Source organism: Dermacentor albipictus, chromosome 10 (genome assembly GCF_038994185.2).
Source record: "Dermacentor albipictus isolate Rhodes 1998 colony chromosome 10, USDA_Dalb.pri_finalv2, whole genome shotgun sequence".
Lineage (NCBI taxonomy): Eukaryota > Metazoa > Arthropoda > Arachnida > Ixodida > Ixodidae > Dermacentor > Dermacentor albipictus.
The window spans coordinates 46,336,889-46,395,860 of record NC_091830.1 but is presented as its reverse complement, the minus strand read 5'-3'; the positions used below and the strand labels follow the sequence as shown (position 1 = coordinate 46,395,860).

Genomic DNA, 58,972 nt, shown 5'->3' with positions numbered 1-58,972 from the left:
CCGAAGGGAGCTTACTGTCTTCGCGTCAGCTAACATCATTCGGCTCATGAGCAACTGTAAACAAGTAGCTTCAGTTTCTTACAACACTGCAGAAAATGCGCCGGGCCAAATCATTAAGATATTCGCAAGAGAGCAACCGCAGAAGTTTATTCGTTTTGTCCTGTAGCTGTTCTGATAAGGATTGCGCTTGTTTCTTCATAACAACTTGAGAAAAAGTGCGCTTACGACTCGTCCGCTGAGAAACGGAAAAAGTTTTCGCCCTTGTGTTGCTCGATCCTCGAGTTGCCACTCCGCACTATCACGCTGCACGCCTTGTGTCCTTTCTTCAGTTTTTCCCACATAACGGATCCTTCGCGGGCACATAAAGAAAACGTTCAACTGCAGAGAATATGGAAAAACGTACACATGCATAGAAAGTGGCAAGAGCAGACGAACAGAATGGCAGCCGAAGCGATAAGAGCGAAAGAGCCGCCCTCTGGCGCAACAAGTGAACCGACTAAAAAAACGTATTAAATTAATATATGGGGTTTTACATGCCAAAACCACTTTCTGATTATGAGGCACGCCGTAGGGGCCAGGCACGCCAGGGTTGTGCAGTCCGGCCTACCCAAAGCTCTGCTCCAGATGTCCGGAATCCTGCTGTACCTGCAGGCCTCCTCTGGCCCTGCCCTCTTCTGCCGTCTTCTCATCTTCATTATTTTCTTTTTTTTGCTGTTTTTAAGGCGCTTTTTTAAGTAGAAATTTAAGTAGAACCGTCTTCGTAAACCTCCAGGTTTCTGCCCCGTACGTGAGTACTGGTAAGACACAGCTGTTATACACTTTTCTCTTCAGTGATAATGGCAACCTGCTGCTCACGATCTGAGAATTCCTTCCAAACGCACCCCAGCCAATTCTTATTCTTCTGATTATTTGAGACTCATGATCCCGATCGGCGGTCACTATCTGCCCTAAATAGACGTATTCCCTTGCCACTTCCAGTGCTTCACTACCTATCGTGAACGGCTGTTCCCTTCCATGACTGTTAACCATTACTTTAGTTTTCTGTAGATTGATTTTTAGACCCACCCTTCTGCTTTGCGTCTCCAGGTCAGTGAGCATGCATTGCAATTGGTCCCCTGAGTTACTAAGCAAGGCAATATCATCAGTGAATCGCATGTAACTAAGGTATTCTTCATTACCTCTTATCCCCAATTCATCCCAATTCAGGTCTCTGCATACCTCCTGTAAAGCAGGATATACCATACGCCTGTATATCCTCAGCCCACCACACGTATACTACGGCAAAATAACGTAAGCAGTAACAGAACACCTGAGCCAATTTCTCCTCGCATGTTAGGCATCGTTAACAAGCAGCAGTTCTCCGTCTTATCAGTGCACTAGGTCTGACATTTTGCATTCAATAAACTTGAACCTTCTCTCACTGAGCAGCCGGTGACCGCAGGCATAAAATATGCAGATCACCACGTATTGATTTCGGCGAACAAAGTTTAGCGAATGCAACGGCCAGTGAAATCGACTCGTTTCTTGCGTGAGAAACGCCCAACTCTAGGCAAAATTTCCAACGTCCGAAGTGCACGACTATCGCCGGTGCCAGGGGTACTTCGCAGTTGGGCTGGAGGCACGCCCCACTCATAAGTTAGTACGCCTACGGCACCCGCTGGCAGCGCCACATGGTTAAAGGCAACGCATCAGTTCCAAGGAGGACTAGTACGTCGACTGCTGTGCCTCGCTTGATGTAGATGAAGAACTCTGGGAGCACCTCTGCTGGTGTATTTAAAACTGCCAACAATCAAGTAAGTGCACGAAAAGCATGTGGAAATTTGTGACGAGTATTTGAAGGGAACGATAACTCCAATTGTCGGCTGGAAGGTCGCTTGAACTTAGAAATGATGACGGGAGAGAACAAGTCCACATGCTTGCGAGATCATATGCAGTGCAGCAGTGGGTTCAATAAGCAATTTGAAAAAGGAGGGGCTAAAAATTTTCCACAAGCATTAATTGGGAATTATATGTAGGGAGCGGCCGGCGCTTTAAGCACAATTATTTTACATATACACGTAATATTAAATTAATGGCTGCTGAAACCATTGAAACCAAGGGTGTTGAAACCATTGAAACCAAGGGTGTTGACGAAAATGTGCTGCCATGTGGTGAAAGCGTATAACTGAACAAATTACCTTCAACATTTGCGCAGTTAAGACATTAACCTTGCTGTACATCTTTTAGTTGTTATAAAGCATAATGAAAGCAGACATCGAAGCCATCAAACGCAAATGCAACAACGGTCGGTCCTCCATGAAAACAATTGGACATTACGCATTATTTATAGCAAAGATTACGGACCTCTTACTCGCTCGGATTCCTCACGCTCAAACACTAAGCCCCAGAGACTAGCACATTAGGCACAGAATATTGTGCAACTTTTGTTTTTCATTTTTCTCTTTTACAGACTGCTGCTGTAACTGCAACAAGTGTCTATACGGGCTTCGCTTGCGATCTCCCAGACGTAAAAGAGAAGTTACGTGTTCTTTTTTTCTTCCAACACAATCAAAGCGGTCAGTCACTATGACGTCTTTCATGAGGAGTCACTTCAAGTGGTACGGTAGGATCTGCAGATATTCTGGTCTCACAATCGTGAACGGTCCTCAGACCGCCGACGCGGATGACATCAAACTTTCCTGGAATAAGCTGTACCTAATCTATTCTGTCGCTTGCATCTCTGTGTGCGCCTTCGTAGAGATGTCCTACTTTTACCAGATATGGCTTGCTGTGTTCGTGCACAGTCATGTTTTCACTACGTCTCTCTACGTCGTTGCTTACGTCATCGGTGCTCTCAAGGTAGTGCTCAACGTCAGTCACACTCTCGTCAACGCGAGGTGCCTGCAAAGCATATTCAAAGAAGCGTCAAAGTACGAGCAGCGAGTCGGGTTCGTTGCACCGAAGCAACGACGCAAGCCAACAGTCACTTGGTGCCTGATTCGACCTCTGCTATTTGTAGGTTTTGCTGCGAACGTATGCACTAGTACTTACCTCTCGTTCGAGTTCGTCGACGACATCGGCTACGGCTTAGCTCTGAGCGTAACCTTGAAGACAGCAAGCGCCGCAGGTAACTTCCTGTTTTACGTGTTCGACATGGTGCCCTTTCTAGTTCTCAGGCCCTGCTGCGAAGTGATCCGGCTGTACATTAGGCATCAGCACGATGTTCTCCGGTCCGTCGTGCAAGACACCCGTAACGTTGCATCCGAAAAGCGGGTGCGCTTGGTCGAAATGGTGAGGGTAAACCTCTGCGCCATCTCGCGCCTCATTGGTCGCCTGAACCAGGTCTGGGGGTGTTGCGTGGCGGCCTCTGGTGCATACATCCTGTACGTGACCTGCATAGCCATCTACCTGACTTTCGTCGAAGAGTTCTCGACGTCACAGCACCTGCTCGCGGTAATGTACGGCGCTTCCACGGGCCTCGATTTCCTTCTCATCGCCAACCTCAGCGACGCGATGGTCGCAGAAGTGAGTGACTGCTATTCCTCCACGTAATTTCAAGATTCAACAAAAATATTTCATTCATTAATTAAGAGCATCCGAAGAAGACGCCGTGGCTACATGTACAACATGTGTCTCTATAGCCATTGAGACATACGGGAGACACATATGAGGCATATGTGATACATGTTTGAGACAGATGTGAAACATATGGTGAGACACATGTGTGACATATTTGTCACCGAGACATATGGTCACTCGTTGGTTGTGCTATACTAAAGGCTGCGAAATGAATAGCACCTCTTATAGGGTGCGCGGAAGTGGTTTCCCTGCGTTTGCCATATAGTCACGCAGGAGTGCTGAAATAAATATATACAAACAAGCGGTAACAATACGGCACTTTCTTAGCACAGAATTATGTGACTGGGCTTCCGATAGATGGCTCGGTGGTCGCGCCATATTACAGGCTGCGAGAAGTATTGCGCATCACACAGCGCTGAAGTAGTTTGCCGCGAGATGCATATGTCCCACATATGTCTCGGTGAGACTAAATGATAAACGGGAAAGGTTCTCGTTACATGTTAACATGCCGGATTTCAACTTCCATTTAAGAAGAAATCAGGTGTTCCCACTAATATCGCTAACGTCTCTACAGTGCTCAAAGATTGAAACCCAAAAAGTAACGAACGCCTTTTACGCCTAATTACACATAGGAGTTAGACGCGCAATGGCCTCTGTAGGAGGTTTGCAAGCATGAAGTAGTCACAAGTGTACGTTTTCAGGTCACAGTGAGGTTGCTATAACAAATGCAGGTCAACCTGGGATCGAAACGGCATGTTGGGGTAGTTTTGGAATTGTTCGCCTTGCAATTTATGAGCCCTCCATAACGTCAGAGTGCTTTTTCTTTAGATATTGTTTGCTTCTCTTTCAAGGTGCGGAGAATCAGATACACCCTGCAAAAGGTCGCGACTTCCTCTGAAAATATGAACTACGTCAACCAGGTATGCATGCGTTTCGCTTACTTTCGTTGAATGTGCGGTTCGAAACACATTTTTTTACTAGAGTGAGGGAAACGATGCGCTCCGGAACCAATATTAACTAAAGACCACTGGTTCCAGAAAGTTGTTGCGAATAGTACTGCAGACGTGCAAGCTAATGTTATTCGTTTCTTTGTTGGCAGTGGCCTGTGCCACTTTCCGATTCACATCAGTTGCTGTTAGAAAGGCCCTCTACGTAGCTTCTGGCAACTGCGCGATGATCATGTCACTAGCGATGTAGTTATTTGTTTCCGTGAATCAGATATTAAATATTCGAAACCGGTGCTTTGACCTACGCAAGAAGCATTGCCAGCCATCAGTCTAGGAAACCTGCTGCAGAAATACGGGGGTTTGAAAAGTGTTGCAGTGCTTCAGTAAGGGCTCTTCCCTGATAAAAACAGAACCCAGCTCCAAGAATGCACGGCTCTTTAGATATATATGTAGCCGTTGTGTATGACTTTCCCATACAAATTTAAAAAAAGCTGCCCGTAAGTGCAATAGTCGTGATAATCATCATTAACAGCAGTAGTACCATTATTATCAAAATTTATTTCCAATGCAATGACGAAGACCTTTTCAGTGATCTCTAGCTACTCCTTCCTTAACACTTTCAGTCACGCTGAATTTTGCCAGTTCTCAGTGGTGGCAAGGAAAAGAAAAACTTCGCTCTTTCGTGTGCGAGTAAATTCAATTAGCTGCAAACTCAGGGCGGCTCTACTACAGTTCAGCGCGCTCAGTATATCTGCACACGACCACTTGGCGACGGCGCTGCCACGTTTGAACAACGCTGCTCATGTGTGGCAATGGTTCATGATTTCATTTTGAAGGAACACTTCTCGGCTAGACATTTCAACCATGCTTAAGCAACAAAAAAGTTTCAAACACGTGACCAACACGGTGACCATGCGCTTCCGGCTCTACCTCATACTATTCTTTCGCAACCAGTATATCATCATTAATGCGCCAGCCAGACCTGCTCCCTCTTTTATCTCGCCGCGGAATTGTTCGCCCACGTCGTCCACACAGGGATCCTCAGAATCGCTTAAAAAGACAGGGACTCACATAGAAACGACAACACACGTAGCTTTCTTTGTCTCAACCTGTCCCAACCTGGCAATAATACAGGCACCGTGGAGTTCCGCAAGGTGATGTCTTGAGTTCCACGCTATTCAACCTTGTACTCATTGGTCTCGTGGAACGACTTCCGAACACCATTAAAATATCAATGTATGCCGTCGACAACTCCGTCTGGGCATCTGGTGTTACACTGCCGCAGATGCACGCAAGGCTTCAAAACACTGCGGCGTTAACACCGACGTACCTAAATGAGCAAATCCGCAAGATCTCACCAGAAAAATGCGCATTGGTCGCGTTCAGCCGAAAGCCAATGAGATCATACGATGTCTCTATCTACGTTCTTGTGTCATACCTTATGTCAGGACGCACCGATTCTTAGGCGTAATCATCGATCGAGACCTCTGCTGGAGATCTCGTGTGGCCTACCTATAAAGAAGCGCCTGACGGATGTTTCTAATGTGTTCAGGTTTCTGGAGGAAAAGCCTGGGGTATATCAGTACATGCAATGATGCAACTTTACAGCACGCTTTTTCTCAGATACTTGCGATACAGCTTGCATGTGCTGACCAATACATCTAGAACTAATATCCCTACACTCGAAAACGTCCAGGCCCAGGCACTTAGAACGTGTCTTGGATAGCTGAAACAATTGCACACTACTTCCCAAGCAAGACCCATAGAGTCATGGAAGCGCTCAGAGCACATGTAAGACACTTTGCTCGAGCCACTGCCCATGATCTAGCTTCACTGCCAGCGGATCGACCACGTGCCTCCTTTATTCAGACAATCCTGTCCTATCGTTGTCGATACCTTTCACCAGGTTATACAGTCCGAGCGAGAGTTCCGTTTCCCCCATAGTGCTTGGCTCAAGCAAACGTTCAACTAATGCTACCAGGAATACGAACGAAAGCACAAACCTCGTCTCCAGCACTCAAGCAGCTTTCACTGTTCTTGTTGTACGAGACACGCAACGAGCATCATCTATATACTGACGCTTCAACCACGCTGAATAGGTCTGCAGAATCGGTGATCTTTCCTGCAAGGATCTTCACCGCAAAGATTCGATTATTCACCAGACTGCATCGACAGCCGCGGAACTCGCTGCTATTCGTTGTGTACTTTGCGTAATTTGTGATGAACTGCCCAAGAAATGGAGCGCGTTTAGTGACTGCAAGGCTGCTCTTCATTGTTTGGTTTTTGCGTTAAACAGCGGACACCACGAACAACTAGTTCTAGAAATCAGACTGCTGCTTCAGCACCTCGTCGATCAAAGACAGGACTTCCCGTTACAGATGATTCCAAGCCACTGTGACATAAGGGGTAATGAGCATGCCGATGCAGCAGCACGATCTGCACATGAGGTGGGCTTGCAAGACTCCATTGTAAAGAACACACGCAGCAATTAAAATTTGTATTCGCGCACATGAAGCCATAAGATCTTTATGGAACACACCAAGCATGGAGTACACACATCTGCTCCGAACGGACCCGTCCCTTCGACATCGACCCCCATTTGGACTCTCTCGACTCGAGACAACAGTACTTTGCCGACTGTGGCTTGGTGTCGCTTTCACAGGATCTTTTGCCTTCCGAGTCGGAATGGACTAGAGCGCGGCTTGCAGAAACTGAGGCGGCGAGGAGACTATAGAACACGTACTTTGCCACCCCTCCTCGCTACAGCGCGCACCGGTTGTCGCTAGTGGCCGTGTTGGCATGCCTTGACGACAGACCTTTTGACTATTACTGGCTATTATTTTTCTTTTCTCCCCTTATCTGTTCTTCCCTTTTACCCCTCCGCAAGTGTAGGGTAGAAAACAGGGCACGTCCTTTGTTAACCTCCCTACCTTTCCCTCTGCGTTTCTTTCTCTCTCTATTGGAATGCCGACATAAACTGTCGTCGCACTCAAAGTCGGTGAAGGCTTTGATGACCTTTTTACGTGGCAGTGGCCTATTAGGAAGACTATAATGATCCCGTCCTTTCTTTTCACGCCTTTATTTTTGTCCCCGCTCATCTTTCCCTCTTTAGTACCCCTTTCACTTCCCATAGTGCAGGGTAGGAAATCGGAGGCTCTAACTCTGGTTAACTTCCCTGCCTTTCTCTCCATTTGCATCTCTCTCTCTCTCTCTCTCTCTCTCTCTCTCTGTGTGTGTGTGTGTGTAAGCGATATTGAGGACCTCAATATCGCAGAACAACTGTATAGCCCGAATCAATTTCTTGGTCAAGTTCGCCACAGGTTTTACTCATATCTCTTTTTCTACACATGTTCATAATCCTGGCCGACCACAAATCCAGGACCGGCCAACCGAATTGGATATATCTTCCTCGTTCCACTATTGACACTTCTTAGTGCTCGCTTCTCATGTATATCGCCCAAAATACTGGAATGCTCTTCCCATCCTGACTTCGTTCTTTTTAGGTCCCTGCCAACCGAGTTCATTTCGTGAAACCTTTACATTTTTGCTCTCGTTTTCCACAGCTATTTTTCTTTAGGACGCCCCTCGCGCTATCTCGCAGACCCTTGAGGTGCCATAAATAAATAAATGAAAATTCTTCTTTCGCTCGTCTCTAGCTTCTTTACGTTGATACCCACGCCTTTTTCTTTTCTTTCCTTTCTTTTTTGCTAAGAGCGAGGCGCCAAAAAATCTAAGTCAACCTACGTAAGTGGCGCCACAGCCATATATTAGTTCAAGCAATCGCCGCTTATTATTGCTTTGCGGATGATCCGGCAGGTACAACATGCAAAGAAGGCTCTATGCGCCTACACGACAGACTCGCTTTTTCCTTGCGGCCTCTCCTGCACCGTTTGAAATTACCGGGCAGTCTCCGGTAGACGGTGCAACTTTACTCCGAAATGCACTGTTCCTTCGCCGCGAGCGAGTGTTTTGGGTTGAATACTCTTTGCTTGCTCAGTGCGGTGCGTTTATTTGACAGCTGCTCTTTCTGGCGGATTCCTTGGAACCTGGAGAAATGGCTCTGTCCGGAGATGGTTTCTTCTCGCTGAGACTACCACTGCTTGTTTCGGTAAGGGATTGCGCAGCTGTCACAAATGGGAAGGTAAAGCGTAAGTGCTTACAGGTTTGGCTTGATGTCCTCAAGCATACTGCTCGAGAATAACCTAGCTTAGAGGGCGATAAACCACTGCGAGCTCGAAGGCAAGCGAACGATTTCTATAGCAAGAAAATTCTATCCTCGCTTGCGGCAACAGTGTGCTCATGATCCCAGAACACTACGGTCGTGAATTTTTGACACTCAAGCTATATCCCAGGAAAACTAAGCATTTTGCCTCATGGTTTAGTATAGGCACATGTTCTTGATGTGCTCATATATGCCGAACATGTTCCGTGCGTCGACCTCATGTATGCAACTTTCTTGTTCTACTTAACAGAACAAACACCCGCCTCCATTCTACCCTGCGAATGTAGACGTACAGCGAAGGTGGTACAGACGTTAGACGACGTTACACAAGTACGACTATCACAAGTCACGTACGGCACGCACGCAAGCACGTTTGTGGAAGTGCTGCATATAACCTTATTCTAGGCTATCCGCCAAGCGCCTTATTGAAATAAATAAACGTTTTAAAGTAAATTGCGACGGAAAAATGCGTAGAGCACAACCTACGCACAAGCTACAGATATGACAGCCTCAGACTGTTATTCGAATATACGAGAAAACATAAATCTGTTACGCGAAAACGGAAAGACAAAGCCCTTTTCCCGCTGCCATTTGAGGTTTGTCTGAGTGGCCGCGGCCAGTAGGTGGCGGTACCATCAGCGTAGCATACATCCTCATTCACGTAGGCTCTCCGCCTAGCGCCGCTTTCTCATTGATGTAATTGAATTTCCCAAAGTAAAATGCGCCGACAAATTCGTAAAGTATGACGTTCACACAACGTCCATTCATGATAGCATCGGTTTGTAATTCGAATATACGAGAAAACAAGATATTTTACGCGAAAACTCGAGCACAAAGCCTTCTAGTTGCCTTTTGTTTATGGGCCCTCCACCTGGCGCGAGTGTGTTAAAGAATAATTGAACATCTCAAAGTAAAATGTGTCAGGAAATTCGGAAAGTACGACTTACACGCGACATACGGGCATTATAGCATCATACTGTAATTCAGATATACGAGACAACGGAAACCTGTTACGCGGAAATTCAAACACAAACCCCTTTTCCAGATGCCGTGTTTTGGGTGAGCCCGCCACAAGAAATCCCGACTAACTAGAGGATAACAGCTTCGCCTGCAAGCTTCACTTGTCAAACATTCTAACCACACAGCAAGACTGGTGCCAACATGGAGAGCTCTATTTATACAACTATATATTTTAGACTGTTGTAACTTGTCTTCATCAGAGGTCTTAAATGGAAGTCCTTCGGGAACTCTGCTCATAAACGTAGAGAGGGCCTTGCAAGCACTCTGTCCTCCTCGCCGCGTGCTTCTCTAGAAGGCACGTGAGCTGCACGTCAACGCACCGTGGTGGCGTAATGGCTCTAGCGTTGCGCATCTAAGCCCAAGGGCGATGTTCTACCTGAGCGCGGTTATCAGGACTCGGCACATTTAGGAGATGATCCCCGAAAGTACTACTTGAGAGGGCTTATCAGGACTCTTCACATTAGGGCATGACTCCTGAAAGTACTGCCTAATTGCTTATGATGACTCTGCACTTTTAGACCATTAGCCCTGAGAGTACAACCTGGGCGCTTATGAGGATTGCGCTTTCAGGCCATGATCCCCGAAAGTACTACTTGAGCGCCCTTATAAGGACTCTGCACTTTTAGGACATGACTCCTGAAAGTACTACCTGGCCGCTTATCAGGACTCCCATTTTAGGCCATGATTCCCGAAAGTACTACCTAATAGCTTATGAGGACTCTGCTCCTTTAGACAATTAGCCCTGAGAGTATAATCTGGGCGCTTATGAGGATTGCGCTTTCAGGCCATGATCCCCGAAAGTACTACTTGAGCGCCCTTATCAGGATTTTGCACTTTTAGGACATGACTCCTGAAAGTACTGCCTGGCAGCTTAACAGGACTCCCATTTTAGGCCATGATTCCCGAAAGTACTACCTAATAGCTTATGAGGACTCTGCACTTTTAGACCATTAGCCCTGAGAGTACAACCTGGGCGCTTATGAGGATTGCGCTTTCAGGCGATCATTCCCGAAGGACTCCTGAGAGCGCATATCAGGACTCTGCACTTTTAGACCATGATCCCTGAAAGTACAATGTGAGCGCTTATCAAGATTGTGCCCTTTTTTGCCATGATCCCTGAAAGATTTTGAGCGCGCTTATCATCATCACTGAAAGTACTACCTAAGCGCTTATCAGGAATGCGCGTTTAGGCTACACGTTGTTAATTACCGCAGTACGTGCAGTGCAAGTCACGGCGCACGAGGTGAAATCACTTTGCTGCACACCACATGCAAACTATCTCACTGCTAAAAAGAGAAAGTGCGCCAGTGGCCGCGTCAAAGGCGTGCTTGCTGGTGCCTGTCATATGGGAAATAGTCGTGAACCAATCGACAGCTCCTACCTTGTTGGCGTCATTACAAGGGATGAAAAAGAGGACATGCGATGCTTTTTTTAATTATCACAGCTGGTTTTATGAGCGGCTCTTCGAACCATCTACGAGAAATACGGCGGTACGTCAGGAATAAGGCAGTATTTATACAGACGCAGACAAGTATGCGCTCGTCTAATGGCAATTTCTTATGAAACCATGTAAGTCACAATTTGTTGTACAAAAATTTCATGTCAGCATAAGAAAGTCACATGAATATGTCACTGATAAAAGCAGCACGTGGTCTTTTTGCGACATGCTTTTATCAATTCATCGCGGGTTGTAGAATACCTTGCTCCTACCTAATATTTTTACCTCACGCAATCGTACTTTACAAATGCACGTGTCACAGTTGAACTGCTAAAAGGGCACTACCCCCTTCCCTAGCCCCCATCCCCCCGTTATGGAAAAGGTTAAATCTGGACTTCTAGCAATTTTGAAATTGTAAAATTTGGAATATATAGACTACACGAATCGATGTATATGCTAGACATCTGTAAACAAAGGTATCCCATGCTAGGCGTATTGACGTTGCAGTTAAGATTGTCCCGAACTGTTATATTATTGTTCTCTGGAAACTGGGAAAACTTCGCAGTGCATCCTAAAGTTGCATATGTCAAAGACGCTGCTAGTCTCATTGTTTCTGAAGACGTTTCTATATTGCTCGTGTTCGAGTTTGCAATTGCAACGGGTGCCATCAAGTGAAAACTGAAATGTAGCTAGATTATATATTCTTTTTTGCCACACGGGGACGTTGTGATTTCTCGTATAAGTAACTACTGCCTACCCCAATAATGTTTCAAAATGGAAAACAGCGCTCTTTGTCTCAGGAAATTTAAAAGGAACATGTCGTATCTAAAAAGAGAAATAAAGAACGTGTAATATACAGTTATAATAAAATGACATCTTTTGCTTGAATTCGCAGCTTGCAGGAGCAGTCATCACGTACACCGTCATTCTCGTTCAAACCAGCGAAAGTGTGAAGAAATGATCGTCGAGCTTGCAAAGAATGCACAATTTTCATATTGTGCACGTCTTACCGGAGACGCGTCTACGTGCAGAGGGAGAACACTTCTCATTGGATTAGATAATCATCGAGCAAGCATCGCTGACGACATCGCGCTGCTTCTTCTGTCGAAGTTCACCGACCTTTCGCCTTTGGCTTTTGCTGACTGAGTGAGGAATAAAGACAGGATTTTCAGCCAGCGCTGCAATGTTGAGAATGTGTCTTCATGCGCGACACTGCATTTTAGTTTGTGAACACTGAGCGCCGAAACAAGGCCAAGAATTCGAGCTCAATAAACGGACACCGACGGGAACTGTAGAGCTAGACTGTGAGTCTACACTTCTGGCACCACCAGACCAATGTTAGCATAATTCATTCTCAATAAACGTACACCAACGAGAACCATTAGGCTAGACTGTTAGACTGCATTTTTGGAGCCACACAGATCGCTATTACCCCTTTCCAAGGCTGATTAATCCATAATTGGTGCAGAAAGAAAACATAGATAAGCCAAAGAGTGAGAGAGAGAGAAAGAGAAATACGGGTTGCGACGCTCCATTAACATCATGCATTCAAACCAACTAGCCCGCCACCGTCTCTTAACTCAGTTGACAGGCACGGTGTCACGCGCAAGCAGTTTAACATGAACATATCTCGCTCGATGAGCGCTGCAACTCGCTGTCAAAATGCGGGAGTGAGGAATCGAATGGACCTTCGTGTATCTCGCTTCAATGCAAACAAAAAAGATCGCTTTCAAGCTGAGCCACGCGAGGGCGCGCACTTTAGCCCCGTCGCAAATCGCTTTCAAGAGACAAAAGCGTCGGCGTCCCACGGCATCCGCCAAAGGCGTCCGTGGCCAATGCCGCAGCAGACGCCGCGGTTGTCTCCACTCTGTGCGGAGCGGCTGACGAAGAGGACATCGAGGCATCCCAGCAGCCGCCGAAGAACACCCCTACTCCCCAGCCTGAGCACCCTGCGCGCGCGTGACAGGAGGGGGCACGCTTCCTGCCCGCGTTCCTCGCTAGCGCACGCGAGATTGAACCTCGTTCGCCTGCTCACCCTCGCACATCTTCACTCGCACTTACAGAGTCTTGAATAATTGGCTGCGCGTAATCGCCGCTCGGATACGAGTCGCAACAACTGGATGGCAGCGGTGGGATACGCTACCCTGAGTCCCAACACCACTGGGCCACATTGGCTTTTTTTTTCCTTCGCACATTGCACTAAATTATCCTATGAAAAGCAGGAAACTGCAGAAATTCAAGATGATTCCAAAAACGTACGCTACGTACTTCGTTTAGCGCGAAACAACGGACACAAGAAAGCAGACGGGTGTATGTGTCATCTCCTGAACCTGCTTTTCTGGTAGCGCCTTCTCCTTTCGCCTTTCTTGTGTCCGTTGTTTTGCGCTAAACGAAGTATTTATGGTACGCTACGTAATTTCGCGCTCTGTATGAGCTGTGACAATTCCTTTGATCTACCATGCGGCATGATGATATGACTTGACCCGCATAGCCTTTGGCGCAGTAGAATGTGCGACAGGCATGCCGAATCACTGAGATGCACTAGGTCGTTCTATTTGCGAGCTCGATGCTTACGTTCGCAGTGCGTATGCCGCTTAAGAATCATCACCGGACTGGATGTCTTTAGTGGACGCTTGTATTTGCTTGCCATTAGGCCGCGATCGCATGTACACATTGTTACCTCAATAGATCGCTCGCACCAACGATGGCTAGCAACAGAACAGCCTGTGCGAAGTCATGCATGAAAATGGGTCCTAGAACGTGAGTTGCGTGACAGCTGGTGCAACGACCTAATGGGCTCTAGAAAACTAACAAAAGCAATCTTTGCAATCCTCAGCAGCTTTAACACCGTACACGATGCAGCCGTACATTCGTGCACTCTAGCAAGAACAATTCACAGGGTAAAGAAGCGGCACACGGTGTTCATAACCTAAGCGAAATGTATTTAACCCATCGTGCTGCATATGGAACAAACCTAACAAAGACATAGGCAGGCCATGATCAACTTCCTCGCTTACCCGTGTAAACATGATCAAGCAAAACAAACCCCAAGATGACAAAAGAAAGCGCGATATAACAAGAAATTTTCCACGAACGGCGGTGATCTATTGCTGCCGTTGTTCCCACTCACGAGACCCTGCCGGTAACCGCGTCGCCGGCAACTTTGTGCGGCTATTTGAGTACCCACCGCACAACTGCTTTTTTTTCGGCGAGCCTTGAACTTTTGACCTCCTCATACATGCGATGGGTACTGCTTATTGTGCTCCAAACAGAGAAGTTCGAGCTATAGACTTCGCATAAAACTACACGGCGGACGGCTACCTCCCTTCCCGACTGCACTTAGCAAGGCCGCCACCAGGGGCGCGGCCGTCGGCGTGCACTACGCGTATAGGAGTCTATGGTTAAGCTTCGGCCGGGATATATGCGGTAGCTTCAGAAAGCCAGATGAAGTGGCGACAACAGCAAATACCGTGAGTTTGAGAAGTGAAATGTGTGCTTCGAGCTGGGATGACATATATCTATTAGTTTTAGCGAGAATAATGAGGAACGGTTAATCTTTCCTTTTTTATTTCACGCACAAGTGTTCTCGTTTAATTTGTTGTTTTTAGTGCATATACAAGTTCCGTATGTTGTTTCCCCCTCGCATACATGCAGTCAACATGTTTTGCGTCGAGGTATATACCACGGTTCATTTGCTGTTGAACTCTGTAGGGGGCCAAAGCTTTATTAATTTTTTTGTTCGGTAGACACGCCCTAGTTTCCGCTTTTTTTTGTATAGAGTGAAGTAAAGGTTTTGTGTATTTACTTTTTTTCGCTGACTGACTCATTTACTCATACATTCATTCATTGGTATTACCAGCTACGTCAAGCATGGGACGCCGTTTTTAGGACGCCGTAGACGTGTTACTGTAAGAAGTGGTTTTATAGGCGCCAAATAAGACACGGACTTTAGAGTAAACTCGGAAAAGAGTACACGGATTACACTTCGTGAGCTGATTTTTTAAAGTGAATTAATCTATGCTATACCCGCCGTGGTTTATCAGTGGCTATGGTGTTGGGCAGTTCAGCACGAGGTCGCGGGATCGAATTCCGGCCACGGCGGCCGCATTTCGATGGGGGCGAAATGCAAAAAAAAAAACCCGTGTGCTTAGATTTAGGTGCACGTTAAAGAACCCCAGGTGGTCGAAATTTCCGGAATCCTCCACTACGGCGTGCCTCAAAACCAGAAAGTGGTTTTGGCACGTAAAACCCCATTATTTCTTTTATTCATGGCATGTTACCTGTTCCTTTTTTCTAAGTGGTTACGATATCTGTAATCTTACTTCCCGTAATATCCCTCTCGCCACCGCATGCTGCAATAGTAGTTTATAGACAGAAAAATTGAGAGTTGTAGGCGAGAGACCACGGGTGTGGGCGTGGTGGAAGGACCGCACGATGGCGAGGAGGTGCTACAGCCATTGCAGTGCAATTCGATCAATTAGCCAGTAAAAAGTATTCATTTAAAAACGCTAACGCCATCCGGTAGTAAATAGGTGCAGCCGATATCCTAGATGAAATTGAGAGAAAAAAAAAGGTTGGGCGGTAGGGGAATTGCGTAGCGCCCCTATCCGATCGCCTATTATATAAAGTCAGTGAATGCATACCGAGGGAAGGGAAGGTGCAGTAGAGGAAATTAGACAATTTCGCAGGCGTAGAATGGAGTCGATAGACGCAAGGCCGGGGCAATCGGAAATCACACAGAGAGGCCTTCGTATCAAATTTTAGTGAATGCAACGGCCATTGAAATCGACTCGCTTCTAACGTGAAAAACGCTCAACTTGCGGGAAAACACCCAATGTCTGAATAGCACGGCTATGGCCGTTGCCAAGGGGTATTGCGCAATTGGACTGCAGGCACGCCCCACTCATAAGTCATTACGCCTGTGGTACGCGCTGGCAGCGTCACCTGGTTAAGACCAACGCATCAGTTCCAAGGAGGACTAGTACGTCGAATGCTGCGCCTCGTTTGATGCAGGTGAAGAATCCAAGGAACACCTCTGCTGGTTTATTTGAAACTGCCAACAATCAAGTAAGTGCACGAGAAGCATCTCGAGAATTTTGCCGAGTATTTGATGGGAATGATAACTCCAGCGGTTGCGTGGAAGGTCGCTTGAACTTAGAAATGATGACGAGATCGAGAGAACAACTCCAGATGTTTGCGGGATCATATGCAGTGCAGTGCGGGTTCAATAAGTAATTTGAAAAGGAGGGGCTAAGAGTTTTCCTCCAACATAAATTGGGAATTATACGGAGGGAGCCGCTAGCGATTTAGGCGAAATTTTTTTTACACATGCACGTAAACTTAAATTAATGGCTGCTGAAACCATTTCACCAGCTGAAAGTGCTTGGCGAAAATATGTTGCCGTGTGATGAAAAGCGCATCACTGAATAAGTTACATGCATCATTAGCACAGTTAAGACATAAACCTTGCTGTTCATATTTTAATTGATTATCGAGAGTAATGCAAGCAGATATCGAAGCCATCAAACGCAAATGCAACATAGGCCGGTCCCCTATGGAAGAATTTGGACATTACGTATTATTTATAGCAAATATTACGGAGCGCTAACTCGCTGGGATTTCTTACGCTCACACACTAAGCGCCAAAGACTAGCATATTAGGCGCAGAATGTCGGGCAACTTTTGTTTTTAATTTTTCTCTTTTACAGATTGCTGGCGTAACTGCAACAAGTTTCTGTACGGCCCTAGCTTGCGCACTCCCAGACGTAAAAGAGAAGTCACGTGTCCTTTTTTTCTTCCAACACAATCAAAGCGGTCAGTCACTATGCCGTCTTTCATGAGGAGTCACTTCAAGTGGTACGGCAGGATCTGCAGATATTCTGGTCTCACAATCGTGAACGGTCCTGAGACCGCTGACGCGGATGACCACATCAAACATTCCTGGAATAAGCTGTACCTAATCTATTGTGTCGCTTGCACCTCGGTGTGCGCCTTCACAGAGGTGTCCTACTTTTACCATATATGGCTCGCCTTATTCGTACACAGGCAGGTTTTCTCTACGTCTCTCTACGTCGTTGCCTACGTCATCGGTGCTCTCAAGGCAGCGCTGAACGTCAGTCGTACTCTCGTCAACGCGAGATGCCTGCAAAGCATATTCAAGGAAGCGTCAAAATACGAGCAGCGAGTCGGGTTCGTAGCGCAGAAGCAACGTCGCAAGCTAACAGTCACTTGGTGCCTGATTCGACCTCTGCTATTTGTAGCTTTTGCTACGAACGTATGCACTAGTAGTTACCTCTCGTTCGAGTTCGTCGACGACCTCGGCTACGGCTTAGCTCTGAGTGTAACCTTGAAGATTGCAAGCTCCGCAGGTAACTTACTGTTTTACGTGTTCGACATGGCGCACTTTCTAGTTCTCAGGCCCTGCTGCGAAGTAATCCGGCTATACATTAGGCACCAGCACGATGTTCTACGGTCCGTCATGCAACACACCGGTAACGTTGCCTCAGAAAAGCGGGCGCGCTGGGTCGAAATGGTGAGGATAAACATCAGCGACGTCTCGCGCCTCAAGCGTCGCCTAAACCAGGTCTGGGGGTGTTGCGTGGCGGCCTCTGGCGCACACGTCCTGTGCGTCACTTGCATAGGCATCTATTTGACTTTCGTCGAAGGGTTCTCGACGTCGCAGCACCTGTTCACCATGATGTGCATCGTTGCAGCGGGCCTCGATTTTCTCGACATCGCAAACCTCAGCGACGCTATGGTCACAGAAGTGAGTGACTGCTGATCCTCCACGAATTTTTGAGATACAATGAAATATTCCGTTCATTCATTCAGTCAACAAAATATTTCATAAATAAATAAATAATTAAATAATTAATTAAATAATTAATTAATTCAACAAGATATTTCATTCATTCATTCGTTCGTTCGTTCGTTCGTTCGTCAAACGAACCAAATGTGCGAACCAAAAGGACAAAGAAGTGTGTGGCCCAGCAGTTCCCTATCGTATAGCAAAACATGACATTACTGGCCTTACGCCTGTCGTTAGGCTTTAGCGGAGACTTCAAAGTGCAGCACATGCACACGTACTGAAACACCGGGAACAAAAATACCGAGCAGCAGTATCGATAGTGACATCTTGTGGAGCTATAGCTATGTTTAATAAAAGTAAGCAAGAGGACAGAAGACTGGACATATTAACTGGGCATTTCTTTATTCATCCTTGTCTGCATTTGCACTGTATTACTCGAATAATGAAAACCCGCGGTATATTACCTGCAATAAACAACAATGTTTCACTCAACTGAATTGACCGTAAATGTGCCGGAATAAGCACGGTCATTGCGAGCCTTTTTCAATATGTGCTTCTTTGCAACACGAAACAACATTCGTACAACACAGAAACGTTTTTATGGCTTTTTACTTACATGCATGTCTTCATAGTAAGGCATAGCCGCCAGTGTCACTGTTCCAGGTTATGAGGATATGTCTTCGGCTATTGCGATATGAATCTCGCAATAAGCGCCCGTTATGCTAGAGCTCACGATTAACAACGGCGGATTAGGTATCAATAGGAGGCTGAGATTATATAGTGATGCCTTTTGCGATGTCTTTCCCGATGCCGTTTCCGATGCTAAGGATTTCTAATGCCTTTCGCGCTTCGTCAGTGGTGAAAGCAATGCTATACGCGTGTTATCAACGGGATGAGCCGACCATGAGCGGCGGGTGACAAGGTTGGCATAGAATCGAGCGGAAAGCATCGCTTCAAAATAGTTGCCCTGCGCACTAACTAGAATTTCGACATCGCTGCTCATTTTACCCACTGCAAGTGAGTAGCATATAAGCATAATGGGGGGGGTGGGGGGGTCACTCAAGGTTGTTGAAAGGTTTCAAAATAAAAGCTTCAACCCAATTTGTATACAGGTTTCCTTGTTTGTTTTTCTGGTGAGCAGCTGCTCAATGCAACTTACTTTCTCAGGATGTTTCTTGTACGGAATCTAGCTTTGTGTTTAGCATGCCCTAAGTAATCACCCACAGCTTTATATTTTTCTCTCTTATTTATTTTTGTACGTACGCACACCTCCTCTCTTCAGTGCTATATAATGCTCCTCAAACTAATGCCGCACTCTTTGATAAATGAACAAACTGCGTAAAAGTGACCGGGCAGGAGAACGAAGTCAATGGATTTTAAGAGTTAGTCTGAGACCCAGTGTGTCAATGACATATTCGTGGTAGTAGGATCCCGTACGCATCAAGCGATTGCTAAATCATACAATACAATGTTTCAAGTTTCCCCTTAAAATTTGTGGTCCTATAGTGTTGACTATTTATAAATATCCTGGCAAGCATATTGAAACGATGGATGTTAACATCAGTGTTTAATTGCTAGTTGTGTGCTTGTCGATCACCAAAAATTTGCTGATATAATTACTCACCATGGAAGTGTCAAAAGTACACGAACCGCGGGATCTCCTGAAAGTAAAATGCTGTAACCGCATCCAATGAGAACGTACAAAACTATGTTGTTCGTCTATTATGGCACAGGTTGGAAATGCAAATACCAGGCTACTTGCTCAGGCAGATAGAATTTGCACTTATTCCCCATTCCCTGCAATCCGTAAACTTTTGACATCGACTGTGCAGCAGTGTTAGTGCGTAAGAACACGACTCCTGGGTCCCTGTCAAATTCCTGCGCCCCTTTAGCCTCATGGTGGCGTCCCACTTGTGAAAGAAATAAAAGCGGTTGTCTATGAAACTGAACGCTCAGATTGCTTTAACGAGGACGCAGTGGCTATATAGACATATGTCCCACATATGTCTCTATAGCCACTGAGACATATAAGGCACATATGGTGAGACATATATGGGACATAGGTCTCACCAGATATGTCTCCATAGCCCACGTATGTCATGTCCCACAAATGTCTCTATAGCCACTGAGACATATAAGGCACATATGGTGAGACATATATGGGACATAGGTCTCACCAGATATGTCTCCATAGCCCACGTATGTCATATCCCACAAATGTCTCTATAGCCACTGAGACATGTGTAACACATATGGTGAGACCTATGTGGCACATATGTCTCCCCATATATGTCTCTATAGCTCACGTATGCCATGTCCCACAAATGTCTCTATAGCCACTGAGGCATGTGTAACACATATGGTGAGACATATGTGGGACATATGTCCCATATATCTCTCTATATGTCCCATATATGTCTCTATATGTCTCACCATATATGTCTCTATAACCCACATATGTAACATATATGGTGAGATATATACGGGACATACATCTCGATGAGATATATGTCTTACATATGTCTTGGTGAGGCTAGCTATTTAACGGGAAAGTTTCTCGTTACATCTTAACATGCCAGATTGCAATCCCCACTTAACGCCGAGCATTATTGATTAAAAAGAAATGAGGTGTTCCCACAAACATCGCAAACGACCCTACAGTGCTCAAAAATTGAAACCCAAAAAGTAACGAACGCCGAAGCATGAAGTAGTCACAAGTGTACGTTTTCATGTCACAATGTGGCTGCTGTAACAAATGCAGGTCGACTTGGGATCGAAACAGCATGTTGGGGTAGTTTCGGAATTGTTCGCGTTTCGATTTCTGAGCGCTGCATACCGCCACAGTGTTTTTCGCTTGATTCTTTTTGCTTCTCTTTCAAGGTGCGGAGAATCAGATACACTCTGCAAGAGGTCGTGATCTCCACTGAAAATATGAACTACGTCAACCAGGTATGCATGCGTCTCGCTTACTACCGATAAATGCGCGGCTCGAAGCATACAATTTTTTTTTTACTAGAGTGCGGGAAACATTGCGCTCCGGAACCAATATTAACTAAAGACCACTGGTTCCAGAAAGTTGTTGCGAATGTACTGCAGACGTGCAAGCGTATGTCATTCGTTTCTTTGTTGGCAGTGGCCTGTGCAACTTCCCGATTCACATCAGTTACTGTTACAGAGGCGCCCTACGATGCTTCTGGTGAGCGCCACTGCGCGATGATCTTGTCACTAGCGATGCAGTTATTTGTTTGCGTGATTAAAATATTAAATATTCGAAGTCGGTACATGGACCTACGCTAAAAGCATCCCCGGCCATCAGTCTACGCAACCTGCCAGAGAAATACGGTGGCTTGAAAAGGGCTACAGGGCTTCATTAAGGGCTCTTCCCTGATAAAAAGAGTACTCACCGCACAGATTGCACGCTTCTTTATATACATGCAGCCGTTGTGTACGTCTTTGTCATACAAATGTCTTCTGGTTAATAGAACTGCCTGCAAGTGCAATAGTCGTGATAATCGTCATTATCAGCAGCAGTACCATTATTATTGTGAAAATTTATTTCTACTGCAAAGACGATGACCTTGTCTGCGATCTCTAGCAATTCGTGCCTTAACAGTTTCAGACACGGTGAATTTTGCCAGTTCTCATTGGTGGCAAGGAATAGAAAAACTTGCTTGCTCAAATTCAATTATCTGCACACTTACGGCAGCTCTACTACAGTTCAGCACGCTCAGTATTTCTACACACGACAACTTGGCGACGGCACTGCCACGTTTGAACAACGTAGCTCATGTGTGGCGGTGGTTCTTGATTTCATTTCGAAGCCACACTTCCGAGCTACACATTTCAACCATGCATAAGCAACAAAAACGTTTCAAACACGCAATCAGTTAAACACCGTGACCGTGCGCTTCCAGCTATGCCTCAGACTATTCTTTCGCAACCAGTAAAGCATCATTATTGCGCCAGCCAGACCTGCGCCCTCTTTTCTCTCGCTATGGAATTGTTCGCCCACGTCTTCACCACAGGGATTCTCAAACACGCATTAAAAGACAGGGACTGACATAGAAACGACAGCACACGTAGCTTTCTATGTCTGAAGCTGTCCCAGACTCGAAATATTACACGCACCATGGAGTTCCGCAAGGCGGTGTCTTGAGTCCCACGCTCTTCAACCTCGTGCACATTGGTCTCGTGGAGCGACTGCCGAACGCGGTCAAAGTGTCAATGCATGCCGACGACATCTGGGTCTGGGCATCTGGTGTGACATGGCCGTATGAATGTGCAAGGCTTCAAAAAGCTACGACATTAACATCGACGTACCTAAATGAACAAGGCCTCAAGATATCGGCATAAAAATACGCGTTGGTCCCGTTCAGCCGAAATACAATGAGGTCATACGATGTCTCTATAAACGGTTTTATGTCATACCCTATGTCAGGACGCACCGATTCTTAGGCGTAATCATCGATCCTGAGCTCTGCTGGAGTCCTCATGTGGCCGACCTGAGGAAGCGCCTGACGAATGTTTCTAATGTGTTCAAGTTTCTGGGAAGAAAAGACTGGGGTACGTCAGTACATGCAATGATGCAACTATGCAAGATGCTCCTTCTCGGGTATTAGCGATACAGCTTGCATCTGCTGGCCAATGCAGAACTAATATCTGTACACTCGAAAGCGCCCAGGCCCAGACGCTTAGAGTCTACCTTGGATTTCCGTGATGCTCGTACAGCTTCACTGCCAGAGGATCGACCACGTGCCTTCTTTTGTCAGACAATCCTGTCCTATCGTGGTGCATACCTTTCATCAGGTTACTCAGCTCCAGCGAGAGTTCCGTTTCCTCCATGGTGCTCGGCTCAAGTAAACGTTTTGGCACCAGGAATACGAACAAAGGCACAACTCTCGTCTCTAGCACTCAAGCAGCTTTCACTGTTCTTGCTGCACGAGACATACAACGAGCATCATCATCTACATACTGACACATCAAACGCAGTGAATGGGTCTGCAGGATCATTGATCTTTCTGAGAAAAGCCTTCGCCTCAAAGATTTGAGTATCTCACCAGACTACATCGACTGCCGCGGAACTCGCTGCTATTCGTTGTACACTTTGCGTAATTTCTGATGAACTGCGCAAGAAATGGAGCGTGTTTAGGGAGAACAAGGCTGCTCTTCATTGTTTGTGTTCTACCTTACGCCGCGGATCCCGTGAACAACTAGTTCTAGAAATCAGACTGCTGTTTCACTTCCGCTTTGATCAAGGATATGACATCACGTTTCAGTGGATTCCAAGCCACGGTGACATAATGGGTAATGAACATGCCGATGCAGCAGCACGATCTTCACATGAGGGGGAGCTTGCAAGACTCCATACCATTCTCAAGAGACGCAACAATGAAAATTCACATGCCCGCAAATGATGCCATAAGATCTTTATGGAACACGCCAAGCTTGAAGCACACACGTCTGCGCCAAAAGGACGCGTCCCTTCGACTTCGACCCCCATCTGGACTCTTTCAACTCGAGACAATCGTACGTTGCTGACTGTGGCTTGGTGTCGCTTTCACAAGATTTTTTGCCTTCAGAGATGGAATAGACGAGAGCGCGGCTTGCAGTCACTGGGCGGTCGAGGAGACTATAGAACACGTACTTTGCCATCGTTCTCGATACAGCGAGCACCGCCTAATGCTAGAGGCCGTGTCTGCACGCCTTGACGACAAGCCTTTTTCAGAACGCACAATTTTGGAACGCCGCTGTCTTATTTTGACCGCATACACATCTACACGGATGGTTCCACCAATTCAAACAATTCTATCGAAGCGGTAGTTGTCCCATCTGACGCCTTCTCTTTACAATTTATATGTTCGCACAATACAACGTCGACAGCAGTAGAACTTGCGGCTCTTCAAGGTGCACTCTCGTACGTGCTCCAGCGGCCACCAAATTGTTGGGCCATCTTCTGCTATTCAAAAGCAGCCCTACAAACTCTGCAGTTTGCCCTACGTCATGGATTATACGAGCAGCTAGGGTACGAAATAAGGCACGCTTATAATCACGCGCTCCAGAAGGGACACTACATTGTATTTCAATGGTTGCCAAGCCATCGCTGAATTGTCAGCAACGAAAGCACAGATGAAGCTGCGCGTTCGGCTCAGCAAAAACACACCGGGTTCCTATAGCACTTTCAAGAACTGATGCTGCGCCACATCTTCAATCACTTGCTCGACACATCGCAGTTCTACGGTGCAATTCACCGGGTTTCGCCAACTAACGCTTACACTCTCTCGACCCTGAGTTGCGACCTCGACTGCCACCTGGACTTCCCGTCGTGAAACAAATGTGTCGCCATGAGGTTGGGCGTCGCATGTACAAATTCCTATTCATTGCTGATTGGAATGGCCAACAGTGCGGCGTGCAATTTGTGCGGGTACGATGAGACTCTAGAGCACCTTCTGTGTCACTGCCCATCCTTTGACATTCAACAACGTACTTTACAAGTTACAACCTACTATACAACAGAGCGTTCTCAGAAGAAAATATTCTTGGGACATGGCCTAAGTGTTCTTGCATGCACAAGGCCACAAAAGCCCTTCTGCGTTTCTTTGAGGAGACTTGACCGTATGAACGCTTGTGACAAGGGAAATCCCTGTGCGACTGACTGTGAATTACAGGCTAATATTTTACTTTTCTTTCATTATCTGTTAGTCCCTTTTTCCCCTCCGCAAGTGAAGAGTAGCCAATTGGACACGTCCTTGGTTAACATCCCTACCTTCCCTCTTCATTTCTCTCTCTCTCTTTCTTGGAATGGCGACATGAACTGGTATCGCACTGAAAGTCGGGCAAGACTTTATTGACCTTTTACGTGGCAGTGGCCTATTAGAAAGACTATAATGATCCCGTCCTTTCTTTTCACGCTTTTCCTTTTGTCCCCGCTCTTCTTTCCGTCTTTACTTCCCCTTTCCCTTCCCCTTGTGCAAGGTAGCAAACCAGAGGCTCAAGCTTTGGTTAACCTGCTTGCCTTTCTCTCATTTGCATTTTTCTTTCTCTCTTTCTAAGCAATATTGAGGACCTCAGTATAGCAGAACTATATAGCCCGAATCGATTTCTCGGTCAAAGTCGCCACAGCTTTTACTAATATCTGTTTCTCTGCACATGTTCACATACCAGGCGAACCGCATCTCTAGGGCCGGCCAACCCGATTGGATCTATCCTCCTCTTGCCAATACTGCCGCTTAGCGCTCACCTCTCGTGTATATCGCCCAAAATGCTGGAATGCTCTACCCACCCTGACTTCGTTCATTTTATGTCCCTGCTAACCGATTTCATTTCGTGAAACGTCCACTGGTAGAGGCAACCTCCACCTTTCTTTCCTCTATTTCTCAGCTGTTTTTGTTTAGCACACCCGTCGCGCAATCTCGCAGACTGAGACCCTTGAAGTGTCATAAATAAATAAATAAAAATTATTTCATGTTCCGCTCGTGGCTACCTTCTTTATATTGATGCCCATGCCTTTTCTTTTTCTTTTTTTTGCCAGCAGCGAGACGCCAAAAATGTCAAAAGTGCGTTCCAGCATGCACAAGGAACCCTTTTTGCCTTTCTTGAAGGACACTGCAATGTATGAACGCTTGTGACAGGGGACATTCCTGTGCGACTGACTGTGAATGACAGACCATTAATTTTCTTTTCTACCTAAGTGGCGCCACAGCGAAGCAAGCGATCGCCGCTTCTCATTGCTTTGCGGAGGATCCGGCAGGTACCACATACACAGAAATCTATGTGCGCCTATTGACAGACTCCCTCGACCTTCGCGGCCTCTCCTGCATCGTTTGAAATTAACGGACAGTATCCGGTAGACGGCGCAACTCGACTCCGAAGCGCACTGTTCCTTCGCTGCAAGCGAGTGTTTTGGGTTCAATACTGTTTGCTTGCTCAGAGCGCTGCGTTTATATTACAGCTGCTCTTCCTGGCGGATTCCTTGAAACCTGGAGAAATGGCTCTGTCCGGAGATGGTTTCTTCACGCTCAGACTACCGCTGCTTGTTTCGGTAAGGAATTTAGCAGCTTCAACACATGGGAATGTAAAGCGTGAGTGCTTACAGATCTGGGTTGATGTCCTCAAGCATATTGCTCGAGAATAACCTAGCTTGGAGGGCCTATGAACCACTAATAGCTCAAAGTCGAGCGAACTGTTTCTATCTCAAGAAACTTCTATCCTCGGTTGCGGCAACAGTGGGTTCATGATCCCAGAAAACTTCCGGTCAAGCATTTTTGACACTCAAGCTACATCCCATGAAGAGAAAATAAGCATTTTGCCCCATGGTTTACCGTAGGCGCGTGTTCTTGTGTTCAGATATGACGAACGCGCCCCTTGCGTCGAGCTCATGTATGCAGCTTTCTTGTTCTACTTACCAGAACAAATATCCGCCTCCATTCCATCCAGTGAATGCAGATGTACGGTGAAGATGGTACCGATGATAAACGACGTTACACAAGCACCACTATCACAAGCGACGTACGTCACGCACGTACGCACGTGTGCGGAAGTGCTGCCTACATTCTCATTCTTCAAGGCTATCCGCCAAGCCCAAGTGCCTTTTTGGACTAAATAAATGTTTTAAAGTAAATAGCGCAAGAAAATACGAAAGCACGACCTACGCACAAGCTGCAGACATGACAGCCTCAGGTTGTTATTCGAATATACGAGAAAACATAAATCTCTTACGCAGTCACTGAGAGACAAAGCCTTTTCCTGCTGTCATTTGAGTTTTTTCTGAGTGGCCGCGGGCTATAGGAGGTGGTACCGTTAGCATGGCATTCATCCTCATTCCAGTAGGCCCTCCGCAATGCGTGAGATTGTTATTGGAGTAATAGAATTTGTCGAAGTGAAATGCGTCAGAAAATTCGGGTAAGTTATGACGTACGCACAACGTCCAATAATGATAGCATCGTAGTGTAATTCGAATATGCGATAAAACAAAATTACGTTACGCCGGAACTCAACCACAAAGCCTTCTAGCTGCAGAAGCTTGATGTGGGCGAGTTGGTTTTGCATACTTGAAGAAAAGGGCGCTAAGAAGACGCGGAATAAAAGCGCCTTGTCCATCATACATGTTCTTCTTTTAGTCCGCGTCTTCTTAGCGCCCTTTCCTTCTAGCTGCCTTTTTGTTTATGGGCCTTCCGCCTGGCGCAAGTGTGATACTGAATAACTGAGTTTCTCAAAGTAAAATATGTCAGAAAAATTGGAAATTACGACTTACACACTACCTACAGACAGCATTATAGCATCAGACTATAATTCAGATATATGAGAAAACAGAATTCTGTTACGCGAAAACTCAAACACAAACCCCTCTTCCAGCTGCCGTGTTTTGGGTGAGTACGCCACAAAAAAATCCCGACCAATTAGAGGATAACAGCTTCGCTGCAAGATTCCCTTGTCAAACATTTTAATCACACAGCAAAACTGATGTCAACGTGGAGAGCTCTGTTTGCATCACCATACCTTTTAGACTATTTGTAGTTTGGTTTGATTCAGGGATTTTAAGTGAAAGTCCTTAGGGAATTCTGCTTGTAAATGCATACATAGGAAGAGCCTTGCAAGCACTATGTCCTCCTCGTCGCGTGTTTCTATAAAAGGCAGGTAAACACTGCATCAACCAACCGTGGTGGCCTGGTGGCTCTAGCATTGTGCTGCTACGCCGAACGGCGAGCGGATGAATCCCAGTCGCGGCCGCAGCGTTTATGGATGAGGCGAAATGCAAAATTAACCGCGTACCGCGCATTCCACGGGTGCGCGGTAGACAACCGCAGGCGGTCAGAATTATTCCGAAGTCCCTTACTACGGCATGCCTCATCGTAGCGTGCTGTTTCGGCACGTGAAAACATATAACTTAATGAACACAACGTCAGTACGGAACCTCACGTTGGCGCTCTTAGCTTCTTTGAGGACACCATCAACTTGTAGTTATAAGACTAAGAATGGAGAAACGTTTAATGATGTCTGTAGGGGTTAGTCTAGTGATAAACCTGGCATGCCACTCCATATGATATGAGGAGGAGCGAGATAGAGATAAAAACAATTAGCACTCACACAGACACCAACACATTTGCGCAAATGCAGAAGTCATATACAGAGTCTCGTTAATTCGCGTATCCCGCAGGAACGCTACTAATGCATGCTTGGGGCGACGCTGAGATTGAAGACGTTACCATGGTCCAAGAAAGCACCACGTAAGCGATTATGAGGACTGCACTTTTAGGCCACGATTTTCGAAAGTACCGCCTGAGCGCGTTTATCAGCACTCCACACTTTTAGGCCGCGATCCACGAAAGTACAATCTGATAGCTAATCAGGACTGCCCTTTTAAGCCATGATCTTTGAAAGTACTACCTGCTATGAGGCGTGAAAGTTTACATAATCCCTTATCAAGACTGTGCCCTTTGAGGCCATAATGCCTGAAAGAATTACATGGCCACTTATGAGGACTGCGCTCTAGGCCATGATTCCCTAAAGTACAACCTAACCACTTATCAGGACTCTACAATTTTGCGCAATTATGCCTGAAAGTACTACCTGAGCGCTAATCCTGACTGTGCTCTTTTATGCCATGATCCCTGATAGTACTACCTAACCTCTTATCAGGACACCGCGCTTTTAGGCCATGATCCATTAAAGTGCTGGTTGAGCACGCTTATCAGGACTATGGGCTTTTAGGCAATGATCGCTGAAAGTGCAGCTTGAGTGTGTTTATCAGCACTCTGCGCTTTTAAGCCATGATCCCTGAAAGTGCTACTTGGGCGCGCATATCATGACCATGCGCTTTTAGGCCATGATCCCTCAAAGTCCTGCTTGAGCGCGCTTATCAGGACTCAGCGATTTTAGGCGATGATACCAAAGAGTGTTTCTTTAGCGCGCTTATCGGGACTCTGCACTTTTAGGCCATGATCCCTTAAAGTGCTACTTGAGCGCACTTATCCGGGCTCTGCGCTTTTAGGCCATGCTTCCTGAAAGTGCTGCTTGAGCGCGCTGATCAGGATTCTGCGCTTTTAGACCATGATCCCTGAAGTGCTGCTTCAGCGCGCTCAACAGGACTCTGCACTTTTAGGCCATGATCCCCGAAAGTGCTGCTTGAGCGCACATATCAGGACTATGCCCTTTTAGGCCATGATCTCTGAAAGTGCTGCGTGAGCGCGCTTATCAGGACTCTGTGATTCTAGGCCATGATCCCTGAAAGTGCTGCTTGAGGGCGCTTATCAGGACTCTGCGCTTTTCGCCCATGATCCATGAAAGTGCTGCTTGAGCGCGCTTATCAGGACTCTGTGCTTTTATGCTATGATCGCTGAAGTGCTGCTTGAGCACGCTTATCAGGAACCTGCGCATTTAAGCCATGGTCCCTGGAAGTGCTGCTTGAGCGCGCTTATCAGGACTTTGCGTTTTCAAGCAATTATCCCGGAAAGTGCTGCTTCAGCGCGCTTATCAGGACTCTACGCTTTTAGGCCATGATCCCTTAAAGTGCTGCTCGTGCACGCTTATCAGGACTCTGCGCATTTAGGCCATGATCCCTGAAAGTGCTACTTGAGCGCGCTTATCAGGACTATGAGCTTTAGGCCATCATCCATGACAGTGCTGCTTGAGCGCGCTTGTCAGGACTATGCGATGTTAGGCCATGATCCATGTAAGTGCTGCTTGAGCGCGCTTATCAGGACTCTACGCTTATAGGCCATGATCCCTGAAATGCTGCTTGAGCACGCTTATCATAACTCTGCACATTTAGGCCATGATCCCTTAAAATGCTGCTTGAGCGAGCTTATCAGGACTCGGCGCTTTCAGGCCATGATCCCTTAAAGTGCTGCTTGAGCACGCTTGTCGGCACTCTTCACTCTTAGGCCATGATCTCTGAAAGTGCTAGTTAAGCACGCCTATCAGGACTCTGCACTTTTAGGCCATGATCCCTGAAAGTGCTACTTGAGCGCGGTTATCAGGACAATGCGCTTTTAGGCCTAAACCCTGAAAGGGCTGCTTGAGCGAGCTTATCAGGACTATGCGCTTTAAGGCCATGGTCCCTGAAAGAGCTGCTTGAGCGTGCTTATCAGGACTATGCGCTTTCAGGCCATGGTCCCTGAAAGTGCTGCTTGAGGGCGCTTATCAGGAGTATGCGCTTTCAGGCCATGATCCCCGAAAGTGCCATTTGAGCGTGCTTATCAGGACTATGCACTTTTGGGTCATGATCCATGAAAGTGGGGCTTGAGCATGCTTATCAGGACTATGCGCCTTTAGGTCATCATCCCTTCAAGTGTTGCTTGAACAAGCTTATCAGGACTCTGCGCTTTTAGGCCATGTTCCCTGAAAGTGCTGCTTGTGCGCGCTTATCAGGACTAAGCGATTTAGGCCATGATCCCTGAAAGTGCTGCTTGGGCGCGCTTATCAGGACTCTGCGCTTTTCGGCCATGATCCATGAAAGCGCTGCTTGAGGGCGCTTATCAGGACTCTGTGCTTTTATGCCATGATCCATGAAAGTGATGCTTGAGCGCGCTTAACAGGACCCTGCGCATTTAGGCCATGGTCCCTGAAAGTGCTGCTTGAGCGCGCTTATCAGGGCATTGCGCTTTCAGGCAATGATCCCTGAAAGTGCTTCTTCAGCATGCTTATCATGACTCTGCGCTTTTAGGCCATGATCCCTTAAAGTGCTGCTTGTGCACGCTTATCAGGACTCTGCGCTTTTAGGCCATGATCCCTGAAAGGCCTACTTGAGCGCGCTTATCAGGACTATGAGCTTTAAGCCATCATCCATGACAGTGCTGCTTGAGCGCGCTTATCAGGAATATGCACTTTTAGGCCATGATCCCTGAAGTGCTGCTTGAGCGCGCTTATCAGGACTCTGCGCTTTTAGGCCATGATCCCTGAATGTGCTGTTTGAATGCGCTTATAAGGTATCGGCGCATTTAGGTCATGATCCCTGAAAGTGCTACTTAAGCGCACTAAGCAGGTCTCTGTGTTTTTAGGTTACACGCTGTTAATTGCCGCCGCGCATGTAGTGCAAGTCATGGTGCATGAGGTGAAATCAGTTAGTTGCTCACGACAGGCAAACGATTTCCCTGCGAAAAAAAAGTGCGAGGGTGGCCGCGGCAAAGGCGTGCTTATTGTTGCCCGTCATTTATGAAGTAATCATGAACCGATCAACAGCTTCTACCCTGTTGCCGTCATCGCAAGGCACAGGAAAAACTTGGAGAAGGCACGCGATGTTTTTTTCATCATCAGAGCTGGTTTCATTAACGGCTCTTTAAACCAACCACGAGAAATACGGCGGTACGTCAGGAACAGGGCAGTATTTACACAGACGCTAAACAAGCACGCACTCGCCTAATGGCAATTTCTTATGAAACCGTGTAGGTCACAATTTGTAGTCCAAAAATTTTATCTCAGCAGCAAAGAGCCACATGGACTTGACACTGATAAAAGCAGCACGTGGTCATTTTGTGATAAGCTTCGATCATTTCATCGCGGGCTGCAGAATACTTCGCTCCTACCTAATATTATTACCTCACGCAATCGTTGTTTACAAATGCATGTGTCACAGTTGAACTGCTAAGAGGGCACTGCCCCCACCCTAGCTCCTATCCCCCGTTATCTTAAGGTTAAAATTGGCCTTCTAACTATTTCTAATTTGTAATATCATGCACATATAAACTACAGGAATCTGCGCATATGCTAGACATGTGTGAACAAAGATATGCCATGACAGGCGTATTGGCGTTCCAGTTAAGATCGACCCGAATTGCTATAGCGATGTTCTCGGGAAACTCGGACTGGGAAAATTTTGCAGTGTATTTTAAGGTTGCATATGACAAAAGCGCTGCTAGTCTTGTCATTTATGAAGACGTTTCTATATTGCTCGTCTTCCATTTTGCAATTGCAATGGGTGCAATGAAGTGAAAGCTGAAATTTTGTTAGAAAATATTTTCTTTTTTGCCAGACGGGGTAGTTATGATTTCTCGTGAAAGTAACTAACGCCTACCCCAATAATGTTTCAAAAGGTAAAACAGTGCTATTTGTCTCAGGAAATTTAAAAGGATCATGTGCTATCTAAAAAGAGAAGCAAACTGGTAGTATGCAGTTATGTTAAAATGACATCTTTTGTTTCAATTTGCAGCTTGCAGGAGCAGTCATCACGTACACCGTAATTCTCGTTCAAACCAGCGAAAGTGTGAAGAAATGATCGTCGAGCTTGTAAAGAATGCACAATTTTTATATTGTGCACGTCTTGCCGCAGAAGCGTCCAATTAGAGAACAGCAAGCTGCATCGCTCACGACATTGTGCTGCTCGTTCTGTCAAAGTTCCCCGACTTTTTTCTTTGACCTTTTTTGACTGAGTGTGAAATAAAGGCAGGATTCCAAGCCAGCGCCACAATGGTGTATATTGATTCTTCATGCGCGACACTGCATTTTTAGTTTGAGAACATTGAAGGCAGATACAAACAGGGCGAAGAAGTCAAGCTGAATAAATGGACAGTGACGGGAACTGTGGAGCGAGACTGTGAGACTACACTTCTGGCGCCACTGGACCAATGTTAGCATAATTCAGTCTCCATAAACGTACACCAACGAGAACTATTCGGCTAGAGTGTTAGACTGCATTTTGGAGCCACAAAGGCCGTTATTACCCTTTTCGAAGGCTGGGTAATCCATAATTGGTGCAGAAAAAAGAAGAAATAACCCGGAGAGATAGAGAGAGAGAGAAATACGGGTGGCGACGGTATATAAAAGTACTAGGACCCATTCATTGTGACGTCACGTGTTCGTTTCCGGTATCTGCTCCAGGTTCTTTCGTCGTTAATTATAAAAAAATGATTGCAGTGCGTCGCTAAAGAAAACAAGGATGCAACCTAACAAGTTTTCAGAACTTCCACCGACTCTAAAACGGCGCATGCGTGATAAAATTACCTCAAATGAAATGTTTGACGTCACAGTGAAGTACCGGCGCTGTGCTGTTTGGGCGAAAATTGAAAACATGAAAGCGAAGCTTTTTTTTCTTTTTTTTTCACTATAGTAATCTATCTGTCATCAAATGAGCAAGAATACACAGTTCTTAAACAATGCATTACCAGTCCTAATTGATTTACTGCATATTTTTAGTGTGGCAGGAAGGATAGAGAGAGAAAGAGAGCAGGGGGGAAGAAAGGCAGGGAGGGAGAGAGGGAAGGAGGAAGGGTAGAGAGGTTGGTTAACGTTCAGATAACAGTTGGCAGAAAAAAGCTCCGGTCTGTCGTATCTTTTTTTATTGGGAGGCAGTTTCGTACGGTTGCCGTAATAACGCGAAGTTTATTAAGTATTTTAGCGCCCCACGTACGTTGCCAACGGCCGCTCAGTTTCTTGCGCAGGAACGGCTTTACATTTGTGAGAGGGAGAGCTGTGGAAGAACTATTTGGTTTTGTCGTTAGTGATGTGGCTATACCGCCAGCAAGCATATTACCCTCGATGTCTCTCTGACCAGGTAGCCAGCATTATATGACACGTTGACGAAATGCGTACAAAGTGCAGAGGATGGAATAAAGTTCAGTAAAGACAAGATAATTATTACTTTGCACAGAAATTAGAGCCTTGACGACGATTCTTGAATCCGTAAATATTATTCGCCTTTGTAGATGTGTCGCAGAGCGGACAATACTGGGTGGGCCTCCGCTGTAAGGATACTTGTTTCCGGGCGAAAACGGTCGGATTCCAAGAAGGATGGGCTGACTGCAGCACAAGCAAAGCCGGTGTGCTAATTTGAAGCATCAGTGTAGAATTTTGGGCAGGAGTTCTTTGATTGAAGTTCCCGAAAGTGCGTTATTATCTGTTTTTCCGGGGCGTTCTTTGTCACTTCTGCAAATGACGTGTCACAATCTATTTGCTGCCACAGCAACGGTAATAGTGACTTGGCTGGAGCGATTAGTGGGTTTTGAAGAAGTGCGACAGCAATTTCTTTGCTGAGCTTCCTGACACGCAGTGAAAAGGGTTCTCTCACTGTTGAACGATTGTGGAAAAGCGTGGCACAAGTCACATCGTTTGCGGTTCAGTTACAAGGATGTTGACGCTTAGAGTGTGCTTCCAGGAAATACATGAAACTGAACAACGACCTTGGCAGATGGAGAGACCACTCATTGCATTCTGCATAGACACTTTGTACTGGGATACTTCTGAAAGCTCCTGTGGCCAGGCGTATACCTAAATGATGAACAGGATCAAGCATTCTTGGGGCACACGGTGTAGAAGACTGATACACAACAGGCCCGTAGTCTAAGAAAGATCGTATAATACTTTTGGAGAGATTCAGCAAGCATCTTCGGTCACTGGCGCAATTTGTGTGCGAGAGCATTTTTAGTGTATTTATTACATTCAGGCACTTCGCCTTGATATATTTGATGTGGGGGATGAAACTCAGTTTTGAGACGAGTATGACGCCCAAGCATTTATACTTGTTCGCAGGAATGTGCTCTCGTTGCAGTTCGATAATGGGATAAGGGAACAGTTTTCTCTTGAGAAACGGACACAGGAGCTAATACGTGGAGTGATCTTGAACCCATTTTCATTTTTCCATTTGCATACTATCTTCATCCCAAGCTAAACTCTCCTCTTGCAGACTGCAAGGCTGCAGGAATTATAGCCTATCTGTACGTCGCCTATGTAAAAAGGATAAAAAATGGCTGGAGGTAGTGAATAATGGAGCGTCTTCATCTCTACAATAAAAAGCGTACAGCTAAGAACGCTTCCCTGTGGTATCCCTGTTCACTGCGTAAATGGACGCAAGAGCACGTGTGTTGCCTAGCTTTACGCAGAAAGTACGTTTCGAGAGGTATAACACTCGATAACTTTCACCATCTTCCCCCTGACACTCATTCGTGACAGGTATCGGAGGATTCCACCTCGCCACGCGGCCTCATGGGCCTTTTACCCGTCAAGAAATATCGATAAAACAAGTGTTTATCGAAAAAGGCATCACGAATAAGAGCCTCGACACGCAAAAGGTGAGGAATTGTTGACCGACCTTCACTAAATTCACATTGGTACGGATCCAGCATTTTCTTCGATTCAAGGCGATGTAGAACGCGACGCTTTATCATTTTTTTAACAACTTGCAGAGGCAAGTTAGCTTGTTAGACTTGGCACACTTGTTAGACCTGTTAGACCATCGCGCGAGCGCTTGTTACTGAGCCGGGATCTTTGCGCTGTTTCAACACAGGATTGACAATAGCTTCTTTCCATGAGTATGGAAGATGTCCAGCTGCCCAGAGAGTAGTAAACCATCTCAGCAGTGTGATTTGTATGTATCGGAGAAGTTGTTTAATCATCCTGTGCAGAACTCTATCGGGAACCGGAGCAGAGTTCTGATACGCGTTACGAGCTTTCAGCTCAGCAATGCAGGAAAACCGGTTAGGAGGCTCACTTGGGCTACACTCCCGGTCGAGTGACTTCCCTTCCTCCTTTTCTTTGGCTTTCATATAAGACAAGGAATAGCGCACAGAAGTGGAAACGCACTCAAAGTGTTCACCGGGTTTGTCGGTCTGGTCCTTCAGGCTGTTCAATTGTTCACTCACAAAAGGCAGCGGATGGATTCGCTGCTCCGTCAGCCTCCTCAGCTCGTCCCAAACCTTCACCTAATGCGTGTACGAATTAATACCGAACGGAATTTTCTCCCAGCTTGCCCTGCTTGTGATTTGGGCACCTTACAAACGAAGCCAGGTCAAAACCTTAAAGAAATCAACAACATTTCTGTATGAACCAACTAGCAACAGTACAGCATGTACAAAGCCATGCATAAAAATAGGTCCAAGAACATGAACTGCGCGAAAGGTGGTGCGACGACCTAAAGGGCCACATAAAACTAACAAGATCAATCTTTCCCAGACCCAGCAGCTCTAACAAAGAAAATGATGCTCCCATACAGCCGTGCACTCTAGCAAGAACAATTAACACGGTAAAGAAGCGGCACACGGTATTCGTAACCTAAGCGAAATGACTTTAACCCCCCGCCCTGCATATGGAACAAACGGAACAAAAACATAGGTAGGCCATGATCAACTTACTCGCTTACACCTGTCAACATGAGCAAGCGAAACAAACCCCAAGATGACAAAAGAAAGCGCGATAACAAGAAATTTCCCACGATTTGCGGCGATCCATTGCTGCCGTTGCTCCCACTCACGAGACAACGCGGGGAATGATTAGAACCGTGTCGGCAGCAAGTGTGTGCAGGTATTGGAGCACCCATCGTGCAACTGTTGTTTTTCGGCGAGCCTTGAACCTTTGACCACCTCACAGGTTCGACGGGTACGCTTCAAACAAAGTACGAGCTACCTCCCTTCCCGACTGCACTTAGCAAGGCCGCCACCAGGGGCGCGTCCGTAGGCGTGCACGTATACGCGTATAGGAAGCTATGGTTAAGCTTCGGCCAGGATATGTGCGGTAACTTCAGAAAGCCAGAAGAACTGGCGACAAGAGTACATGCCGTGAGTTCGATAAGTGAATTGTCTACTTCCAGCTGGGATGATATATATTTATTAGTTTCAACGAGAATAATAAGGGGCTGGTAACCTTTCCTTTTTTATTTCACGCATGTAAGTTCTCGTTTAATTTGTTGTTGTTAGTGCACATACAAGCTCTGCCTGCTTTTGCCTTCTCCTCGCATACATGCAGCAAACATGTTTTGCGTCGAGGTGCATAGCACGGTTCATTTACTGTCGAAGTTTGTAGGGGGCCAAAACTTCATCAATTTTTTTTTGTTCGATAAAAACGCCCTTCCTTCTCGCTTTGTCTTGGCTCGCAGAGTGAATAAAGCTTTTATTTTTTTCACTGACTTATTCATTCATTCATTCATTCATTCACTCATTGGCACTGCCAGCTGCGTCAAACATGGGACGCCGTCTTTAAGAATCCGTAGACGTGTTACTGTAAGAAACGGTTTTATAGGCGCAAAATAAAGCACCAACTTAGAGCAAACACGGACTAGTGCACACGGCTTGCACTTCGTGAACGGCTTTTTTAAAGCCAATTAATCTATTTAAGCTATGTCACCTGTTCTTCTTTTTCTTTTATAAGTAGTTACGATATCTGTAATCTCACTTCCCGTAATATCACTCTCGCCACCGTACGCTGCAATACTAACCTTTAGACAGAAGAAGTGAGAGTTCTAGGAAGGAGACGATGGGTGTGGACGTGGTGGAAGGACCGCATGGTGCTAGAGCCGTTGCAGTGCAATTCGATCAATTAGTCAATAAAAAGTAAACGAGAAGAAATGCGGTTAACCGAGGGGCCCGATTTTTATCAGTCACATCATAAGAAGCCAACAAACACTGACACCAAGGACAACATAGGGGAAATTACTTGTGCTTAATAAATGAAATAAAGAAACGATAAATAATGGAAATTAAAATGGATGAAAAACAGAATAAAAAGTAGTCATTCAAGAACGCTAATGCCATCCGGTAGCAGAGAGGTGTAGCCGACACTCTAGATGAGTTTAAGAGAAAGAAATGAGGTTTGGCAGTAAGGGCATTGCATAGGACACATATCCGATAGTCTATTATATAAAGTCAGAGAACGGATACGAAGGGAAGGGAAAGTGCAGTAGAGGAAATTAGTAAATTTTGCAGGCATAAGATGTAGTTGATAGAAGCTAATGCCATCCGGTAGCAGAGAGGTGTAGCCGACACTCTAGATGAGTTTAAGAGAAAGAAATGAGGTTTGGCAGTACGGGCATTGCATAGGACACATATCCGATAGTCTATTATATAAAGTCAGAGAACGGATACGAAGGGAAGGGAAAGTGCAGTAGAGGAAATTAGTAAATTTTGCAGGCATAAGATGTAGTTGATAGATCGAAGACCGGGGTAATAGGAAATCAGTTGGGAGAGGCCTTCGTGGCCCAGTGGAGAAAAAATAGAACGATAACAGCCTTACTTCACCAAATCGTAGAACACGGCCGGTAGTGTTGCAGCCCTACTTCAACTCTGCTCGTTGCATTGAAGAGATTGATTTGATGGACATGTGCTGAAATATCGCAGTTAGTGTGCTTTATGAGATACTTGGGCGGAGCAATTACCGGCCGTAATCGCGAGGACAAACCATACCTGTAGCCTCAGCCCAGCACACGTGTCCTATAGCAAAACAACGTAAGCAGTAACAGAAAGCCTCAGCGAATTTATCCTCGCATGTTAGGCATCGTTAACAAGCAGCAGTTCTCCGTCTTATTAGGGGACTCGGCTGACATTTTGCTTTCAACAAACTTGAACCTTCTCTCTCTGCGTGCAGCCTATGACGGCAGGTATAAAATATGCAAGTCACCGCGTATTGACTTCGGCGAACAAATTTTAGCGAATGCAACGGCCATTGAAATCGACTCGTTTCTTACGTGAAAAACCCCCAACTCTCGGTAAGATTTCCAACGCCTGAAGTGCAGGACTATGTCCGTTGCCAAGGGTACTGCGCAATTGGGCTGGAGGCACGCCCCACTCATAAGTTAGTACGCCTACGGCACCCACTGGCAGCGCCACATGGTTAACCGCAGCCCATCAGTTACAGGGAAGACTAGTACGTTGTATGCTGTGCCTCGTTCGATGTACATGAAGAACTCTGGGAGCATCTCTGCTGGTTTCTTTGAACCTGCCAACAATCAAGTAAGTACACGGGAAGCATGTGGAGATTTGTGACGAGTGTTTGACGCGAATGATAACTCCAGTTGTCGGGTGGAAGGTCGCCTGAATTTAAAAATGATGACGGGAGAAAACAGCCCCACTTGCTTGCGGGATCATGTGCAGTGTAGCAGCGGGTTCAATAAGTAATTTGAACAAGAAAGTGCTAAGAATTTTCCTCAAACATAAAATGGTAATTATACGGAGGCAGCCGTCGGCGCTTTAGGAAAAATTATTTTACAAATACACGTAAAATTAAATTAATCACTGCTGAAACCGTTTCGCCAGCTCCAAGTGTGCTGGCGAAGATATGTTGCTGTGTGATGAAAAGCGCATCACTGAATAAATGACATGCAACATAAGAACAGTTAAGACATTAACCTTGCTGTACATGTTTTAATTGTTTATCAAGCTTAATGCAAGCAGACATCGAAGCCATCAAACGCAAATGCAACAACGGCCGGTCCATCATGAAAACAATTAGACACTACGCATTATTTATTGCAAAGATTACGGACCGCTGACTCACTGAGACTCTTAACGCTCAAACACTCCCCAGAGACTACCATATCAGGCGCGGAATCTTGTGCAACTTCTGTTTTTCATTTTTCTCTTTTACAGACTGCTGCTGTAACTACAACAAGTTTCTATACGGGCCTGGCTTGCGCACTGCCGGACATAAAAGAGAAGTGACGTGTTCTTTTCTTTCTTCCAACAATATCAAAGCTCTCAGTCACTATGTCGTCTTTCATGAGGAGTCACTTCAAGTGGTACGGCAGGATCTGCAGATTTTCTGGACTCATAATGATGAACGGTCCGCAGACCACCGATGCGGATGACGACATCAAACTTTCCTGGAATAAGTTGTACCTAATCTATTCTGTCGCTTGCATCTCTTTGTGCGCCTTCATAGATCTGTCCTACTTTTACCAGATATGGCTTGCCGTGTTCGTGCACAGTCATGTTTTCACTATGTCTCTCTACGTCGTTACCTACGTCATCGGTGCTCTCAAAGTACTGCTCAACGTCAGTTGCACTCTCGTCAACGCGAGATGCCTGCAAAACATATTCAAGGAAGCGTCAAAGTACGAGCAGCGAGTCCGGTTCGTTGCGCAGAAGCAACGTCGCAAGCTAACAGTCACTTGGTGCCTGATTCGACCTCTGCTATTTGTAGCTTTTGCTACGAACGTATGCACTAGTACTTACCTCTCGTTCAAGTTCGTCGACGACCTCGGCTACGGCTTAGCTCTGAGCGTAACCTTGAAGATTGCAAGCGCCGCAGGTAACTTCTTGTTTTTCGTGTTCGACATGGTGCATTTTCTAGTTCTCAGGCCCTGCTGCGAAGTAATCCGGCTGTACATTAAAGACCAGCACGATGTTCTACGGTCCGTCGTGCAACACACCGGTAACGTTGCCTCAGAAAAGCGGGCGCGCTGGGTTGAAATGGTGAGGATAAACATCAGCGACGTCTCGAGCCTCAAGCGTCGACTAAACCAGGTCTGGGGGTGTTCCGTGGCGGCCTCTGGCGCGCACGTCCTGTGCGTCACTTGCATAGGCATCTATTTGACTTTCGTCGAAGAGTTTTCCACGTCCCAGCACCTGCTCACCATGATGTGCACCGTTGCTGCGGGCCTCGATTTTCTTGACATCGCCAACCTCAGCGACGCGATGGTCAGAGAAGTGAGTGACTGCTGTTCCTCCACAAATTTTTGAGATTCAACAAAATATTTCATTCATTCATTCATTCATTCATTCATTCATTCATTCATTCATTCATTCATTTATTGCGTCGTTCATCGAACGAACCAAGTGTGCGAACAGACAAGGAAGTGTGCGGCACAGCAGTTGCCTTTCGTATACCAAAACATGACATTACTGGCCTTACGCCTGTCATAAGAATTCAGCGGAGACGTCAAAGTGTAGCGCATGCACATGTACTGAAATAGCTGGAGCAGAAATACCGAGCAGCAGCATCGATAGTGACATATTGTGGAGCTATGCTAAGTTAATTAAATGTATGCAAGAGGACAGAAAGTCGGACATATTAACTCAGGATTTCTTTATTCATCCTTGTCTGCATTTGCACTGTATTGCACAAATAATCAAAACCCGCGGTACATTTACTGCAATGATCGACTATGTTTCACTCAACTCAATTCACTGTAAATGTGCTGGAATAAGCACGGTCGTTACGAGTTTTTTTTTTTTCAATATGTGCCACTTCTTCGCAGTACAGAGCAACATTCGTACAACACAGAAACGTTTTTATGGCTCTTTGCTTAAATACATGTCCTCATAATAAGGCGTCGCCGCTAGTGTCGCTTTTCCAGGTTATGTCAGCGGTTACTGTGATATGAATCTCCCTATAAGCGTCCGTTATCCTAAAGCTCACGAATAACACCGGCGGATTAGGTATCAATAAGAAGCTGAGATTATGTAGTGATGCCTTTTCCGATGCACACATAAAATCGATGTCGAAATTCTAGTTAGTGCGCAGGGCGGCTATGTTGCAGCGGTGCCTTCCGCTCGATTCTATGCCAACCTCAGAGCTGTAAGTGTTTTGAAACAATTTTCGCTTTATCGCGAGGGATTTCTTGGTTTTTTTTACATCTGCTCTGAAGGCTATGCTTGCACAGCTTGTGTGTTATATTGTGCTTCTTCGCAAGGTGAACGTGTGCACACCTCCTCCCTTCAGTGCTATAATGCTGCTCAAACTAATGCCGGACTCTTTGATAAATGAACAGATTGCCTAGAAGTGACCTGGTAGGCGAATGAAATCAATGGATTTTAAGACTATGTCTGAGAACCAGTCTGTAAATGACATACTTCGTCGTGAAAGGCTCACGTACACATTAAGCAATTGCTAAATCATACAATACGATTTCTAAAGTTTCCCCTTAAAATGTATGCTGCTATAGTGTTGACTATTTATAAGTTTCGTGGCTAGCATATTGAAACGATGGATGTTAACATCAGTGATTAATTGCTAGTTGTGTGCCTAATGCCACCGAAAATTTGCTATAATTGCTCACCATGAAAATGTCAAAAGTATACGGACCACGGGATCTGATAAAAGGGGAATACTGTGACCGCATCCAATGACAACGTACAAAACTATGTTGTTCGCCTATGCTGGCACATGTCGGAAATGCAAATACCAGGATACTTGCTCAGGGAAAGAAAATTTGCAATGTTTCCTCAGTCGCTGCGATCCGTAAATTTTTCACCTCGACTGTGCAGTAATGTTGCCGCGTAATAACACGTCTTTCGGGTCATGGTCAAATTTATGCGCCCCTTTAGCCCCAAGGCGGCGTTTCACTTGTGAAAGAAATAAAAGGGGTTGTCTATGAAAGTGAACGTTCAGAAGGGTTTAAGAATACTCAGTGGCTATTGATACATATGTCGAAGAGATATATATGGTGACACATATGTCCCACGTATGCCTCACCATATCTGTCATATATGTCTCAGTGGCTATAGAGACATATGTGGGACATATGTCTCTATAGCCACTGAGACATATGTGACACATATGTTGAGACATACGTGGGATATATGTCTCGCCATATATGTTTCTATTGCCCACATTAGTCCCACATATGTCCCACATACGTCTCTGTTGCCACTGAGAAATACGTGATACACATGGTGAGACATATGTTCCACATATGTCTTGGTGAGACTAAATTTTCAGCGGAAAAGGTTCTAGTTATATTAGAACATGCCAGATTGCAATCCCCACTTAACGTCGAGCATGTATGATTAAAAAGAAGTGAGATGTTCCCACTAATATCGCTAACGATTCTACAGCGCTCAAAAATTGAAACCCAAAAAGTAACGAACGCCTTTTACGCCTAATTACACGTACAAGTTCGACGCGCAATGGCCTTTGTAGCAGGTTTGCAAGCATGAAATAGTCACACGTGTACGTTTTCAGATCAGAATGAGGCTGCTATAACAAATGCATGTCAAACTGGAAACGAAACAGCATGTTGGGGTATTTTTGGAATTGTTCGCGTTTCGATTTCTGAGCCCTGCATTCCGCCACAGTGTTTTTCGCTTGATTCTTTTTGCGTCTCTTTCAAGGTGCGGAGAATCAGATACACTCTGCAAGAGGTCGTGACCTCCACTGAAAATATGAACTACGTCAACCAGGTATACATGCATCTCGCTTACTATCGATAAATGCGCGGTTCGAAGCACACAATTTTTTTTTTACTAGAGAGCGGGAAACAGTACGCTCCGGATCCAATGTTAACTAAAGACCACTGGTTCCAGAAAGTTCTTGCGAATGTACTGCAGATGGTGCAAGCGAATGTTATTCGTTTCTTTGTTGATAGTGGCCAGTGCAACTTCCCGATTCACATCAGTTACTGTTACAGAGGCCCTCAACGATGATTCGGGTGAGTGCCACTGCGCGATGATGTGGTCAATAGCGATATAGTTATTTGTTTGCTTGATTGAAATATTAGATATTCGAAGTCGCTGCTTTGACCTACGCTAAAAGCATCACCAGCCATCAGTCTAGGCAACCTGCCACGGAGATACAGTGGCTTGAAAAGTGCTACAGGGCTTCATTAAGGGCTCTTCCCAGATAAAAAGAGAACTCACCTCACACATTGCATGTTTCTTTATATATACATGTAGCCGTTGTGTACGTCTTTCTCATACAAATTCTATTCTATACAAGACTATTCTTTCGCAACCAGTAAAGCATCATTATTGCGCCAGCCAGACCTGCGCCCTCTTTTCTCTCGCTATGGAATTCACCGCCCACGTCTTCCCCCCAAGGATCCTCAAAAACGCTTTAAAAAACAGGGGCTGGCATAGAAACGACAACGCACATAACTTTCTATGTCTAAAGCTGTCCCAATCTCGCAATATTGCACGAACCATAAAGTTCCGCAAGGCGGTGTCTTGAGTCCCAAGCTCTTCAACCTCGTGCACATTGGTCTCGTGGAGCGAGTGCCGAACGCGGTCAAAGTATGAATGCATGCCGACGACATATGCGTCTGGGCATGTGGTGTGACATGGCCGCATGTACGTGCAAGGCTTCGAAGAGCTGCTACGTTAACATCGACGTACCTAAATGAGCAAAGGCCCAAGATCTCGCCATACAAACGCGCATTGGTCGCGTTCGGCCGAAAGCCAATGAGATCATACGATCTCTCTATCGACAGTTTTATGTCATACCCTATGTCATGACGCACCCATTTTTAGGCGTAATCATCGATCGTGAGCTCTGCTGGAGTCCTCATGTGGCCTACCTGAAGAAGCGCCTGACATATGTTACTAATGTGTTCAAGTTTCCTGGAGGAAAAGCCTGAAGTATGTCAGTATATGCAATTATGCAACTATACAGGATGATCTTTCTCGGGTATTTGCGATACAGCTTGTATGTGCTGACCAATGCAGAATTAATAACCGTACACTCGAAAGCGTCCAGGCCCAGGCACTTAGAGTCTAATTTGGATTGCCGCTGTGCTCGTCAACAGCTGAAACAAGTGCGATTGCACGCGACTGCCCAGACAAGACTCATACATTCATGGAAGTACTCAGAGCACACGTAAGACACCTTGCTCAAACCCCTGCTCATCATCAAGCGTCACTGCCAGAGGATCAACCTCGTGCCTCCTTTTGTCAGACAATCCTGTCCTATAGTTGTGCATACCATTCACCATTTTATACAGTTCCAGCAAGAGTTCCGTTTCCCCCATAGTGCTTCGCTAAAGCAAACGTTCAACTAATGCTACCAGGAATACGAACGAAAGCACAAACCTTGTCTCCAGCACTCAAGCAGCTTTCACTGTTCTTGTTGTACGAGACATGCAACGAGCATCATCTATATACTGACGCTTCAACCACGGTGAACGGGTCTGTAAAATCGGTGATCTTTCCTGCAAAGGAAAGATCAACCGTAAAGATTCGAGTATCTCACCAGAGTGCACCGACAGCCGCGGAACTCGCTGCTATTCATTGTGCACTTTGCGTAATTTATGATGAACTGCCCAAGAAATGGAGCGCGTTTAGTGACTGTAAGGATGCTCTTCATTGTTTCGTTTTTGCGTTAAACAGCGGGAACCACGAACTAGTTCTAGAAATCAGACTGCTGCTTCACCACCTCGTCGATCAAAGACAGGACATCACGTTACAGTGGATTCCAAGCCACGGCGAGATAATTGGTAATGAACATGCTGATGCAGCAGCACGATCTGCACATGAGGTGGGCTTGCAAGACTCCATACCACTCTCAAAATCAGATGCAGCAATGAAAATTTGTATGCTTGCAAAGGAAGCCATAAGATCTTTATGGAACACACCAAGCATGAAACTCACACGTCTGCACCAACAGGACCCGTCCCTTCGACTTCAAGCCCAATCTGGACATTCTCGACTCGAGACAAGAGTACTTTGCCGACTGTGGGTTGGTGTCGCCTTCATAAGATCTTTGGCCTTCCGAGTCGGAAGAGATGAGAGCGCGGCTTGCAGTCGCTGCGGCGGTGAGGACACCATAGAACATGTACTCTCCCACTGTGCACGATACAGCCCGCACCGGCTGTCGCTAGCGGCCGTGTTGGCACGCCTTGACGACAAGCCTTCTTTAGAACACACAATCTTGGAATGCCCGAGCCTTATTGTGACAGCATACGCATTTCCACGGACGCTTCCACCAGTTCAAACAGCTCTAGCGGAGTAGTAGCTGTTGCATCAGACGCGACTCATTGCAGTTTGAATAATCGCACAATACAACGTCGACAGCAGCATAACTTGCGGCTCTTCAAGGTGAACTCAAGTACGTACAGCAGCCACCAAATCGTTGCGCCATTTTCAGCGATTCCAAACCAGCCCTACTAACTCTGCAGTTTGCCTTACGTCATGGGTTATACTAAAGCCCCTGCATCTACGCGCCACCGCCGGCCAAGCTAAGTACCGCCAACCTACTACCCTCCTCCTCCACGTCCTCTCCTCTCACCCCCTTAGCTTCCGGCGTGAAGCGGAACTTACGTAGCTTCAACTTCCTGTTCCGAGTGGAAGTGACGCTATGTTCTTTAGCGTTGTTTACTTTCGCTTCGATAGAGAGGCTTTAATTGCACCAGCTGCGGTTGAAACTGTGAATGCGATTCCATCCAAGAACCACCGTATATTGTAATCGGCGATCTGGTCGTGTTCGCTGCTTCGCGTCAACCTGCGACGGGATGTGCCACGAGCACGGAGCAAGAAATCTTTGGCCACGAGAGACAACGTACAGTGGAATGTAGTGCCTGGGCGCTTGGAGACCGCTCCCGTTTTTCGTGCATTTGGAAAACAGCGGCCGCAAACTACTACTTCAGCGGAATACAACAGCTTGTCCCCTTTGAATTCTTCTTGTTTTGAAGCATACATCCCCTCCAGCCAGCACGTATGGAGGGACTTTAGTGAAGGAGTTCGCGACGCCAATTTGTACGGCAGACGCATAGAGTTTATGCTGTTGATTCTGAGGTTGAACTTGTCTCGTACGATCGAAGGTAGCGAACGTCCCAAGTGCGTGCACTACGTGAAGGACTGCAATGACGTGAAGCTATGAAATATAACAAGTTCAAATTTGCGTGGAGGGCATTCAGTGACATGGTGAAAACAAGTGTGCTTTTCTTGTGCGATATGAGCGGATGTGTGCAGTGAATTGGTGCGTGTGCGCGTGTTGTAACGCGTGCAAAGGTGGACGGCGAATTGTGTGGATGACGCGAGCAGATGCGCACTGCGAATTGTGTTAGTGTTGTGACGCGAGCATCTGCTCGCTTGTACGGCGTGTACGGCGCGTAGATGCCGCGAATGACGCTTGGTGGAATGGCTAGTGCGAGCAACTCAGATTTGCACCGGTTGCTTAGCACGGGCGTCTCACCATCGTCTGCAATGGGAGCGGAAATTCTCGCAGCGCAACTCCAGGAAGCGGAAACGCCGGAACCGGAAATACCGGAAGCGGAAATGCCGGAACCGGATTTGGTGTGAGGGGAAAAGGCGGCGCACACAAAGGTTGGCGCTACTTAAGAGAGCGGCGGTGGCGCGTAGATGCAGGGGCTTTAGGTTATACGAGCAGCTAGGGTACGAAATAAGGCACGCTCATAATCACGCGCTCCAGAAAGGACACTAACTACATTGTATTTCAATGGTTGCCAAGCCATCGCTGAATTGTCAGCAACGAAAGCACAGATGAAGCTGCGCGTTCGGCTCAGCAAAAACACACGGGTTCCTATAGCACTTTCAAGAACTAATGCTGCGCCACATCTTCAATCACTTGCTCGACACATCACACTTCTACGATGCAATTCACCGCGTTACGCCAACTCACGCTTGCACTCTCTCGACCCTAACTTGCGACTTCGCCGGCCACCTGGACTTCCCGCGTGAAACAACTTTACAGTGTCACCATGTGGTTGGGCATCGCATTTACTAATTCCTGTTCAATCCTGATAGTAATGGCCAACAGTGCGGCGTGCAATTTGTGCGGGTACGATGAGATTGTAGAGCCCTTTCTGTCACTGCCCGACCTTTGACACCCAACGACGTACTTTACAAGCAAAACTCAACCTGCTAGACAACAGAGCGCTGTCAGAAGAAAATATTCTTGGCACATGGCCTATGCGTTCTTGCATGCACAAGGCCACAAAAGCCCTTCTGCGTTTCGTTAAGGACACTTGACCGTATGAACGCTTGTGACAGGTGAAATCCCTGTGCGACTGACTGTGAATGTCTGACTATTATTTTTCTTTTCTCCCCTTATCTGTTCTTCCCTTTTTCCCCTCCGCAAGTGTAGGGTAGCTAACCGGGCACGTCCTTGGTTAACCTCCCTACCTTTCCCTCTTCGTTTCTCTCTCTCTCTCTTACTTGGAATCACGACATAAACTGTCGTTGCACCGAAAGTCGGTCAAGGCTTTGTTGACCTTTTTACGTGGCAGTGGCCTATTAGAAAGACTGTAACGATACCGTCCTCTTTCTTTTCATGCCTTTCTTTTTGTCCCCGCTCTTCTTGCCATCTTTAGTTCCCATTTCCCACCCTCTAGAGCAGGGCAGCAAACCGGAGGCTTAAACTCTAGTTAAATTCCCTGCCTTTCTCTCATTTGCACCTCTCTCTCTCTCTAAGCGATATTGAGGACCTTACTATAGAAGAACAGCTATATAGCCCGAATCAATACCTTCAAGTTCGCCACAGGTTTTATTGCTATCTCTTTCTCTGCACATGTTCATATCCCTCGCCAAGCGCATCTCCAGGACCGGCCAACCCCATTGGATGTATTATGCTCGTGCCACTTCTTAGCGCTCACCTCTCATGTATATCGCCCAAAATACCGCAATTCTCTTCCCACCTTGGCTTCGTTCTTTTTAGGTCCCTCCTAGCCGATTTCATTTCGTGAAGCATCCAGTGCTAAAGGCAACCTTCACCTTTCTGCGTTCTTTTTCTCAGCTGCCTTTGTTTAGCACGCCCCTCGCGCAGTCTCGCAGACCCTTGAGGTGTCATAAAAATAAATAAAAATTCATGTTCCGCTCGTCGCTACTTTCTTTACATTGATACCAATGCCTTTTTCTTTTTTTCTTTATTTTGCCAACAGCGAGGTGCCAAGAAATGTTATTAAACCTACGTAAGTGGCGCGACAGCCATATATTAGTTCAAGCAACCGCAGCTTCTCATTGCTTTGCCGATGATCCGACACGTACAAAATACACAGAAGGCTCTATGCGTCTTCCTGACAGACTCACTCGCCCCTTGCGGCCTCTCCTGTCCCGTTTGAAATTAACGGACAGTCTCCGGTAGACGCTGCAACTTGACTCCAAAGTTCACTGTTCCTGCGCTGCAAGCGAGTGTTTTGTGTTGAATACTCTTTGTTGCTCAGTGCGGTGTGTTTATTTTACAGCTGCTCTTTCTGGGGAATTCCTTGAAGCCTGGAGAAATGGCTCTTTCCGGAGGTGGTTTCTTCTCGCTCAGACTACCGCTGCTTGTTTCGGTAAGAAATTGCGCAGCTTTCACGTATGGGAAGGTAAAGCGTAAGTGCTTACAGGTTTGGCTTGATGTCCTCAAGCATATTGCTCGAGAATAATCCACTGCGAGCTCGAAGGCGAGCGAAGCGTTTCTACCTCAAGAAACTTCTATTCTCGCTTGCGGCAACAATGGGTTCGTGATCCCAGAAAATTTCCGGTCATGCATTTTTGACACTCAAGCTTTACCCAGGAAATATAAGTATTTTGCCCCACGGTTTACTAAAGGCACATGTTCTGGATCTGTTCAGATATAACGAAGGTGCCCCATGCGTCCAGCTCATGTATGCAGCTTTAGTGTTCTACTTAGCAGAAAAATATCCCTTAGCAGAAAAATATCCCGGGATTCGATCCCTACGCCCAAGGGCGAGGGATCGAATCCCGGTCGCAGCGGCTGCGTTTATCGATGGGGCAAAATGCAAAAATAACTGCGTACCGCGCATTCCACTGGTGCGCGCTAGACAACCGCAGGCGGTCAGAATTATTCCGAAGTCCATTACTACGGCATGCCTCATCGTATCGTGCTGTTTCGGCACGTGAAAACATATACCTTAATGAACGTACCGCCAATACGGAACCTCACGTTGGCGCTTTTAGCTTCTTTGAGAACACCATCAACTTGTAATTATAATACTAAGAATGGAGAAAGGTTTAATGATGTTCGTAGGGGTTAGTCTAGCGATAAGCCTGGCATACTACTCCAGGTGAGATGAGGAGGAAGGAGAGAGATAACAACATTTAGCACTCACACAAACACCAACACATTTGCGCAAACGCAAAAGTTATATACAGAATCTCGTTCATTCGCGTATCACGCAGGAACGCTGCTATACATGTGTGGGGCGCAGCTGAGATTGAAGACGTTGCCATGGTCCAAGAAAGTACCACTTAAGCGATTATCAGGACTGCGCTTTTAGGCCATGATTTCCGAAAGTACCGCCTGAGCGCGATTATCCGGACTCTACACTTTTAGGCCACGATCCCTGAAAGTGCCATCTGATAGCTGATCAGGACTGTGCCGTTTTAGGTCATGATCTCTGGAAGTACTACCTAGTCGCTTATCAGGACTCTGCACATTTAGGCAATGAGCCCTGAAAGTATATTTAATCGCTTATCAGGACTGTGTCCTTTTAGGCCATAATGCCTGAAAATACCACATGGGCACTTATCAGGACTGCACTCTATGCCATGATTCCCGAAAGTACTACCTAATCACTTATCAGGACTCTGCACTTTTAGGCAATTATCCCTGAGAGTACTACCTGAGCGCTAATCCAGACTGCCCTTTTATGCCATGATCCCTGATTGTACTACCTAATCGCTTATCACGACTCTACGCTTTTCGGCCATGATCCCTTAAAGTGCTACTTGATGCGCTTATCCGGACTCTGCGCTTTTGGGCCATGATCCCTGAAAGTGGTGCTTGGGCGCTCTTATAAAGACACTGCGCTTTTATGCCATGATCCCTGATTGTACATCCTAATCGCTCATCACGACTCTACGCTTTTCGGCCATGATCCCTTAACGTGCTACTTGAGTGCGCTTATCCGGACTGCGCTTTTAGGCCATGATCCCTGAAAGTGGTGCTTGAGCGCTCTTATAAAGACAGTGCGCTTTTAGGCCATGATCCCTCAAGGTGCTGCTTGAGCGCGCATATCAGGACTCTGGGCTTTTCGGCCATGATCCCTTAAAGTGCTACTTGAGTGCGCTTATCCGGACTCTGCGCTTTTAGGGCATGATCCCTGAAAGTGGTGCTTGAGCGCTCTTATAAAGACAGTGCGCTTTTAGGCCATGCTCCCGGAAAGTGCTGCGTCAGTGCGCTTATCAGGACTCTGAGCTTTTAGGCCATGATCCCTCAAGGTGTTGCTTGAGCGCGCTTATCAGGACTCTGGGCTTTTAGGGCACGATCCCTTAAAGTGCTACTTGAGTGCGCTTATCCGGACTCTGCGCTTTTAGGGCATGATCCCTGAAAGTGGTGCTTGAGCGCTCTTATAAAGACAGTGCGCTTTTAGGCCATGATCCCTTAAAGTGCTACTTGAGTGCGCTTATCCGGACTCTGCGCTTTTAGGGCATGATCCCTGAAAGTGGTGCTTGAGCGCTCTTATAAAGACAGTGCGCTTTTAGGCCATGATCCCTCAAGGTGCTGCTTCAGTGCGCTTATCAGGACTCTGCGCTTTTAGGCCATGATCCCTCAATGTGTTGCTTGAGCGCGCTTATCCGGACTCTGCGCTTTTAGGCCATGATTCCTGAAAGTAGTGCTTGAGCGCTCTCATAAAGACACTGCGCTTTTAGGCCATGCTCCCGGAAAGTGCTGCTTCAGTGCGCTTATCAGGACTCTGAGCTTTTAGGCCATGATCCCTCAAGGTGTTGCTTGAGCGCGCTTATCAGGACTCTGCGCTTTTGGGCCATGATCCCTTAAAGTGCTACTTGGGTGCGCTTATCCGGACTCTGCGCTTTTAGGCTATGATCCCTGAAAGTGGTGCTTGAGCGCTCTTATAAAGACAGTGCGCTTTTAGGCCATGATCCCTCAAGGTGTTGCTTGAGCGCGCATATCAGGACTCTGGGCTTTTCGGCCATGATGCCTTAAAGTGCTACTTGAGTGCGCTTATCCGGACTCTGCGCTTTTAGGGCATGATCCCTGAAAGTGGTGCTTGAGCGCTCTTATAAAGACAGTGCGCTTTTAGGCCATGATCCCTCAAGGTGCTGCTTCAGTGCGCTTATCAGGACTCTGCGCTTTTAGGCCATGATCCCTCAAGGTGTTGCTTGAGCGCGCTTATCCGGACTCTGCGCTTTTAGGCCATGATCCCTGAAAGTGGTGCTTGAGCGCTCTCATAAAGACACTGCGCTTTTAGGCCATGCTCCCGGAAAGTGCTGCTTCAGTGCGCTTATCAGGACTCTGAGCTTTTAGGCCATGATCCCTCAAGGTGTTGCTTGAGCGCGCTTATCAGGACTCTGCGCTTTTCGGCCATGATCCCTTAAAGTGCTACTTGGGTGCGCTTATCCGGACTCTGCGCTTTTAGGCCATGATCCCTGAAAGTGGTGCTTGAGCGCTCTTATAAAGACAGTGCGCTTTTAGGCCATGATCCCTCAAGGTGCTGCTTCAGTGCGCTTATCAGGACTCTGGGCTTTTCGGCCATGATCCCTCAAGGTGTTGCTTGAGCGCGCTTATCCGGACTCTGCGCTTTTAGGCCATGATCCCTTAAAGTGCTACTTGGGTGCGCTTATCCGGACTCTGCGCTTTTAGGCCATGATCCCTGAAAGTGGTGCTTGAGCGGTCTTATAAAGACAGTGCGCTTTTAGGCCATGATCCCTCAAGGTGCTGCTTCAGTGCGCTTATCAGGACTCTGCGCTTTTAGGCCATGATCCCTCAAGGTGTTGCTTGAGCGCGCTTATCCGGACTCTGCGCTTTTAGGCCATGATCCCTGAAAGTGGTGCTTGAGCGCTCTCATAAAGACACTGCGCTTTTAGGCATAATCCCTGAAAGTGCTGCTTGAGCGCGCTTAGCAGGACTCTGCATTTTTAAGCTACGCGCTGTTAATTGCCGCCGCACGTGCAGTGCAAGTCATAGTGCACGAGGTGAAAACAGCTTGTTGCAGACGACAGGCAAACGATTACCCTGCGAAAAAAAAAAGAAAGAGCGAGAGTGGTCGCGGCAAAGGCGTGCTTGCTGGTGCCCGTCATATATGAAGTAATCATGAACCGGTCAACAGCTTCTACCATGTTGGTGTCATCACAAGGCACAGGAAAAAACTTGGTGAGGGCACGCGATGCTTTTTAATTATCATAGCTGGCTTCCCTAGAGGCTCCTTGAACCATCCACGAGAGATATGGCCGTACGTCAGGAATAAGACAGCATATATAGACGCAGAACAAGCAGGCCCTCGCCTAATGGCAATTTCTTATAAAACCGTGTGGGTCACAATTTGTCGTCCAAAAATTTTATCTCAGCAGAAAAGAGCCACATGGACGTGACACTGAAAAAAGCAGCACGTGGTCTTTTTGTGATAAGCTTCGATCAATTCATCGCGGACTGTAGAATACTTTGCTCCTACCTAATATTTTTACCTCACGCACTCGTTCTTTACAAATAGATGTGTCACATTTGAACAGCTAAGAGGGCACTACCCCCCTCCATAGTTCCCATCCCGCGTTATCTTAAGGTTAAATTTGACCTTCTAGCTATTTCTAAAGGGTAAATGTTATGGATATATGAACTACGGAAATATATGCACATCCTAGACATCTGTAAACAAACATATTCCCAGCTAGGCATATTGGCGTTCCAGTTAATATCACTCCGAACTGCTACAGCGATGCTTTTGGGAAAATGGGAAAATTTGGCAGTACATTTTAAGGTTGCATATATCGAAGGCGCTGCTAGTCTCTATTTCGGAAGACGTTTCTATATTAATTGTCTTCGATTTTGCAATTGCAACGTGTGTCATGAAAGGAAAACTGAAATCTAGTTAGACAATATTTTTTTGTCACACGGGGACGTTGCGATTTCTCGTGTAAATAATTACTGTCTATGGCAATAAAGTTTCAAAAGGTAAAATAGTGCTATCTTTCTCTGTAAAAATTAAAAGGAACAGGTCCTATCTAAAAATATAAATAAGGAACCGGTAGTATACAGTTACTTTAAAATGACATCTTTTCTTTCAATTTGCAGCTTGCAGGAGCAGTCATCACGTACACCGTAATTCTCGTTCAAACCAGCGAAAGCGTGAAGAAATGATCGTCGAGCTTGTAAAGAATGCACAATTTTTACATTGTGCACGTTTTGCCGGAGAGGCGTCTAATTAGAGAACAGCAAGCTGCGTCACTGACGACATTCCGCTGCTTCTTCTGTCAAAGTTCACCGACCTTTTGGCTTTTGTTGACTGAGTGTGAAATAAAGGCAGAATTCAGAGCCAGCGCCACAATGGTGCTGATTGCTTCTTTATGCGCGACACTGCATTTTAGTTTGTGAACGTTGAAGGCAGTTAAGGCTAAGAATTCAAGCTCAATAAATGGTCACCGACGGAAAATGTGGAGCTAGACTGTCACAATACACTTATGTCGCCACCAGACCAATGTTAGCATAATTCAGTCTCAATAAAAGTACTAATAATAATAATAATAATAATAATAATAATAATAATAATAATAATAATAATAATAATAATAATTCAGTCTCAACAAGAACTATTAGGCTAGTCTGTTAGACTGCATTTTGGAGCCACAAAGACCGTTATTACCATTTTCGAAGGCTGGGTAATCCATAATCGGTGCAGAAAAAAAGAAGAAATAACCCTGAGAGAGAGAGAGAGAGAAATACAGGTGGCGACAGTACATTAAAGTACCAGGACCCACACCAGCACGGTCAACAAGCATGGTGTAACACTTGCACAATAAGCATGAACACATCTCGCTCGATGAGCGCAGGAACTCGCTGTCAAAATTCTGGAGTGAGGAATCGCGGCAGCAGCAAGCGAATTGACCTTCGTGCGTCTTTCGCTTGAACGCGAACGAAACGTCGAAAAACAAACACATCGCATACGAAGCTACCGGCACTACGCGCACTCTGGCAACACTGCAGATCGCTTTGAAGATGAAGCCGGCGCAGGCGTGAACATTGGATTGGCCACGTCGCAAATCGCTTTCAGACACACAAGCGCCGCCAACGCGTCCCTACGGCGTCCGCCAAAGGCGTCTGCTACGGCGTCGGCTATTCGCACGAACTAAGAGAATTGTCACACGAACTAAGTGAATAAAGAACATAAAAAAGAGACTGAAAATGGCTGTTTTTAGTTTTAAACGGGGAATGGGGGACGCGCGAAAGGGATAGAAAAGCAGTAGCGATTTTTTTTAAAGCCTAGTGTGTTTCAGTGAGGGTGGCCTTGTGGTCTATTGCTTTCTGGTTGCGGGTCTGGCACTGTTCTGGAATGACTGCTTATCAACCAGGCGAAGAAGAGGTTGCGATACCGGTTTGCAAGCGCAGCTTCACCAGACCGGCCCAGGAAGAAAAGGTGCAAGAGCATCATAAGGCCAGCTGAACGACTACATATCCAGGTGCTACGAAAGAGGAGTTCGTCACAATTAAAGGAAATTCTGCTGCTGAAACGTCTCGCGCAGTGGCTGCTGGTCCCTACGCGCCGGGATCTTCCTCTCCCACTGGAGATGCTGTTACGAGTGGCGTTCAGCATTGTTATACCCGCCATCGCTTCTCGACGATTGATGTTTCGCCAGCAAGCGTGCCGCCATGAAAGGCCTTTCATGCTGCGTCGTCGTTTTCTCGGGACCAGGGTGGTGGCGACTCAATCAGCGTCACCAAAGCTAACGGACGAGGCGAGCGTCCACCTGGACTAGATGGGACCCGACAGAGTCCGTGACACGCAAACAAAAGAGCTCACCAGAGGCGGCAATAGCCGCCACCCTTCGTGGAAGCAATGACTACCTCGAATAGCATTCTACCGGAACCCGAACCTGACGATCGGACTTTCACGAATGGCCCACTGATCAAAGGGGCCAGCATCGAAGACTTCCGTGGGAACGACGTTGACATCAAGATACCGGCTTGCCACGTCGTTGCCTCGTATGTGGGTGGGGTTCGTTCAACATTGGAGGTGGAGCCAGGTGGAACGATGCGACGTCATGGGCGGGATTTTGCGCACGGTTCAACGATTGCGGTTGACCTAGAAGAAGAGTGCCAATTTTTCCGACGAGAGAAAACGGAGAAGGAAGTACATAAAAACTGGATCTTGATTGTTGTGGGCGTGTGCTCCGGCTCGCACTGGTGTCCCAATTCGCACGGTTGCTCATACTCGGGCTCATGATCGTACTCGCGCTAGTACATGTAAACTCTCATCATGTAAATTTGTAAAGAAACCCTCTTTCTCACCTCTTGGACGTCGTCCCGGACCTATCGATCGCCCGTGACCTGCCACATCACCAGCCACGGAACCGTAATCGCCGCTCTGATACGAGTCGCAACAACTGTGTGACAGCGGTGGGATAGCTACCTTGAGTCAAAACACCACTGGCCCACAATCGTTTCTTTTTTCTTTCTTACATTGGAGTAAATTATCCTATGAAAAGCAAAGAACCACAGAAATTCAAGATGATTCCAAAAGCGTACCCCAGGTAGCACAAAAGAGATACGTAACCTTTTCGTAGCGTTTATCCAAGACGATAAAAACGGGTTAAAGAAGACACGAATGAGAGAACTTCGGCGGGAAAACGTCGTATATCTCTGCTAATGTCCGGCTTAATTACTTTCTTGAGACGATCTAGAACAGGTCTGCAAGACGTATTCGAAAAGCTGGTCTAGAAATAGAATTGGGAAAGACACAAGTAATCTCTTTGCCAAAACTATTCGTAACCAATTTCTAAACGTTTTTAGGACGTTATCAAAAAGCTGGTCTAGAAGCGGTCTTGAAAGGTTTACGATCATCTGAAGCTAATTTTCGCGGGTGACGGGCGCGATCAGACATCGTTGTTCAAAACACGCGTTTAGTGTCGCCTCACGCGACTGGCCTATGCCGCGCAGACGTCGTCAGCCGCACCCGTTGGCACGGCCTAGGCCAATCGCGTGAGGTGAAACTGATCGGGCGTTTCGAACAACGATCTCCAATCGCGCCCCAGATGAGTTGAAGCGTCGGTGTTGACTGTAAGAGCCATGGCACAGTGCCAAGCACTGTTCCCCGCATGGCCGGCGCATCCTCTACCAAGTCGCACGAAAATGAGCCTGTTAGGAATAATAAATCCTTAATACCGCCTTTAGTAAGCTACGATGCTTACAACCACAATGGGAATGACATCCTGCAAAGAACAAATAGCCGCGTCTTGGCAGGTGGCCTGACCAAGTCCTTCATGCCAAGAGTGCATGAAATGAGAACATTGTGACAAAGCGAAAACACTTTATTAAAATGTAATGCTTATGCAAGGTTCGAACAAACTGTGTGAGAAATGCAAATAGAAGTAAAAGTACATCAACAATGACAAAAGTCGCAGAAAGGATTCGTAATGAACTGGAAAGTGAACATTCACTAGCACATAAACAAAATTGCAAGTACACATACAAAAATGAACAGAAAAACCTGGAGTGTATTAAAGTGTCTAATTTATCATAGTGAAGTGCACGTGCTATTAGATGGACTAGTTATGCAGAAGTGACATCGGAGCGAATGGAAGAAGTAGACTTAAAAATGCAAGAGTATGAATCGGATGGTAACTGCCTCCAAGCAATGTTACCAATCAGCTAGAAGATTGAAAAGAGCACAAAAAGAAATACCACCGCATACCATCATAAAGCAATCTTGTGACAGAAATAAAAAAAATGGGAACAATGCAAAATTTGAAATATTGGCTTTAGGATATATCAAAGAAGGTAATAGCGAGAAAAAATAACCATACAACAAAAAAGCAATAAAGTGAAATTAGTACAGAATACTTAAACGGGGGATTCAGTGTAACAAGTGAACACTACTGTAGTACAGCGAACGATGAGACAGTAATGCTGCATCTTGCCACTCCAGAACGTGAGAAATGAATATGCAAGCCTCATATTAGAAACTTATATAAACATGGAAATAAACTGGAATGCACTGGAAGCTGCATTTGTGTAACAAAGGACGCAACGGTCATAATAAATAGTAAGTGTTTTATCTAAAAAGCCCTTTACAAGAGGCAAAGTTGTACCTCTCTGGCAAAAACAAGGTTGCAACGAATAATTTGCAAACCAGCAAATACAGTAATTAGCACACTGACATGTCACGCTTTGCGCACATCTCCAGTCTCCTAAAGTAAAAAAAAGCACTCTGAATGAGAAAAACGTTTAACACATGTAGCCCAGAGCAAATTCTTTGCCAGTTCACTCACACTTTCACATCCAAAAACATTTGCCAGAAAGTCCAGGCACAGTTCCACTGATGTTTACCAATTCACCCCCACTTTCACGTCCAAAAATATTTGGCACACAGTCCAGGCAGAGCTTCATAGATAAACAGCTTGAGAGCACCCTACTGATTATTGTGCAGTCCCGCTGCTGGAAATAGAACTGCCGCACATGCTGGTAGTGGTTTCAATGTAGACACACTTGCTGCCCTGGACAGGTATGCTCAGATATCTGCACTGGTGCTCCATTTTGTCGAAGTAGACACATTTATGCACTACGCTGGTAATTGAAATGTTTTGAATGCACAAGTATTGGCTTCACCAGAAAGACTTGCCCACATACCACCACTGGCATATATATGCACTTGCTCTTCACTAAGTTGCATTGAACTTAAAGTGTTCCCTATGTGGGAGCCATGTGTAAAACCGGTGTCACAGGACCACTCTCGATCGCGGTCAAGCCCGATCCGGATCGAAATTATCGATGCGTCTGGCTCACTCTCGTAGCTTGCGCAGGGGAGCCAATCACGACCGAGAAATTCGATTTGTAACGGACTGGATAGCGGCTAAAAGAGCCCCGTGTGAAACCGGTATCAAATAATGCACAGACGTACGCTAGGAAAATGTGTTGCACAAGGACAAAGAACTGCGACATGCCCTGTTATGCGAAGCGCGCGAACAGAACACGTGTATATATAAAAACTGCGAGAGCGCTTCGCGAACACCATGCGCACACATGGCACCCGCACGAACTCGGCAGGCCGCCGTAAAGCGCGAAGGGCGCACAGCGTACATTCCGACATATGTCCCAAACTGCAAACAACCGTACTACCTAAAGCATACAAGTTATTTTATACCAAGGGCATACTCGACTCACGTATGCAGTATCCACAAGCGAGTTATGCAGCGTACATGCTGTATCCATTCGCCAAATAGTAAAATTGATAACAAGAACAAAGCTACAAGAGACTCAATACATTACTACCATTTGAGGCGTCAAATAAAATCTAATTTGGCCGTTTCATATATTGGACACAGTATATGGACACATGTGGTACCCGGTAATACCATGAAATACCCATCACGTGGTTAAAGGGGGCGAAAACACAATCGAGAACCTGAAGCGCCAACGATAAAAGCACGGTATGGTGCACGCAAAATTTTGTCAGTGCGCTGTAGCGCGAGGGAAGAAAATAGAGCGAGCACTTGACCTCACCTTTTGGGATACCGCACTAGTACTGAATCACTAAAAAAAAAGCGTTTGAACCAGTTCCTTTGTCTGCAACACTCTTGCTAAACGGGAGACTAAAATACCACGATGACGGCTTTATTGCGGAGATCGGCAAGGTGCGCACAGACAGAAATTTTGTCTCCTTTCTTCGCATTCTGCAAAATGCTTTCTTGTTAGGATCACGCATAGCGGCCGATCCCGACGCT

General features: G+C 46.2%; 1 long non-coding RNA gene across 1 annotated transcript; it reads left to right on the top strand.

Moving 5' to 3' along the window:
• The first annotated feature begins 42,566 nt into the window (after positions 1–42,566).
• LOC139050434 (uncharacterized) lies at positions 42,567–53,465 on the top strand. Its single transcript, XR_011508871.1, has 3 exons — positions 42,567–42,808; positions 48,541–48,630; positions 53,331–53,465. It is a non-coding gene; the product is annotated as an uncharacterized lncRNA (long non-coding RNA).
• Positions 53,466–58,972: the final 5,507 nt, after the last annotated feature.